Source organism: Camellia sinensis, chromosome 7 (assembly GCF_055761805.1).
Source record: "Camellia sinensis isolate YWXY chromosome 7, ASM5576180v1, whole genome shotgun sequence".
Taxonomy (NCBI): Eukaryota; Viridiplantae; Streptophyta; class Magnoliopsida; order Ericales; family Theaceae; genus Camellia; species Camellia sinensis.
This window is the reverse complement of record NC_138967.1, coordinates 168,501,583-168,573,671: the sequence shown is the minus strand read 5'-3', so window position 1 is coordinate 168,573,671 and position 72,089 is coordinate 168,501,583. Positions and strand designations below refer to the sequence as shown.

Below are 72,089 nucleotides of genomic sequence, written 5' to 3'. Positions count from 1 at the left end.
AAAGTGTGATCCAAAAATGTGTGTTAAGAGTTTATTAATTTTAAAGAGTGAGTGGTGGTACAATAGATATGTTAAGGTATGTGTTAAGATGTGTGTTAAGAATATATATATATATATATATATATAAACAATAAATAAATAAATTTAAAGTGCAGTCTGCAGTGTCAGCTTCCCTCTCTTTCTCTCTCTCTCTCTCGACTGGCCAAAAGAGTTGTTAACTGTGGCTAGGCTATTAGCATCTGACACTAATTTTTTGCACTAGCCAGCCTATTAACACTTTTATTGCAGCACAATTTCAACTCACAATTAGCCAAAAAATTGACATCTGACACTAACACACCATTTAATGTGTTCATTGCTGATACTCTAAGAGCTTCTACAGTGGATAGATTAGTGGGAAAGTTAGTGTCAGATGTTAATTTATTAACCAGCCATTTTCACTTTTGTCTTCACAATGGAACTGCTAAGAGGGATGTAAGTGGTCAAATTTAGCGTCAGATGCTAAGTTATGTGTTAATGCATTCGGATTCTCTGTCGTGTTCTCCTGTGGTTGTTCCTGCAGTGCCCTAAAACGATGTCGTTTTGGGGCAAAAATTCAGAAATTCAAAAAAAAAAAAAAAAAAAAAAAAAAAAAAACTCACAAAACCAAAGAAGAGAAAGAAGCACAGAGGAAGATAAAGAGGAGAAGAAGAAGGCATTCCACAAGCGACAACCTCTGGCCTCCCTTCACTCACGACGCCACCATCTCCCCACTATTGTCGCCGCAACCCACCTTTCTTTCCCCTTCTTCTTCCTCCTCCTTTCTCTCATTAAAACTACCAACCCACCATCGCTACCCCCATAGCCGCGAGCCATCTTCTCTCTCTCTCTCTCTCTCTCTCTCTCTCTCGATGGCCAACAACCTAGATTTTTTTTCTCAATTCCTCCTATTTTCATTTCTTTCTCATTTACTGAACCTAACCCGTCAAAAGAAAGAGAGGCTAATAGAGAGAGGCGAGGGCAAAATGCCAGAGGTTAAGGGTGACGGCAGTGAGTCGGCAAGGTGACTGTCACGCCCCAACTTTTTAATTATTCGGAAACATTACCAAAAGCCTGTAATTTAGGTCCATTATATATATATATATGTGTGTGTGTGTGTGTGTGTGTGTGTCTATTACCCTTGAGTAATAGAAACAAAATAATACATGTTCTCTTCCTCAATGAATTTTATAATGACAACAATACATGTCAATCTCCTACTGTGAAGCTACAAATAAATAAATACAAATACAAGATCCATTTCCTTTACATCTACTATGAAGTTATACAAAAAGACTCAAGGACTCCATAACTCCTCAATCAAAGAATTCAAACTTTCTTCCTGTAAAAGATAAAACAACAAGGGGTGAGCACTAAGACCCAGTAGGAATCTCATAGTTTTGAATCAATAACTAACACACAGATAGAAATGATCATGTATGTAGGGTGATACCATATAGTAGGGTGACATTTTATAATTTCAAAATATCATAAGTAATGTACCTTTTTTCTCGAAAAACAATTATTTAAACGCTTTTAAGAAAAACCTTCAGTCATTAAAAATTATCCCTTAACCTTAGATAACCATAGATCCTTGTGAAACAACATCATTTAAAAATTATTAACCAATTCCCAAAATATTTCTAATTGAATTTCTATTTTTTATATTCCTCTTTTTCTTTCATTCTTCCTTTCTACTCATTATATTTATTTAGTACTCCATAACTTCAAGTTCAAGTTCCCTTTTTGACTCACTAACAATTCTCCTATACTCAATTTACACTGTTAATTTCACTCTCAAATTTCATTTCAAGATAACACAAAATCAATAAACCCCTTTCAATTCAATTTCTCATTTATTTACAGAACAACACTTATAATTTACCTTTATTGTCACAACTAATTCATTATGTTTACCATCACCAATCCATAATCCCCTTACCCATTTTTGGGTTCCATTCTTTACAAATAATGTCTATGTACATTTCCTCTTTATACCAAATTACACATCAATTTGCAATTTCACAGATTCATCACAAGTCACAAATAACATAATCAACTCAACACACTTCTCAACACCATCTACCTTTTGCCAACTTACTACAACGGGATAGCAGGCACCCAATCCATAACACTTTCTACCTTTTGCCGGCTATTATACGGCGGGAAATGAACTCCCAAAAACCATTTTTCAACTTTTTAAAAACATCCTCCACATTTGCCGGCTACTATACGGCGGGGCGTGGGCACCCAAAACATTTTCGAAAACCATCTAGTTTTCCACTTTTGTCGGCTATTATACGGCATGACAATGTGGACACCCAAAAATCATTTTTTCCACTCTTGTCCAGTGATAAGCCTAGATAGGGCAATTGAGCACCTTTAATTCAAAACCTGTCACGACCCAAACCCGCCCCTATGGGTTTAGTGTCGTAACCGGCCAGCAATCCGTGATTACCAAAGGCCTGCTTAACAGTAATGACCATAATACAGAGTAAGGGGCTGGCAGAAGCCAAAATAGTAAATAAAAGATGGCCACTTTGATTGTTTTGTTTGATGACTCTACTTGCTCATTTTCTTAGGCATAAATATAGAGATGAGTTTAACATTTGAATGGAATACTCTTTGGCAAACTCCATCACTTCATCACCATTAAACACTGTCCTTTGATCGACAGTAATTGTTTATGGCAAGCCAAACCTATGCACTAGGTGCTTCTTGATAAAATCAATCACATGAGATTGATTCACCACTTTTAATGGGACTGCTTCTACCCACTTAGTAAAATAATATGTGGTCACTAATATGAATGCATGTTGTTTTAAAGATGGTGGAAATATCTGGCCACTTAAATCCATTGCCCAACCCCTAAATGGCCAATGTTTGACAATTGAATGCAAATCTCTAGCTGGCACTTTTTGCACATTACCAATGCCTTTGGCACTGCTGGCACCCCTTTGCATAATCAATGCAATCTTTCCTTATATAGGGCCAAAAATACCCATGCCTTTTGATCAGTCATCTCATCTTTTCTCTTGCCTGATGAGCACCACAAATGTCCTCATGGACTTCTGCCATAAGCTGCATCTGTTCTAATCCTCCAATGCATAGCAAAGTCAACCCATCGTGGGTTCTTCTGAACAAGTCATCCCCTATAATTACATAATTTATAGCTTGATACTTTATCCTTCTATCCACTTTTGTTTCTAGGTCACTCAAATACTTGATCAGAAGTGACCTCCAATCATCCTCTAACACCTCCAAAGTCAATACTGATAAGCTTTGCCACAAGCGACACCTAACACAAGGCATTGTCCTCTTCTGAATCCTATCTATCCTTTCTTAGAAACCCTTTGGAATCCTCAAACCAGAGGCCGCCTGGGCTATCTTATTGGCCTCCTTATTCTCAAGTCTAAACATGTGTTCAAACTCTACTATCTCAAAGCCTTTGACCAGCTGCAACAATTGTTCTAAATACTCTCCAAGCACTGCACTATTGCACTTATGTTGACCTATCACCTACCTTATCACCAACTGAGAATCCCCAAACACTTTTAAATGTGGAATTCTTAGGCTCCTTGCCAACTCCAAGCCAATAAACAAGGCTTCATACTCTGCCTAATTATTTGACAGTACCTGAGTTTCATTCAACTGGTGTGAGGATTGAAATACCTGTCCTTAGGGTAAAACTAACATCACCCCAGCACCAACACCCTCTTTAGTCTTTAAACCATCAAACATCAACTTCCATGGCTCTTTTTCAACTAAGAACACCTCATACTCATCTACCTCGACAGGGCTACATAGATGCTCAGCTAAAAAATCTGCTAGTGCCTAGCCTCTCACAGCTTTTTGAGGTACATACCTAAAGCAATATTCAATTAAGACCAATAACCATTTTCCTTGTCTCCCACTCAAAACTGGCCTAGACAACATGTATTTTATCACATCAGTCTGAACAATCACATTAACCTCTATAGGTAGCATGTAATGTCTCAGTTTGATGGTTGCAAAATATAAGGCCAAACACAACTTTTCAATAGAGCTGTACCTAGTCTCTGCCTCATTCAATTTCCTACTTAGGTAATAAACAGCTTGCTCACAACCTTCCTCATTATCCTGAGCCAATAAACACCCAATTGATTGTTCTCTTGCTGAAATATACAGCTTTAAAGGTTTCCCTTTAATGGGTGGCATCAAGACTGGTGGTTTAGATAAGTAACCCTTGAGTACATCAAATGCCCTTTGATGCTCACTTTCTCATCTAAAGTCTTTATCAGACTTTAACTTTAACAAAGGAGAAAAACCAAAGTTATCCCTACTAAATTGGCAATAAATCTCCTTTAAAAAAAAAATTGCCTAAGGAAACTCTGTAACTCCTTCTTAGATGGGGTTTAGGCTACTTTAATAGCTTTAGCCTTATTTGTGTCCACCTCTATCCCCTTTTGGTGGACCAAAAAACCCAAGAAATTACCAGTATACACCCCAAAAGCACACTTCAAGGGATTCATCTTTAACTGGTATTTCCTCATCCTTCGGAACACCTGTCGAAGATGGTCCAAATTCTCATCAAATTCATCTGATTTGATTGCCATATCATCAATATACACCTCCAAAAACTTCCCAATCAAATCATGAAAAATAAAATTCATAGCCTTCTGATAGGTGGCCCCTGTATTTTTAAGCCCAAAAGACATCACTACCCTCTCAAAGGTTCCTAAAGCCCCGGGCACCTAAATGCAGTCTTATGAACATCATTTGGGCTAAGAAAGATCTTATTATACCTAACATGGCTATCCATGAATGACAAGATTTTATGCTTTGCAGCTGAATCTATTAACAAGTCTGCAACTGGCATGGGATACTCATCTTTAGGTGTGGCCATATTCAAGTTCCTAAAATCATACACACTCTAATTGTGCCATTCTTCTTAAGAACTGGAACTATATTTGATAGCCATTCCATATACCTAGTTGTTCTAATGAAACCAGCTTTTAAAAGTCTCTCAATTTCATCTTTCACTATAAGAGTGACTCCATTTGTCATTCTCTTAGGAGGTTGTTTATGTGGCACATAGTTTGACTTTATTGGAAGTTTATGTTCAACCAAAGACCTATCTAGTCCAGGCATCTCATCATAACTCCAAGTAAAACAATCTGAATAATCTGAGATCAAGCTAACTAGCTTGATCTTACATTCATTAGATAATAAAGCATTTACATAAATAGGCCTCTTACAGGCCTCATCTCCTAGATTAAACTCTTCTAAAAGGTCCTGCACATCAACTTTGAGATCATCAAGCTTTGCAGGAACTACCTTCAGATTTTCATACTACACATTTTTATAGTCTATTATCTACCACACATTCTACCCAAAAATAGTGGGGTAACATATCACCTAACCATCAACCTCTTAGAAATAAGTCCCATAGGAATTTGCATTCCTATGTTTTTCCATTTTTTCGACCATTTTTTCGTAACTGACCATTTTTTCCATTTTTTCCTTCAACCTGATCTGCTGGAGTATTCATTAATCGACCATTTTTTCGTAACCGGCCAGTAATCCGTGATTATCAAAGGCCTGCTTAACAGTAATGACCGTAATACAGAGTAAGGGGCTGGCGGAAGCCAAAACAGTAAATAAAAGATGTCCAATGAGCTGCTTAACATAATCACATAAGCACTTACGAATTTCATTTCCGGATAATGATAGTCCTGAGGCGTTACTAGAGTTTCGGTTAGAAACAGCATTGATCAAGTGCTTTTCCAACAAGACTCATAGAAACCCAAGGATTCAATCAACATCCTAGAAACTAAATCTCATACCCATATAGTCCCATACCCATATAGTCACTGACCAAAACTTAAAAATGATGGTTAAAAATCACCTTACTTTTAAGGTATTTTGAGTTATTATTTTTTATATTTTTTTAAAAAAAATTAAAAAATCAACTTTTAGCCATCTTCTCAAAATAACCTAACGTTCATGTAAGTCAAAAAAATAAAACTAAATGAATCCTAAAGTTAAAAAAAGAAAAATAAATAAATAAATAAATAATTCTATCTATGCGATGTGAACAAAATGCATCAACGTTTTGCTAAAAGGAAAAAAATAATAACAATAATACTACAGTTTACTGAAAATTTTGCATGAACACATGACTGATGATATGGCGCCAAGTTAACCTAACTTTTCAACACTAGGAAAATATTATAAGCCCTTGTTTGGCAATCCACACTTGGGCTAATTTAGCCACAGCCGTCCAAAATAGGCTAAATTAGTCACAAGAGACAAAAAAAAGAGTCACGTGGATGGGAAAGGGTTCAGCTTGTGTGTAAATTACCAAACTACCCCCATTGCCAATCCGTTTGTGGCACAACAGCACCAAAACAAACCACACACTTTACCTCACCTAGGGCACGTTTAGATGGGAAAAAGGAGGCAAAAATTGAAGACTACCATCAGCGAAGAAGAACAGCAACTCAAGTTGTCCATAGCCCAAGCCCACCGGAGTGCACATCGACAGCCACACTACAACCATTGCATCCTCGCCACCACCAATCGTGAGATACACAGATTTTTTTTGGTTTTGGGTCAATTTGGTCTCCTTCAACTTGATCTGCTGGAGTATTCATTAATCGACCATTTTTTCGTAACCGGCCAGTAATCCATGATTACCAAAGGCCTGTTTAATAGTAATGACCGTAATACAGAGTAAAGGGCTGGCGGAAGCCAAAACAGTAAATAAAAGATGTCCAATGAGCTGCTTAACATAATCACATAAGCACTTACGAATTTCATTTCCGGATAATGATAGTCCCGAGGCGTTACTAGAGTTCCGGTTAGAAACAGCATTGATCAAGTGCTTTTCCAACAAGACTCACAGAAACCCAAGGATCCAATCAACATCCTAGAAACTAAATCTCATACCCATATAGTCACATAAACATGTTATCACCTAAGCACATAACATTACACATAAGTCTCTAACAAGCGAGACAAACCCATTGTGATACTAATCACTTCCCACGTACCCAAAGTATTCAAACCCGATACACTCTGATACCAAGTTGTAACGCCCTCAAAATAAACCCATTTATCATACGTTCTTGACATAGTTAAACATAAGAGAATGAAGCATAATTACATTTCATTAGAGTATTTATTACAAAACGTATTACATGTTGACAACAAAAGTAAATGCCCTATAGGCTTACAACTTTCCAAGTCAACACTTGGTTACAAAAAGGAGAGTACTAACTCTACACAAATAAGCCCTCGGCTTGATATACATGTAATACAACAAAAGAACGACAAAAATAAGGTCAAACAGCCTCAAGCCTCCCAAGCTACGTCCTTGGAGGTGGCATGCTACCTGTACCTGAAAATGATGTCCCATATAGGGTGAGCCAACGCCCAGCAGAGATATGCTAAACATAATATGAGCAATAACTAAAACACAAGCATTTGATAAATGTTTAACTCACATAAATCAATTCATAAACCATTTCAATTACATGACAAATGTGTCCATGTTTCATTTCATTTTCCATTTCTTAACCAATTTCCCAATTCATAACCCTGGCTCAGAACTTGGCCATATACTTTAAATGAGATTATATCTCATATCAATAATATTTACATTCTAACAAGTGAGATAACCACTCAAATTAAACACTTCATACTTTACATTAGATACACATAATTGCTGTATCAATCTCAAATGAAACACTTCTGTACTTCATATATGATACACAAATTTGTTGTATCAGTACTTCAATAGATACACATAATTGTTGTATCAACACTTCAATGGATACACATAATTGCTGTATCAATGGAGTACATCCCCTATCTCCTCCCAAACAATATCTGGTTTAGGAGTCCATCCCCCATCTTTCCCTAAACCTTAGAGTACATCCCCTATCTCCTCCCACTCAATACAAGGTACATAAACACGTATCATATACATAAGCAATCAATACATAAGTTTGATGTATTATTCCAACCGTCATATTCGATGACATTATTCAATTGATTAGTTTTAATTTACCTAATCATCATGCATTGTCTACAGCAATCAAGACTATCCTCCACCGATAGCCCAAAGCAATTATTTCTAAACAGATAATAAATGCATCAACAGATAATTTATCAACATTTTCAAAAGTGAGCGATTAATAAATCCAACTTCACTATTCCATCTTATATTGAATCAATTTCATTATTTTCAACTCAATTTCATGATTCCATGATAAATGTCATTAATTACACTAATGACCCAAATATGCCCAAACATGGCATTTTTCTCCCTTTTTCTCAATATTGACTCCAATGGTCCAAATATTATCAACAACCTCAATATACTTATTTTAAAACCCAAATACACATTTATGGTTCAAAAGAAACAAAACCCCTTTTTCTAAAAATTACACATTTAAAACCCTAACTTCCAAAATCCAAAACCATTTATACAAAAGCTCAATATTCATGTCAAAGTTCATAAAGATGAGTAGGAATCCCTACCTCAAGAGATGAAACCAATGGGGATGATGGAGAAATCTCAAAATGCTCCAAACCAAGAAATTTTCGGATAGATAGATGGCTCTCAACAAACTCTACACTTTTTGTAAAGGCTCAAGGGTAGGAAATCACTCTAACTAGATCGAACCCTAGAGAGAAGGTAGATTCTAGAGAGAGGAGCTCTCAAAAGAGGTTTTTAGAAAGTAAGAGAGAGAGTGTGAAAGTGAAAAAGTGATCTAAAAAGACCCAGCTGATATCTGATATACGTATGACCCACTCGAGCGGAGAATAGGACGCTCGAGCGTCAAGTACAAAAACTGGACCCGCTCGAGCGTGAAGGATACCCACTTGAGCGCCAAGACACAACTGCAAAACACACCCGCTCGAGCACAAAAGGAAAGCCGCTCGAGCGGAGATTTCCCCCTTCCAGTACTTTTACAGACAATGAACTACCCGCTCGAGCGCCAAGATACCCGTTCGAGCACGACCCGCTCGAGCGTAAGAAAATCCGCTTAAGCGTGAAAAACACACCTGCAGAAGTTTGCAAAGGCACGAAATGCTGAGTGTGTGTAAACCCCGCTCGAGCGCAAGAAGACCCGCTCGAGCGGACAACCAAAAATCAAACTCCGCTCGAGCGCAAAGGGACCCGCTCGAGCGTATCACCAAAATTTTGGGCAACAAAGAATGGGACTAAAGCTCAACCAACCTATTTGAAACACGCCCAATACATCCTAAAACTCAAATACACGGAATTAAAGGATAACAAGATATACAACCACCAACTCCACGGAACCTAAGTCCGGAATACAACAATCAAAGGAAGGGAAACCGGGATCGCTATATCTGTGATAGAGAGAGTAAAGCAAAGAAAATAGGGGAGACTGCTTTCACTTATCACCGTGGCAACCGCCTTCACTCATCACAATGCCATCGCTCATTGCCACCAACACCATTGTTAACTGATCTCATCTGTCCTTGCCACTGCCCATCACCATCGAAATAGAAATGGAAAGAAAAATAAAAAGAAACAGAAATGAGGGAGAGGGTGAGAGATGATGAGTTTGTCTATCAAAGAGAGAGAGAGAGAGAGAGAGAGGGTGAAGGAAAGAGTCAAAAGGATATATATATATATATAGAGAGAGAGAGAGAGAAGGGAAGAGAGAGATATGGAGATGAAAGGTTTGAGAAGTCGAAAGGATTGACGAAAGAGAGAGTCACAAGAGTAATAAATGAAGTTGTCAAATCTCTGTGAGAGAGAACAAAAAAAGGAATATATTTTTTTGGGGAAAATAGATATGGCCTTGGAAAATATATATGGAATATTATATATCTCTCAGATTTATTTGAGCGGTGGTGTTACATGCATCAATTAGTATACTAACTAGTGTACTAGCACTAGTTATAACATTATTATTGACCACATTCATTAATCACATTACAAATTCAAAAAACTTCTTAAATTATGTTATATCATCAATTGATACATTAGTTAGTATATCAATTAGTACATATATCATTATTCTTATTTGAAATGATATATATCTCATCTCAGACTTGAAAAATGTGAAGAATTTATTGATAAGGGGATTAGGTGAGTTATCATATAACTCTGACTTGGAAATGACAAATTATCTTGGATCTTTAACTCATTTAGCTTATCAAGGTAACTTAAAAAAGCTTAACAACTAAAATAATATTTATTTATTATATATAATGAACGGATCGGGTTTGATTGATATTTTTTAATTAAATCCAACATCCGATCGTAAATTAACATTTTTTCATGAAATCTATCGACCGAATGGTTCTGCGAAATCATCCGTGACATGCACGGGTCATGCAGGTCCACGGGTGGTTTGGTTTTTTGCAGACTCAAACTGGGTCGATTTGGATTGAAATTATAAATTTCAAGCCCAGCTCATTAATATATCGAACTAAGAATGCTGACGCAACCCAATTTTATGGACTAAAATAACCTTCTAAAATCCTAAAAAAATATATAGATGGGTCGGCCGGATTGGGCAAACCGATGCCCACCCCTAATTGAGAGTAAACAAATCATTTTATCACGTTTTTTTCCTATCTTAAGGGTCGTTTGGCAATTTCTAAAAAAAAATCAATTTTAACTCAAAAAGTTATTAGGTTGATTCACTATTATCTTAAAAAATTAAATATCACATTAATTTTTTGGGTGAAATACTAATAAATCTCAAAATGTGATTTTCTGAACTGTTTAATCCTTCTTTCTTTCCTTCTTTTTTTTTTTTTTGAATCCAACGGTCCCATTAAAGTAAAAATTGCACAAAAAGGTAGTTACTTACATGTTTGGGTTTAATTTTTTAAGGATAAAAATGGGTTTCTCTAAATGTAAAATTGCACATTTAGGCAATTTTTCCTCCTAGAACAAATCCCACATTACGAAAAAAAAAAAATATAACACTCTAATAATGTGACAGCTAATGTAAAACACTAAAAAAACTCTTTGGTGTATTTTTTCCAAACGTAACAACATAATACTCCGAAAAAACTCATTAGTATACTTTTTCCAAACTTAACACTCCAATGTAACACACAAAAAAAATTTCTTAGTGTATTTTTTTCCAAACGTAACAACATAATACTCCGAAAAAACTCATTAGTATACTTTTTCCAAACTTAACACTCCAATGTAACACACAAAAAAAATTTCTTAGTGTATTTTTTTCCAAACGTAACACTCCAATCAATGTAACACAAAAAAAAAACTCCTTAGTGTACTTTTTCCAAACGTAACACTTTAATCATTGTAATCCCAAACGTAACACTCCAATATAACACACAAAAATACTAAAAAATTTGTTAATGTAATTTTTCTAAACGTAACACTTACAATTTAAAATTATACATTTGCTCAGAACTTATTAAGGAATTTTTGTACTCCTTTTGGAATGGTTTGAAGAATCTCATATTCTTTTAAAATGGTTTGAAGAATCTCATATCCTTTTTTTAGAGTGTTACGTTTGAAAAAAGTACACCAAAAAATTTTTTTGTGTTACATTGAAATGTTATACTAAGAAATTTTTTTTGGAATGTACATTTAAAAAAAGTACATTAAGAATTTTATTTTTTTTTAGTGTTACGTTGGAGTGTTATGTTTGAGTGTTATATGGGAGTATTATAGTTTGAAATTATATATTTGCCCAAAGTTTACTGGGAGATTTTTATACTCCTTTTGAAATATTTAAAAAATCTCACATCCTTTTAAAATGTTTGAAGAATCCCATATTTCAAGTCATTTTTGTACTCCTTTTGAAATATTTTTCAAATAAAAAAGATTTTCATATAAAAATTTATCCCAAATTTGATTCTCATAGATTGTGTACATTACCTTTCTATCACACCAAAAAAAAAAAAAAAAAGTAATAAGGGTATAACTATAAATTTAATTTCTAAATAATATATTAAATCTGTCTTTCCAAAATCAATGGAAGTAATGGGTCTATAAGAAAATCATTGGAATTAAATGGATTATCATTTCTCGAAATGAGATTTATAGGTAAATTTTTCAAAAATTAATAAAATCATTAATTTCTCAGAATGTCAATTTATAAAATTAAATAGAATTTCAATTTTTTTATGGACAACATTTTCACATCCATGTCAATTCTCATTAAATAACGAAATTACACATGTCCTCTCTTTTATGTAAAATTACTAGTCTTACGTAACTTATGCAGTAATTTCTAATTCGGTCTAAAAGTGGCTCAATCATTAATTTATTTAGTTTGTTGCTTAAAACCCCTATTGTCAAAACCCTAAATTTTCAAACCTTTACTTAGACAAAGTCTCATTTTAATATTTAGTTTAAAACTCCTACAAAATCTTATATCGCTACTGCTTTAGTATAAGGTGTTTCAAGCAAATTTGAATAACAAAGGTCATTTAAACTAAGGCCTAGTTTGGGAAGACTAAATAAGTGCACTTTTTGACTTTTTTTGTATTATGTGTAGAAAAAGTAGAGAGGAGATGTTGATTGATGTGACCCAAAAAAGATAAAAAGATGAAATAAGTGCACTTTTTTGACAGTAGCCAAACTTGGCCTAAGAGTCGAGACAAAGAGGTAATCGAGGCGGAACCAGAGGCGAGGTATAGGTTTTGAGTCTCATCTCGCCCTCTTAGATTATATTATTTACTTGTATTGTAATAACATTCTCAAAAAAGAAATCTGGATTGTCTCCGATCCTTACAAGATTGGACTTGTCTACTCCAATCTTGTGGACTCATTATAGAGGTCGATCCAGTTTTTGTTTACGACTTCAAAGATCTAAAACAAATGCAAGAAAATAGTTGACAACAGGGGAAACATACTTGGGAACAAAATTCCATAGTTCTACTCAGAATGTTGCTTATCAAAGTTAATTAAGTACAGAAATACAATCCTATGAATCTTGAAAACATTTTTACACCTTACCATGCCATTCAAAGAGAAGCAGGAATTTAACATCTCATATTACCCTTCCAACCAATCAAAAAACAACTTGACTCGACTCAAACAAAGCCTCAAGCCAAACTGATTGGGTGTCAACTGGTCAGAAAATTCATTACCAGGACTTGCAGCTTCAATCCCAAATTGGATATAAGAGACTTCACCCTGATTTTTCTTTTTTGCTGATGAAAATGGCTTGGAAAGAGCATGTTCGATATTCATTTGAGAGTCAAGTCATTCTTTGAATCAGTCATTTAAAAAGCTTCTTCAACCCGTCAAAGAGTCTAAGAGCTCTCAGTTCGCCACTCCTTATATCCCTTAACCTCCTCCTCAAAATCTGTTTCCATCCACAAAAGCACAGCAGAGCAGATTAACCAGTTTAAAAAGTGAGAGGGAAAAGTTATATTCAAGTGCTTCAAAATCATAGTGTTCCAATGGGCAAGCATTTGCAATCAAGCATATGATTACATTGCAGAGAGGTACAACTGTTTTGCAGTGCGTCACTGGAGCTAGCTATGTCATGCAGTGCAAATGTTCATCAATCACAATGAATCTATTGATGAGACTTATCAAATTGACAATGAGGCTGTGTTTGAATTTTGAATTTGTAGAGGGATTTCTAGAAAGAAACAAAAAGGGAAGGCAAGCTAAATTTTTTCACTTTTCCCTTCACATTTCTTTTACAACCACAAATCTATGATTCAAACATACCATGAGTGTCCTAGATCCATGACTTGAGCTCATCTAGATTGCCTGATTACCAGCACAGCATGTTAAACTACAGTGTGGACAAGTTCAGCAGAGTACTACCGGAAAATTACTGATGAATGCCATTTCTTGAACGAAATTCAGAGAGTGATCTCCGTATCATGAAGCATGATAACCAGACAAAATTAGAGAAGCATTAACAACAACAACAATGCCTAACTTGATTTATATCCATAGATTGTGAGGTGTACTTCTAGAATCCACAAGCGGGGAATGAAATGAAGGGTCTTGAGTTAGTGGGATCATGATACATTAGATTAAACGAGCTCAAGAAACCAAGGAAGAATTATTAATACGCAAAATCCAAATAGATGGATCCTTACATATTGGGAGCGAAATAATATCCTCCTTTCACTTGTACACAAGTCTACTGCTAACTGTTTCAGAAACAACTTCCGGTTCAGCTGCTTGGGAGATGTCATATCCAAATCCATTGATCCACTTTCCTGGTGAACATAAAGAAAAATTAAAAACTCAAATATTCATCTCATTAAGCACACATATTTAGAAAGTACCGTATCATAGTTTGTTGACAACAACGTTTTCATTGTAATTGGTTTACAGAAGAGACAGAGTTGAACAAACACCTAATTGAAAAACTTCCATTACCTGAAGAAATCTGGTGTACTTCGATAAGCTTGATTCACAAGTATCTAAAATAAATTGTAGTGCTTCTTCCTCTATTTCATGATATTTGATATCTTTCTTGGATGTTGTCTTGTTTGATGCCGCAGCAGCCATCTGGAATAAAGTTAAGTGAGACTCCTGATGAGAAAATAAATAGCCTATTTATAATTTAAAAACTAACTGTCAAACCTCGTCAAACTGTCTGCTCATACTTGGAGGGCTGACTGCTAAGTAAGCATATGCCATCAGCTCCAATGGCCAACCAGTGATTTGTAGAGGAAAACACTGTGACCTGTCAATATTAGCTAATAAAATCGCAATCCAGATTTAGGGGAGAGAGAAAGAAGAGTTTAATGTATCCATGTCTAGTTTTGGTGATATTGGAAGACTGGATGACAAGATTAATTAAATGAAATTAAAACAAAATTGGACAACTGCAATAATTTCTCGAGTCCTTGACCAGTGATTCAGATGGCTCTATGTGTATAACAGTTACTCACGCTGACAATCCGTGCTTCCTCAGTGCTTCCATTTTCTCTTTATAACATTTGTCAGATTTATTTAGAGACAACAACAACTCCACTGAATCTCTAGGGTTGGTGCCCTCCCTGGGAACAAATCCGTATGATAGCAATAGCTCCCCATTAGATTTTTTGCCATATGATATGAAAACCTGCATAACATCATGCAACAAATAAAAGAGTTACAAATTCACACAAGAGCTTCTGCCATGCTTTCACTAAAATGTGACTGATCTTTCTGCTGCAAAATAGTCACAATTAAAACTTATAACTTTATTCCCTTTTTATTGTCCTCTTTCTGGCCTGTTTATAAACGCTATACAATGAAAGGACAAAGAACATAAATTCAGCCTGATTGAGTTCCAGTTGACAGACTTCAATAGAGAATTTGAACTTTATCAGAGAAGTTTCCAGAAGGTTTTAGAAAGTCTAAAAAGCTAGCATTTCATATTTTTCGAAAAAATTACAAATACTGTGGACCAAACATTTTTAAGAAAAGAAAAAGGGAAAAGTGAGAATTCCAATTTGAGAAGAAACTATTAACACAATCATACTAGTGTCCATTGTTCCACTCTTGTAAAATATAAGCAATCACTTTGTCAGTGGTAAAGTGCTCAAGTTTTGTTTACCTGCTCACCTGGCTGATATGGCCGATCAGTTGTAAAGACAACTCCCTGTGACGATTTATCATAATCCAAAAAAGTTTCCACCTTGACCAATCAAATATAACTGTCCCTCATTAGAGTTTAAACAACATAACTTTATCTAAATGATAATCATTTTAATCGCTATCGCCTTATACATACCTCACAACTATGATTTAGCATATCTGCCCAGGGAACCAAGGCCACCCTTCCTTCCATCGAGGGCAATCGAACCTGCAGCAAATGGATGAAGAAAGCCTATTTTATACACTAATGAATCAAGATTTAATTCTAAGGCACACATTAATGTGTACTAATTGGGCATCGTTTTTATTCAAGAAACCAATAGATGGCCCTTTAAATAATATTAGTTTAGCAACAACTTCCTTTTCGGAGACAAATTTGTTTATTCCGATCTTAGTATGTTACAGGTCTACGCATTATTTCAGTCATATTCCTATCACATTCAAAACCTCATAATAGTCTAACTTTAGTTCAAAGACAATGAGACAACAAATTTATCAAGCACATTGCTAAAAAAACTCACCAAGCGTGAGAAAAGAATGCCAAATGACCATTTAAATGTCTCCATATTGAATACCTGTAATAATATATCACCCAGGTTAAAGAAATGCAAAGCCAATAATCTAGCAGCAAACATAGATTCAGCAATGATGTAAACCCAACTATAGCTTGCAGAATAGAATACTCATATCATCCATGTCAAGTACTCAGTGAAGACGAAAATTTTCCAATCCTAACTATTCAAATTAACAGGAATAGGTGTAGAAACATGAGCAAAATCAATGAATCCAGATTAAATACAAGAACATGTATCTGCATAATTACCATTTTGCAGGTCAACATGAGAACAGCCATTGATTTTTATTGACAGTCAGCAAGATACACTGAAATTATCAAGGAAAGAAATCCATTGAACCAACAGCTACCATTAGTTGAATTTTTCAGTGTTACACTCATACTGTGAACCTACTACGTGACTGACTTTTCTTTCATACCAGTGCTACATAGTAGCCAATGAACTGTTAGATGAGTGCTACTCTTCCTCCGATAGCATATTTAATTCATGGCACGTAAATATTAGGAAAGATTCCCTGTCTATCATGTTCTGATATATAGTATTTCCTATCATTGACCACAATGTAGAACCCTGGGGACACAACCATATTAGTCCACCCTATTTTCACTTCAAGAGTGGGTGGAAGAACTGCATGTTGTATCTTTGTCACAGATTCACCTACCTTAAGTGTTTGATGTAATTAAGGAGCATGAGGCCTTGCCCTGGAACAACAGCTCCATATATGGTTGGAAAGATTTAAAGCACATGCAGAGGAATGATGACAGACCAGAATATCATCAATGTCATTCTTGTTACATGATTCAGATTACATTGTCCTATATTCCTTTAACAATAGAACAATTGCACAGCATGAAATAGGTACCTCTTCAGGAAATAAATCAGGATACTTGGTAAATATCCTAAGTCTTAAATCATTGTATCTGCACAAGAGATTGAAAGGATAGTTCAACAATCAGAACATACATGATCATATACCCACTAAAATTAAGCTTTCCACTGAGCATCTAAACAAGTACAGAAATAGAAACAAAATCCTAGCTTTTAAATGAATTGAACAAACAGTAGACCATCAACAACAACAACAACAACAAAAAGAGAGACAATATGAGGCCATACGTTCCAGTGACATTATTGACCCTCTCAACAGCCCGCTCTCTTATTTGTGATGCTTCCAGATATCTATCTAGTTCTGCGCGTGTCCTGAAATGACATAGAGAGGCTGTAGGGGAAAAAACTGAGAGTAGATGTTTTACTTTGTTGGAGAAGAAAACTCTTTTGGAATACCGGCATGTCAATTATAACATGCGACGAAAGCTCACCAATACAATAGTGAATAGGGCTGTTGAGGCAAGGCTGAGATATAATTGCTCCATCTTGAAGATTTCATGAGACTTGCTTCACTAATAAGATAGGTCGCAAGCAATGGCCAATCTGGTACACTACTCTGTTTTAGCACATCACCAGCCTCCGGGCAGCTCCACTCCTGACATTCAAAGAGTCCAACACATGACAGGATGAGTACCCCACATTGTCAGTTAAAAATTATGATAGTTAATTCAAGCAACATTGCTCACAGGACAGAACATAGGACAGAAAAATGGCAATTAATTTCAGATTTCAGAAATGCATTCTTCGTTTATTTTTTTTATTTTAATTTTTTGGTTAAAATTTTCAATTCAAACGTACCCTATAATTTAAGAAGGTGCCCTTCATCTATATTTTTGGAAACTATGCCTTGACGGATGAATGGAGTCTGCAAAAGTTCTCTTTTACGCCTCAACCTAATAAAAACGGACTCTGTGTGGGTAACTTGCAATTGCATTTATTCAAGAATTGAAAAATCACATTGGTTGGACTACATCATAATAATACCCACCTGCATTGCAAGCATTATAGGAAACTTGGAAAATGAATAACAAAAAATAAAGGAAAACACTATACAAACTTTTTTTTTTACTAACACGTGACACGCAGGGATGAAACTTTAGAATTTGAAGCAAGACCCACTTGACTAAAAACGGTTTGTAAAATTTGTTAGTTTGTAGAGTATTACTCAAAAATAAATTACAACACAATTCAAGACACGTCCCAAGTTGGAAGCCCTAAAATCTAGGTTCAAAATCTATTCTATTATACAAAGCACACAACTCGCAACATGTTTTGAAGCTATGTCATGCAGTTTCTCATACCCAAACCCAAATTATCCCTATTGAAAACTCCATGATTTTTAGAGGTAAATTACACTTTCCACCCTTACAGTTTGACCTAAATTTCACTTTAGTCCTTATTATTGTTTCAATTTGAACAATTTGGTCCCTACAGTTTAATCTAGTTCCAATTAAGTCTTTGCATCCAAATTTTTGTTAATCTTCTGCATGAAGTGTTCCAAAATTGTTAATTTTAAACTCCAACTTGAATATAATTGTTAATTTTTGAAACTAGACTTTACAAATACAAAGCAATTCACTGTTCTCCATTTCAAATCAACTCAATAGCATGACAATTAACACTCCATGTAATACAAACACAAACAAAAATGGAGAGTAAAAATCCGAATCATACCGAATCGGCGGTGATGAATAGCGAGGGAGGTACGAAGAGCAACTTCTCTCCCTTCCTAATATTCTTCAAGGCAACAAGCCCTCTCTCTCCTACTTCTACTCTCTCTATCGCCATTTTCTGCGGCGGAAGACCCGACTCCGACAGCCATTTCTGCAACGCCGCCGCGTTCTCCAGAGAATCCACGTCGCATCCCCACGAAATCGCGATTCTTGTGGCGTCGCCGGTGGTGGAGATTGAGCAGTGAATTGTGCTCCGCCGTGGCTGAAATTGAGAGCGAGGAGAGTTGAGGGTTAAGTGAGGTAGGGTTGAGAAAGTGGGGATGAGTGTGGAGTGGAAGATTCTGGAAACTTCGGCCATGGATGGGAGTGAGAGAGAGAGAGAGAGAGAGCACTCGAGAATCGAACCTTATCTGCTGAAGCTGAAGAGCGAGATGAGAGGTTTACAAAGTCGTTTTAACGGTTGTTAAAAGAGAGCTTTTTCATTTTCATTTTTATTTTATTTTATTTTATTTTTTAATTTTTTGGTAAAATATAGTATAAATTATTCATAGTATGAGTTAAATAAATATAGAGTTCTAAAAATAAGAAAAAAGCGTACAAATCATAAAGGGTGAGTTATAAAAAAATCATGTTTCACTTTGTAGCAAAATAAATTTTGAATTTTATAAATTTAAATTTTATTTTTTTCATTTAAATTATCATTTTTATTTTTATTGAATAAAATTAACAAAAAAAATTATATTTTAACTATTAAATTTAATATAAGTATATATAAAATATTGAATATATTATTTTTTTATTAAATTTAATGACTGAAATATATTTTCTATTTTTATTATAAAAAGTGAATAATATAAAGCACAAACAGTAATAACTACTATAAAATAGTCCCAAAAACAGCCCACAACAAATAAACCGAAATTGATTTTCATCCATCCGTAAATGTACGTTCAATCTGTATCTATATCTATACTTCTATCCATACTATATACTATATATACAAGCAAATGTAATAGAGTATGAGAATTTTTCAAACTCTTAATGCTAAACTCTTACGGATTCTTTCTCCTATGTGTCACCTCTCAAGTCTCCCTTCCCACTTTTCTTAATTTTTAATCATTTATCAGTTATCTAAATCTCAAAAGCCAAAAGAATTATATATATTTAAATAAAATGATTACCTATTTAGATTTGAACAACAAATATTTAGATATGAACAACAAAGAGGTAGAGATAAAAATATAAAAAAATAAATAAAAAGATAACTATTCAAATTTCAACCACAAAAATAATATAAAGAGTCAAATAAAAGATTAAAAAATAACTAAATAAAAAATATTACAAGTAATTTAATTTTTAAAATATTATGAGTCATTTAATTTTAAAAATGAAAAGTTAACTATTTATATATGAACAATTAAAAAATATTTAAATAAAAAATATTACGAATCAAATAATTTTTAAAATAAAAAGATAATTATTTATATATGAACAACAAAAAAATATAGATAAAGCAAATGTAGTGGAGTATGAGAATTTTTCAAACTCTTAATACTAAACTCTTATGGATTATCTGTTCTACGTGTCACCTCTCAAGTCTCCCCTCCCACTTTTCTTAATTTTTAATCATTTGTCAATTATCTAAATCTTAAAAGCCAAAAGGATTATATATATTTAAATAAAATGATAACTATTTAGATCATGAATAACAAGGAGGTAGAGATAAAAATATAAAAAAATAAATAAAAAGATAACTATTTAAATTTCAACTACAAAATAATATAGAGAGTCCAATAAAAGATTAAAAATAACTAAATAAAAAATATTACAAGTCATTTAATTTTAAAAATAAAAAGTTAACTAAATATTACGAGTCATTTAATTTTAAGAATAAAAAGTTAACTATTTATATATGAACAATTAAAAATATTTAAATAAAAAATATTACGAGTCAAATAATTTTTAAAATAAAAAGATAATTATTTATATATGAACAACAAAAAAATAGAGATAAAAATATATACAAAAAGAATATATAACTATTTAGATTTGAATTGAAAAAAAATATTCAAATAAAAGATTAAAAAAAACATTTAGATTGAGATATAAATCCTAGAAAAATAAAAATTCAAATAAAACATAAATAAAAATTTAAATAAAAAATATTTAGATTGAGATATAAATACCAGAAAGATGATAAATTTTTTAACCATCTATATTTACCTTCTATGAGATTGTTTTAAAACTCTCATATATTTTAGCTTAATCTTTTTTTAAATTTTATTTTCAAGTTGAACTTATTATTTTGACTTTTAAAATCATCAATTAATTATCCATTTAAAGTTTAAATTTAATACAATTCCATATTTTGAATTGATAAAAATTCAAATAAAAGATTAATATTCAAAAAAAAAAAAAGAGATTACGAGTCAGATAATTTTAAAAATAAAAAGATAACTATTTAGTGCAGACGTGAGATTGAAAATGAAGAACACATTAAAATTTATTGGATATGGGTTTATATTTTAAATGTATTTAATAGTTGATTTTTTATTGTTGATTATCCTGTTAAAATAACTCATGATTAAATTTATTTTCAGAAATTCATTTCCTTTGGGAACTAAACCAAAAATTTCTTCTTTTTTAAGTTTTTATTATTATTCAGATTGAGAGTTTGAATAAATGGAAGAGATCTCATATTACAAATGGTAATTTTTTTTCAATAATTTAAATATTTATATTCTTTATGTTTGTCAATTCAACTTTAATACATTTCCAAATCTTTTTTTTTTTAATTTTTTTATAATCATTCCAAAACCTATTTATGTTTAATGAATCAATATAACTAAAAAAACAAATAACATGGGAAAAAAAAATTTAACCACTAATTGAATATAATGGGAATTAAAATTAATTTTATTTTAATTCATTATACTATGAAGGATGATTAATGTAATATCTACTACTGATTAAAAAAGATTAGTGTTACTTTTATTTAATATTAGTCATTTTGTTTAATTATAATATGCCTTTGTTACTCTACTTTTAGTTGTCTGAAATAATTCTTAGAGAAATTAGCTATTATTTATGTATGATAGTTTTTTAAAAAATTTCAATAATGTGAAATATTAAATATTTTTAATGATGTGAAGTAAGGTTTATGTACACAAACTAAATAAAAATGTTAAAAAACACAAACTAAATAAAAAATATTTAATGAAAAAAATATTACGAGTCAAACAATTTTTAAAATAAAAAGATAATTATTTATATATGAACAAAAAAAAATAGAGAAAAAAAATATATACAAAAAAAAATATAACTATTTAGATTTGAGCTGAAAAATAAAAATTCAAATAAAAGATAAAAAAAAATTTAGATTGAGATATAGATCCTAGAAAAATAAAAATTCAAATAAAAAATAAAAAACATTTAAATAAAAATATTTAAATTGAGATATAAATCCCAAAAAGATGATAAATTTTTTAACGATTTATATTTACCTTCTATGAGTTTGTTGTAAAATTTGCATATATTTCAGGTTAATCTTTTTTAAATTTTATCTTCAAGTTGAACTTATTATTTTACCTTTTAAAATAATCAATTAATTATCCATTTAAAGTTTAAATTTAATACAATTCCATATTTTTAATTGATAAAAATTCAAATAAAAGATTAATATTCAAATAAAAAAGATTATGAGTTAGATAATTTTTTAAATAAAAAGATAGCTATTTATATAAGAATAACAAAAAAATAGAGATGAAAAATATGCAAAAATAAAAATATAACTATTTAGATTTGAACTACAAAATGAAAATTTAAATAAAAGATAACAAAATGTTTAAAATAAAAAGATTAAGATTGGGAGATAAATATGTTAGTTTGTTATAGAATTCTCATATATTTCAGTTTAATTTTTTTAAAGTTTATCTTCAAGGTGAACTTAATATTTTATCTTTTAAAATCTTCAACTAATTATTCATATAAATTTTAAATATGATAGCATTCTATAAATATCTTTTGTCTAAGCATAATCTTTTCAATATAAAAACAAGTTCCTGCAAAAGTAACCATGAACAGAAGATTGGGGAAGGAAAAAAATCAACATTGAGTCATTTCTGATCTCTTTTCATTGCCAAAAAGTCTTAAATATTTGATTGACATTTGAAATATGTACTTGCATGAGTCTTTACATTTGTGAGAAAGTGAGTTTATGTAAATGGATATTATTATTTTATTTTTAATTTTTTTTTGTTACAATCTTTTTTTTTTTCTTTATTTCTTTCTTTTTTGCTAATAATGTGTCATTTAATTGAGATTTTATTCTTTTTTTTTTAAAGCACTACTATTATCAATTTTTAAATCTCTTATTTATTTAGTGTGTTTAATTTTTTTTTTAGTGTAGATGTTAGATTGAAAATGAACACATCAAAATTTATTGGATATGAATTTATATTTTAAATGTATTCATCAGTTGATTTTTTATTGTTGATTATCCTGTTAAAATAACTCATGATTAAATTTATTTTCAGAAATTCATTTCCTTTGAGAACTAAACCAAAAATTTCTTCTTTTTTTAATTTTTTTTTTTATTATTCAGATTTAGAGTTTGAATAAATGGAAAAGATCTCATATTAAAAATGGTAATTTTTTTTGAATAATTTAAATATTTATATTCTTTATGTTTGTCAATTCAACTTTAATGCATTTCCAAATCTTATTTTATTTTATTTATTTATTTTTATAATCATTTCAAACCTATTCATGTTTAATGAATCAATATAACCAAAAAAAACAAATAACATGTGAAAAAAATTTAACCACTAACTGAATATAATGGGAATTAAAATTAATTTTATTTTAATTCATTATACTATGTGGGATGATTAATGTAATATCTACTATTGATTAAACAAAATTAGCGTTACCTTTATTTAATATTAATCATTTTGTTAAATTATATTATGCCTTTGTTATTCTACTTTTGGTTGTCTGAAGTAATTCTTAGATAAATTAGCTATTATTTATGTGATAATTTACTTAATGTATGATAGTTTTTTAAAAAAAATTCAATAATGTGAAATATTAAATATTTTTAATGATTTGAAGTAAGATTTATAGACACACACTAAATAAAAATATTAAAAAATATAGTCACATAGTAAATTTTATATGATAATTATTGATTTTATAAAATTCCGTGCATAGCACAGGTGATCACTAGTTTTCTAAATAAGCAAATGGATGGAAATTATTATTTTTTTAATCCACCTAAACTCAAATGAATAGCAAATGAAAGACTATCTAATCTAATTCGGTGGTGCTATTTGATATTGATTTGATGTTATGATTAGAGCACCAAAGTTGGACTTTTTTTTATCAAATTTAAATTTGATAAAAGAAAAGAGTAAAGGTTAGAATTTTCATTATATATCTAATGATTATAAAATAAGAATATAAATTTATAATTAATTTAAATCAAAAAAATTAGTACACTCTCGTTGAATAATAAAATGAAACCTATTCATTATAAATATGGAAGGAAGAGATTAACAATTTGAAAATATTTCAGTTGGTTTTGCAGCATTAAGTGGAGTTTTTGCAGATTGGATGCATTAGATAGGATACTCTCCGATCAGATTAGATTAAATAAAGTTATATGTATTAATTAGTACATTAATTGATAATGTGATATAATTTAATTTTTTTTTGATATTTATAATTTATATAATGATTAAGATTAATAATAATGTCATAATTAGTATTAGGACATTAGTTAATACCATGTCTAAAACTTTTCATCAAATTAAATATGCTTGAAGTGTTTCATCAAATTTGTAGGTAACCTTTGACAGGGATGGAACTAGAAGAAAATTATGGGGGTCATGACCTCCTATTTCTGTGAAAAATTTTGTTTGTCATTGCATTTTTAAAAATATATATCTTATTTCATAAATAAAATGGTCTCTAGTATAAAACACATATATCACATTATTCTCCAATCTCACATTCTCTTTTTATTTTCAATTAAAAAAATTTCTTTATCCTATTAAAAATTATTTCTATGATATTTGAATTTTTTTATGTGTATATATATAATTTACATATTGTATTGTACATACATGTGTTTGTATATATAGTGAAAAAAATATTATTCATTTTTTGACCCTTCCGGTAATGAATTTCTAATTCCGTCCTTGACCGTTGGCCTTTCAGACAATCTCCTTGCAAAATTGTCTTGTAGGTTATGGCCAATTTACACTAAATCAGTTGACTGGCCAGACATTCACATGGTCATCCTCCTAGTTGACCGATATTTTGATAAAAATTCAAAATTTTGTATTAAAATACACAATATAAAATGAAATTTTTACTCAAATTTCAAAAAATAAATAAAAATAAAAAACATTAGAAATGCTCTAAGTTGCATAGTAAAAGGGAGAGGATCAAAGTCTACACAAAACACTACCCATTTGGAATCAAAAGGTCCCACAATCCGACGTCGTACCGCTCATTAGAACAGAACCCCTACAAATACTGAACAACAGGAGATGAAGATATACATTTTGCTCCATAGAAGAACATGACAACCACAGCAAGCCTCATCTCCTGCAACTTCTCTTTCTTCCCACTCAAAAACACCCCCAAATTCAGAATCTCACCTCAAAACCCTAATTCCAAAACCCCATTTCTCAGAACATCAAGTTCATTTCACGGACCCACAATCTCTCACTCCCACAGAAAAAAGGGTCTGCTGCAAATATGCCTGAGTTCAATGAACACTCAGAATTCACAAAACCCACAAAACCCCGATTTGGAGAGAGAAGATTCTTTGGCAAGTGAGCTCGGTGGCCATGGAGGAAGAACAAGTAGTAGTCCTGGTGGGGATGGTGGGGACTGGACGACGTCGTTTCTGCTCTTCTTGCTGTGGGGTGGACTCATGTACTATATCTTCAACCTCACACCTAATCAGACTCCGGTACTGTTATGTTACAATGCAATTCAGTCATTTAATTGCTATTGCTGTATGTTTGTTTATTCGGTTGTAGATTACACTCTCCTCCAACCCTCCAGTTTTTTTTCATCAAATTTGAGTTAAAAAAAAGTAAATTTAATTTGAAGCACTCCAATCCTTTTATCAAATTTTCATCAAAATCTTTTGGTAAATTATGTAAATGGTCCTGTAATTTACCTGTTTTATCATTTTGGTCCTGTTGGTTCAATTTGATCAATTTTGTCCCGAATTTTACGGATTGTGTCAATTTGGTCCCTGTAGTTTATAGACACATCATTTGATTTTCCGTCCATCAGACTTAATCGCTGTTATTTATTGGACTAACATGACACAATCATAAAATTCAGAGACAAAATTGATCAAATTGAAACAACAGGGACCAAAATGATAAAACAGGTAAACTACAGGACTACTGCTGTAATTTGCCCAAATATTTTAAAAATTCTCCTCTTATTCCAAATTTCCCTTTTCATCAAATTTGATGGGAAAAAAATATATCAGTTTTTAGAGCATCTCCATTGCTTTATCAAATTTGAGTAAAAATTTAATATAATATGATGCATTTCAATAGTTTCATCAAATCTGGCTGGTCGTCCACCAATAGTCATCTGCAAAATTTGATTAAAGGTTAAACACTCCTGATTTGATGAAATTTTTGGTTTTCCTCTCATTTGATATGAGTTTGATGCCACAGTTGGAGTCCAAAAAGTAGCGGGTGTGTTTGGTTTGTATTTGTACAGTAGTTTTTGAGATAAAAAGTACGAAAGTTTGTTTAGTTTGCCGTTTTTCAGAAATGGTTTTGGAAAATTATTTTGAGAAGAGAGTTTTAAAAAAAGTGATTGATTTGATGTGTATGAGAGAGAGAGTAATTTTGAAAAGTAGGTAACCAAACAAAATTTTGAGATTTTTTTTGAAAAAATTTGTTTGATTTGATTACTCTTGAAAATTTGTTTGTAGAGAATTTTTTCCAAAATTTTTTCTGAAAAACAAACCAAACAAGGCCAGCGTGTTTCATCAAATTTAAATTTGATGACAAATCTGATACCAGGGTTGGAGATGGTCCTACAATGCTTCATCTTTTAAAATTTTCATCAAATTCAAATTTGACCAAGGATTTGATGATGAGTCTCAATTTTCAAGAAAAAAAATGATTGTCCCTTAATTTTATGAACATTTGATGAAAGAATTGGAGATGATTTGATGAGAGAAAAGGTGAAGGATTGAAGAAGCTCTAAAATATATCATTTGGTCCTTAATCTTTAATTGGATGGGATAATTTGGTGAGAAATGATAAGAATATGATGAGAACCCAAACTTGAACTCTTTTTTCATGTTTTGTTTGTAAGTTGAGTGAGAAATTGTGACAAAAGATGAAAAATGGTGAGAAAAAAGAACTCTCGTACCTATTTTATTTCTCACCAAAAGTGGTGAGATTTGGTGAAAAACAAGTTGATTGATTATAAAATTTTTATAATATCAACATTGTCCCTTAAAACACAAAGAAAGAAAAAGAAATCTCACTCATATCCATCTCTCACATGCTTTGCTTTCTTACTCATCCAAACATGATGGTGAGAAAACACAATCATTAATTTTCTTCTCTCACCCTATGATTCAAACTGAGTGTAAAGTTCACACATTAATTTAATATAATCCCTTCTCCTAATTGTTGTCAAAGAACATAGGAAAAATGCTTATATCACCCATTAAAAGGCATTAAAGACATTTTAATGCATTTATTTATGTCAAACACATTATGTATTTAGCTCTCATAATTAAGTGAAAGACTTGAATGTGCTTTTTTTTTTTTATAAATTATGCGCCTGATGTGAAGACGTGTGCGTTTTTTGCATGTTTTTTAGCCGGCAATTAGGATAGAGAGGACTATACTGAATTAATGTTTGAAGTTCAGGTTCCAATCGATACAAACATTAATGACCAAATGAATAAGTCGTATACATGAGGGACTATTTTTGTAAGTTACCATTGTTTCTTTGTTTGCTTTGGAATGGGTTTGGTTCGTTTTCATTGTTTCGCGAATTGTCAGTTCTGTTCTGATTCTCATTGCTGTTTGTCATTCCACAAATTATCAGTTCTGTTCTGGTTGCTTTTTTTTTTATTTATCAAAAAGTGATTTTGGTGATGTATTATCAAGTATTTTCTTTTGACAGTGAATTTCATTTCCATTTGTTCCCACCAGATGAGTCCTAACAAAGTTCCAGTCCACCGGCTATGTAGTTAACTTTCTGTTTTAAAATTGTGTGGTCACTTGGTCTATGTGATCATCACATATGAACATTAATGGGTTGATTGGTGGTGTTTATTTCTCACATGAGAGAGACAGGTTGAGTCCTGATCAAACTCAACAGGTATGAAACGAAGAGACGCAACTCTTCAGTTGGAGGGTTGTATCCTTTTTGAATGATTGTGTTTTGCAGCCATTTGTGCAATATAAATAGGCATGCTTATACAAGTTCTGGGTATCAATCATTGCCTCATCCACCAAGGCTATCCAGTATCTCTAGGACCATCAAATTGCTCTTTGCGCACGCTTTAATGTGTTCCCCTACATTTTTTTAAGTTAATAATGAGCTAAAATCCCTTATATGAAAAAAGAGAATAAACCAAGAAACACTTTCAGTGAGCCACTTGAAAATTATAGTCCTATGCATTTTGTTACTACCACCTTTTAGTACCATCCATTGCCACATTCGTGGTTTAATTTGTGACGCCTTGTTTAGAATCTGATGAGTTAGTTTTATTAAGTCATTTCTAAGTTAATTCCACTTTGGCTTTTGAACATTTTCAGTCAAGGGACATGTATTTCTTAGAAAAACTTCTGAATTTGAAGGGTGATGATGGCTTCCAGATGAATGAAGTACTTGTTTCTCTGTGGTACATCATGGGTTTGTGGCCTTTAGCATATAGTATGCTGCTGCTTCCAACTGGTAGAAGGTACATACCATCACTTTTTAGACCCATTTTATAGACCCATTTTATAGACCCAATGATAATGATATACAAGCTCACTTTTTAGACCCATTTTATAGACCCAATGATATGTAAGTGATATGATTGATTGATAATTAGAGAAAATATGAGAGAGAGTGTTACCTTTAATATCTGATTGGCACATCACTGGGCTTGAAAATTGGATCTAATTGTTGGTCTTGAATAGCAATGCTCATATGTATATACATATATATATATATATATATTCTTAAAATCATGCACCCATATTTTACTGCTTGAAGTTAGTTTATTCTGTTTGAGGATATAATTACATTGGATTTCTTTTGGTAAGTCTATATTTATTAATCACACTAGACTTCAGCAATCAATTTGGAATCATTTTGAGATAGCATGTAAGGATGCTTTCCACCGCTAATTGGATTGCATTACTTTCTATGCGTGTCTAACACCCTCAAGAGTAAAGATCTTAGGGTTGTAGGACTACAATTAGGCCTTTATTTTAATTTTTTTTTAAATATTTTGTTCTAGGGAGGATGGCAACTTATCATACTGACATTTCAAGTTTCCTTGTATATTAATGCCAAGGAGTTTAATTAATGTAATTTAACAAATCTTTAATTCTGCAGCTCAAAAAGCAAAATTCTTGTCTGGCCATTCCTCATACTTTCATGCTTTGGTGGTGCATATGCTCTTCTTCCCTATTTTGTTCTTTGGAGACCGCCACCTCCTCCTATTGAAGAAACTGAGTTTGGAAAATGGCCTCTTAATTTTCTGGAGTCAAAGTTAACTGCTGGGGTAAGATGGCCCTCTCTCTCTCTCTCTCTCTTTGTACTTGGATGGTGTTCCCTTGGCACTTTTTATTTCATATCTTGATTACTTGTAAAAAAAAGTAGTAGTTTTACTCTATGAATCATTCTTACACTAATAAACATTCAACAGGTAAGTTTGTTCGGTCTATGAATTAAAAATTTTATGGCCTTTGATTGGGTTGAATTGCCAAAAAATGATCAATGTACTTAAAAGCCTATTAATTCTCGGGGTACATCAACTATGAAATTCATGACTGCATTCAAGTTTCTTTCACATTACAGAGTTGGCAGAAAGAAAAAAAAAAAAAAATCTATGAAACACACATAGAAAAAGTTTATGCTAAACCTTTACTCCAAATTTGTAATATGAAATCACGTTCCATTTTTATTTCTTTAGCGATTGCACCCTCAAACCTCTTCCAAAACAAGCAGATCGCAATTTTAGTTTGTTACCTACCTTTCCCACAAGATCAGGGCCATTAGCTGACGATCACAAGAGAAGCTTTTAGTTGAAATTACATTCCCTCTCACATATTTTCACTTGCACTTCTTTTTTTCTTTATGAAGAACATTAAGAAACAAATCATAAGACGTTGTCTCCAAAAAATGGGGATCATTCTTGAAGTTGCTTAAGGACAATCCAATATGATGTTGTGTGTTTTCATGGTCATCTTGCTTTATGAAGAGTTGTCCTGATTTTGTCTAAGCTATAGGTATGTAGTTTTTTATCTGATCGGTAACATAATTTGCTTAGAAAAACAAAGTTTGCTAACTACACATCAGATATCACTTGCTGCAGGACTAGGTATTATCATTTATGCTGGTTTAGCTAATGGAGATGTCTGGAAGGAATTTTACCAGTACTTCCGGGAGAGCAAATTTGTAAGTGTTTCTATCATCTTTGGTCAGATACTTTCCATAACGCCTATTAATTATTATTTGAAACAACTTCATTCAAGTACACACCATATGGCCATGTCAATAGATAATGAGTGTGACATCTAATCAGGTTGTTCAGTGGTTGCATTGTGTGACCCCACCTTAATGAAGATTCTAGGTTTTGATGGCAACTTTTAGATCTTTGTTATCTTTTTCTGATATACGGTACAAGCAGAATCTTAATATTTGAAGGATCACTGCCAATGAAGTTCATGGCCGGCCAATCAAGGAAATGACAGCAAGCTTAGTTAGTCATGATGTCTGTTGGTATCATAAGATTGTGTGAACATGTTCCCTTTGATAGTTAGGCGATCTCACATTTTGCCAAACATGTAACACACTTACCCTGGGTACTAAGCCATTTTCCATGCTGCAGATCCATGTCACCTGCATCGATTTTACTCTGCTGTCGGCATTTGCTCCTTTCTGGATTTATAATGACATGACTACTCGGAAATGGTAAGAGTTTTATTGACCAGCACATCCAAATACCTCTTAACAAAATTCAATCTTAAAATTTTCATGTAGAATTAGTGAAAATCACTATTTTAGTACTTTTGCTTTTTTCCAGGTATGACAAAGGCTCATGGCTTCTTGCCTTGTCGGTAATTCCATTCTTGGGTCCTTCTCTGTATCTTCTCCTGAGGCCGTCATTAGCATCAGTACCTGTTACATTGAGCCCAACCTCTTCAGAAGAGAACTAGAACATACATTCCATAATTTGGTCTTCCTTCCCGGATTTGGAAGCCACTGCATCCAAACAGGCAGGACGAAAGTTGAACTGGGAAATTTCAAATGCCATCCAAACACATGTATATTCACATGAATATTAAATTCTACATGTTTAGAACCTCATTTCTTCTTCTTTTGGTGGATCTGTTTGGACAGAAGGATAGGCAACGGACCTAAATTCCATCTATTGGTTTAAACCTTTTTGTTGAGATAAATGAAGCCTGCTGTGAGAACTGTGAAAATTTAGGTGTCGTGTTTGTTAACGTTTTTGTTTTGTGTTTTCTATTTTTGTTTTGTTTTTTGTTTTTTTGTTTTTTTTTTTAAGGGTAAATTACACTGACACCCCCTGAGGTTTATGTTTATTACAGTTCTTTTCTCATTTTTTGGAAATTACATCTCCCTCCTAAGGTTTAAAGTTTTATTACAGATTCTCTACTTAGCAATTTAATTTTTTTAAATACCAATTTTGCCTTCACTGGGTAAATTACATTGACACCTCTCACATTTTGAAAATTACAATCCCCTCCCTAAAGTTTAAAGTAGCATTACCAATTGCTCTCTCGGTTAGTATATGTTGAAAAAAAATTTCATTGAAAAAAAAATTAATTGGGAAAAAAATTATTTGAAAAAAAAATAAATTGAAAAAAAATTTGTTAGTAAAATTTTTAAATTTTTGTTTAAAAATCAATATAAACTCATTTTTTGAATTTACATTTTTTCCTTAAATTTACAAATTGAGACAATTATTTATAAATCAAAAAAATTATCAAACAAGTTTTTATGACAGTTTTTTAAATTTTTGTAAATATAAATTGTAAACTGAAAACGAAATGGTTACCAAATAGATTTTAGATGGTAAAAATGTCGTAAAATTAACAAATAATTAAATAAGTTACCAACGTAAGAAATGACTTATCAAAAGATTCTTAGGCTATGTATGGTTTGATTTTTAGAAATTTTTTTAAAAAATTAAAAATTAATCTGGTGAAGAAATAAAAAATAAAAAAAAAAATTATCATTTTTATATAATTTTTATCTTTCGAGTGGTTAGAAATAATTTTTTACAAATTAAATTGAAACAGCCATACGTATGTATATAACCTGTTCAAAAGTTAAAATGAATATTATTTTTTACCCTTAAATGATAATTACCTTTTTTTTTAATTTCTTAAACAAATTAATTTTTAATTTTAAAAAAAAAATCTAAAAATCAAACCATACATAGTCTAAGAATCTTTTAATAGATCATTTCTTACGTTGGTAACTTATTTAATTATTTGTTAATTTTACAACATTTTTACCATCTGAGGCCTATTTAGTAACCATTTCGTTTTCAATTTTCAATTTATATTTACAAAAATTTAAAAAACTATTATAAAAACTTATTGATAATTTTTTTAGTTTATAAATGGTTGTCTTAGTTTGTAAATTTGAAAAAAAAAACGTAAATTCAAAAAATAAGTTTACATTGGTTTTTAAACAAAAATTTAAAAGTTTTACTAACAAAAAAAATTTTCAATTAATTTTTTTTTTCAAATAATTTTTTTCCAATTAATTTTTTTTTCAATGAATTTTTTTTCCAACTAATACTTACCGAAGGAGCAATTGGTAATGCTATTTTAAACCTTGGGGAGGGGATTGTAATTTCTAAAATGTAAGGTGTGTCAGTGTAATTTACCCAATGAGAGCAAAATTGGCATTTAAAAAAATTAAATTGCTGAGAGGGGAATCTGTAATGAAACTTTAAATCTCAGGGGAGATGTAGTTTCCAAAAAGTGAGGGAAGAATTGTAATAAATATAAATTTCAGGAGGTGTCAGTGTAATTTACCCTTTTTTTAAACTAAAAACGAAAACTTGTTTGTATATTTTTTTCATTTTAAAAAAAAAATGAAATTTATTTCAAAATTTAAATACAAAAAAATGTGTTTTTACTTGTTTTTAAAACAAGTTTTTACTTTCTCCTCTTGCTCACCACCTTTGGCCACCATGGGTGGCCACCGACCAAGACCAACCTCCTCTTGGGGTTGGAGAGCTCTGGCCAACTTTGGCATCCTTCCGGCCACCTTGTAACCTTCGGCAACATCCAAACACTCACTCTGGTGGACACCTCAAGCCACCCACCACTACCAATCACCACATCCATCTATCATCCATCATCGGCCACCAACTCCAATAACTCGTCAAATATATATTTTTATTTTTTTTCACAATATTTTTATACACCAAGCAAGTTTTTTATTTTATTTTTTATTTTTTTTTACAAAAAACTAAAAACGTTCAAGAACAAGGTTTTACAGCATATTCAATGGTTTGCTATTGGAGCTACCAAAACTAAAATATAGCAGCAGTGTGCAAAAATTGGTGCTTCAATGGTTGAAAATGACAGCTGCCAAATTTGACAAATGCAAAATGTGCCAACTCAATTAAAAGCCAACTGTTTCCTTCATTTCCTCCCTCCCTCATCCTTCCAAGCAAAACAAGGCCAAATTAATTTTTTGGTCCAAATTCACTATAAAACAAAAAACAAAAAAAAATTAAAACAAAAATTTGTTTAAAACATAAATTGTTTAATTTTTTTTAAACAACAATTGTTTCACCATTCTGAATAGAAATTTCAACATAAATTAACAAATCAGTTAACAATCTGGCCAAATTAACAGAAGCAATCAACAAATTAAAAAACAAAACAGGCAATTTTAACAAATCTCAACCAATCATAGTATACATCTCACACAATACGAACAAAATTGAAGGAAATAAATACCTAGATTTCAAGTTGTTCATATTTCAAACAAAATCAACAATCATCTTCTTTGTTCTTGATCTCCATCTTCTCCATCAAAAAGTCGATTTGAAACAATGATTTTAAGGGTTTGGGGTTAGGGTTTCAAAATCGAAAAGAGAACCATAGTCGACTGGTAGTTAGGATTTTGAGGGTTGGAGAAGGGGGTTAGGGCTTTAAGAGTTGGAGATCGGCGAACTGGTGGTGGCTGCGATGGTGGTTCTGGTAATTCTAATGAAGAGAGAAAGAGAGAGAGAGAGAGAGAGAGAGAGAGTCAACTAATTTTGGAAAGAGAGGGCTCGGTGAGTGTGAGTGAGAGATAATGGGTCGGTGATGAGGAATGAAGAGAGGGAGACGACTGGTTTGGAGAAGAGAGGGATGAAAATTGGTGTGTATGAAAGAGAGAAAGAGGATTGGTCTTGGGGAAGTGTGTTGAATTTTATCACTTGTTATTTGCACGATCTTAGGACCTAACAGTTTATTGTCTCTGACTTCCGTCCAACATAGAGGTGATCGACATCTCCTTCCATACAGTGCTTCATACGGTGCCATTCTAATGCTTGCTTGGTAGCTGTTGTTATAGGCGAATTCCACCAAAGGTAGGTGCTCATCCCAGTTACCTTTAAGGTCTAATACGCATACACGTAACATGTCTTCCAAAGTCTGGATTGTTATTTCAAATTGCCCATCAATTTGTGGGTGACAAGCAGTGCTAAACTCCAATGTGGTTCCTAGGGCCTCTTGCAATTTGTTCCAAAAGTGAGACACGAAGCAGAGGTCTCGGTTAGACACCATTGAAACTGGAGTGCGATGCAAACAAATAATTTCTTTGATGTATAAAGTGGCAAACTTGTTAAGGGAGTACATGATTTTGATTGGCAGAAAATGCGCCAACTTTGTCAATCAGTCTACTATAACCCATATTGCATCATTCTTCGAAACTATCTGTGGCAGGCCGACCACGAAGTCCATAGTAATATGCTTCCATTCCATTCAAGAATAGGGAGTGGTTGTAGCATTCCTGCATGTCTCTGATGTTCTGCTTTAACACACTGACAATGTTGGAGACGTGGCTTGCTATGTCTCGTTTCATTCATATCCACCAGTAGTGTTCCTTTAGATCGGGATGCATCTTCGTATTGCTAGGGTGGACTGCAAACCTCTAGATATGAGCTTCTACCAATATCTTCTTTTTAAGTTCCGGAATGTCGGGTATGCAAATTCAATTCTAAAATTTTAGCATCCTATTGCTTACGGTGAAGTCAGGATCAGGCGTACTCCTTTGCTACTCGTACTTTTTCTTTAAAAAATTATCTTCATATTGGCGTGCTTTAATTTCCTTAATCAAAGTGGGTTCCACGGTTATATTCTTTAAAAATTTATCGTCATATTGGTGTGCTTTATTTCCTCAATCAAAGTGGGTTCCACGGTTATATTGGCTAGCAGTCCATTGATCTGGCAGAAAACGAGAGTGCACACCAAATTTCTGGTCGTTTTTCAGCTCAGTGCGTTTGTCACCACGTTAGCTTTGCTTTGATGGTGATAGATCTCTACATCGTAGTCTTTCATAAATTCTAACCACCGCCATTGCCTCATATCCAGTTCCTTTTGTGTAAACAGATATTTAAGACTTTTGTGATCAGTGTAAATCTCATAAGTTGCACCGTAGAGATAATGGCGCCAAATCTTGAGGGTGAAAATCATCGCAGTTAACTCTAGATCAGGGGTTGGGTAGTTCTTCTCGTGAGTCTTTAGTTGTCGCAAGGCATAAGCAATGACTTTTTCATTTTGCATAAAAACGTAACCCAAACCATTATATGAGGTATCACTATAAATGACGAACCCATCTGTTCCCACGAGGAGTGCTAGTATAGGAGTTGACACAAGTCTGCTTCCTAACTCCTGGAAGCAACGCTCCTGTTTGTTAGTCCATTCAAATGGTGTGTTTTTCTGAGTTAGTTGGGTCAAGGGTGATGCTATCTTTGAGAAATCTTGCACGAAGCATCGATAATAGCCAATTAGATCTAAGAAACTTCAAATTTCAGGCACCTTACACTACTAGAAAATTGGTTTTTTGCGTCTTTTTTTTTTTTTTTTTTTTGCGACTGTCTATTTAATCATAGCAAAAAATATACTATTTTCCAAGTCTAGTTTATGTATGTGCTTTATTCCTCTTATTTTCTTTTATTTATATTTGCCCTAGTCAGCCTTGCTCAAACTCTCAACATTGTTTTCTTTCTCTCGCTCGCCCAAACACAGGTATGAATCATTCTTCCTCTCTTGATCTCTCAATATCTCTCGATCTCTCAATTCCTCTCTCTCTCTCTCTCTCTCTCTCTCTCTCTCTCTCTCTCTCTCTATGTATGTATGTATATATTTGCTAGAGTTTAGATCGATACATTCATCTACCCTTCACGATTTCTATTCTTCAATTTATGTTCTTTGCGATTTCTTCTTATGATCGATGCCTTCAATATCATTTGGAATTATGTTCTTCACAATTTCTTCAAAGGTACGTGATTTTTGTTTTTCACTATTTCATTTCATGTAGTTTCAATTTCCAACAGATAATCACTCTGTTCGTACTCTCTTCTTCTCTTCAATCATTGTGTTTCCTCTTTCTATCTACTTCTTATATTTCAATTGTTGTTCACTGAGGCCATATTTATATTTCAATTCTTGATCATTTTTATTGTGATTTTTGAGCATCAATACTTTTTTCAACATATGCAAAAATTACTACATATATAGGTCAATGGTGATATATATAGAATTGTGGACCTTTGATTAATTTCATTGATATACCTATAGTTGTTGCTGTGGATTGCAATTGAATTCCTTTAGATTGTGTTTTATTGAGAGATTCTCTGAGAGCAATGGATTTCGGCCAAGGTTTTCTCATTCTCTCTTTCATTCTTCTTCTGATTCAGGTATAGTTTGCAAAGAATCAATTATAATTTTCGTTCTACTAAGCTTTCTGATTTCAATACAGTATACAACATAAATGCATGTTTTGATTTCATTATAATTTGTATATGTTGATTACAATTTCAATCTGTGTACTGCTTTTCATTACAAGTTAGATTTGAATTTGATTTTCTCTGTGATTAAACATTTTCAAAGTTCCTTGTGTGTTTCATAATCTTTGTGATGTTAATTGATTGTGATTTGAATTGTAAGGTTAGCCTTTGGAGAAGCAACAAGAGCAGATCCAGAATATTTATGAATTTGATATTGACAACTCTAATGGTTGTGCTATGCTTTAGGTTATTCAAAGTTTTTCTCTAAAGCACTTTAAACTACTACTATTAACAATCTAGTCCCCAAAAGTTATTAATAAATCTGATATAGATAAGCTTGGATATGGTCAAACTACCTATGTATCATTATATCCTCCTTTTCTCATCTCATCATTCTTATTCATGTAATTGCGCTTGATGATCGGATGTGTAGCTAAAGAAGGAAATATAGAAAGTATGCTTTTAGTTAAAATGGGCTTGAAGGAGCTTGTTTCATGTGGATTTTCATTTCATGTTTTTAGGTTATTCATTTCATGTGGATTTTCATTTCATGCTTTTAGGTTATTCATTTCATGTTTTTAGGTTACTCTTTAAATTTAGATTTATTCTTTTGGAGAACTCAGTAGTGAGAAAACATGTTGTCACTATAGTGAGTGGATGAAATTTCCATTTTGAGCTTAATGTATTGAGGCCTATGATTGCAAATGCTCTTCTACATGTAAGTCAAGCTAGCATTTTATAGATATAAATTGGGAAAGGCATATGATATATTAGACATGTAATTTAAGAGCCTAGGTTCCTTTTAGGAGGTACAAAGGATGTTAGTGCATATGATCATTAGCCACAACTACCATGTGCAAAAATATGTATGTCCTTGTTGAAGTTTGATATTCTCTTGTGTGCTTTAATTAGTGCTATGTTCATCAATACAGTTGAGTACATTGTGCACTATCGTAAATTAATGGCATAATGTACTATGGTAATTGATCTAACACTTCTGAATTGAAAGTGGTGCTTAAGAGCCCATGTTCTAGGTTTGAAACCTAGATGGAAGGCTGGCCTAATTTTAGGGATGGAGGGTTGAGTTTGTGTGAGTAAAAAGTTAAGGCTATGTGTGAGTGTTGTGAGATGAGGGTTGAGTGGCTTCAGGCCCCAAATTGCTTATCTTTATATTTCCTTGCAGGTAACATAGCTGGTACGAAATGTAAGGAAATTTTTTGTTGTGGGATGAGTGATGTGAGCTCTAAATTTTCTGAGATTGATATTTTCTATTTAATGTTTTAGCCTACTGTATCTCATTCACCAGTCATTCAATTATGAGTGAGATGTGTTGGTCACCATTATAGTCATCACTATAATCTGTTGTTTTCTAATTAACCTCATATGCTCTACTCATGGAGGTAGGTGACTTTTGTGTTATACTTGAAAACGAATTGAAAATCATTAAATTCTTTGTACCCTTTTCTTGACGTCAAATGTAATTGGAATGCTTGTGTATGTTACGAAATGATATCCTAGTTAATGGACCTAGTTTGGCTGTGGCAACCCCCAGAACTGTAATAATCAGTGATAATATGAATTAACTGAGAAAATAATGTTATATTCTTCCTAGATTTCAAGAATCCCATGCATTAAAAAAATAACTAAAAAAGAGGATAATAGATGAGCAGAATTGTTTAATGTGAACTCATAAAATGTTAAATTACTGGTGCATACAAATGAGATCAAGTGATAAATAGATACAAAATAGGTCAAGACTTTTGAGGGAAATTAGTGAAATTACTGATAAGATTACAGATGATATTGTTGACTATGGAGACCCTCAAACGCCAATGATTGCCCATCTAGAACTTGTTTTTGCTTCTCCAACGAAATCCCAGCCATATTACCAATATCATCGGCTCTTTGTTGGAGAGTGTTCATTTTTGAAGACATTGCATTTCCAACTTTATTGATCTCCTCCTCAATTTCAATAGCTTGATTCTTCAAGTTACTTATTTCTTCGCCAACTTTATTGGAAGATTCATGCAGCTTTGCCATCGATTCTTCTAACTTGTCCTTCATCGTTGCTTGTTTTTCTTGTAGTTCTGACTGAGAAGCTGCAATTTCCTTGGATTGCTCATAAACTGCTTCTGTATCCCTTAACACGAGGTTAACTTGATCTTCAACATTCTGTGTCAATTTCGCCACTTGTTGGGTTTGAACGTCAATCGACGCCAAAGAATCATGTATAAGGTGCGAATTCTGCAACAAACCCTCTACTTTCTCTTCTATGGTCTCTAATTTGTCTTCTGCAAATTGGGCAGAATTTTTGAACTCATTCACCAATCTCTCTGTTTGATGCTTGAATGCATCAATCCTTCAATACCATGAAATCAAAATTCTAGTCAGTGACTGTACTAAAACCAATGAACTTGGATATACATAAGTTATACGTATATGCTTTACTGTGATTGATGGCAGATGGAGTTGGTTTCAAGATAAAACTTCATATAGATCTTCCACGCATTCTTGTGCAATTTTGTGAGGCATTTCAGCATGCTAGATTTTGCATTGCAATGAGGAAAAGGAGGCCTGCCAGAGTCTTTCTAGAAGCAATCGCTGAGATGCCAAGCAAGTCTAGACCGCTTCTCTTCACCAGCTAGGATCTCCGAACATCCAGCAAAAAGATTCTGGTAAGCATTTTACCAACACGAATTTGATGTAACCATCTTTTTTCTAGCATTCTCAACTAGTTGGATTCCCTTTCGGTTGTTTAGACTTTCTATAGAGAATTCTCCCACTACGTCATTGAAAATTACTCCATTCTCTAAAGGGTTCTCAGTAAGAGTCTTTTTAGAGGAAGAGAACCAACTCCATGAATGAGAATGAGAGTCCTGTGAAAAAGAAAAAAAAAAAAAAAAAAAGAGAGAAGCAGGAATAGAGGATAATGGTGATTTTGATGACCCATCTATGTTTCTTTATTGATTGATTATCTGTTATCTGAATCTATCATCAATATGATATCAAACCTGCTTTAAAGGCCAAAATCAACCAATATTAGTAAGCTTCTTATAGATATGTAAGTGTATTCACACTAGTATTAAGTTTTCCTTCAATGTGCAGTATTAGGTTAGATGTTTTCCCACATATATAAAATATTAAAAGAATTCATAGGTTTGTTTGAATTTGACAATTACAGTTATAGAAGGACAATTTAGAAATGAGAAAAATTGTGACAAAAATGTTCATACCATAGATAGGATAGAAATATAGATATAATAGTATAGTATAGTATATATATACAGGAAGAGAAATAGGGGAGAGGTAAAGAGTATTAAGACTTGGAGAGCAATGAATAAAGTGAAAAGGTCACAAACTGAAAAGGACAGATTTGGAAAGAGACAATTATAAAATAATGGGTAGAAAAGGGAAAGAAGTTTCGGATTCCCCTGTTTTCATTACCTATCCCAATCCTCTGTTTCCATGTTGCCACAATGTCAGTGTAAGTGGTTCCTATTCAGCAATAATCAAGATGACTAAGTCTGTTGTAAATGTGTCACAGCCTACTTACTAAAGCAAAGAAGTTTCTAGGAAGTTAAATAACCCCAGCCATGTTAAAGGTGATAATCTTAGTGTGTTTCGTTATTCTTATCCTTTTTGTTTTGTTTTTCTTTTTGTCCTTATTGTCCGAATTCCTGTGAACAAGAAGAACAAGAAAAAAGGCTACAAAGAGGAGTTAGAAGTGCGCCTTGTATCGCTAATTGCATCATTATTTGGCAATGACAATTGGTTATTGACACTTTCTGTAGCTAGCTTCTTGGATTATGTATTTTTACAAGGAATTGCAGCTTGAATAGCATTTTTTAAAGCCCAAAATTAAAGATGGTTTGGCCAAATTTGTCTCAAATAAATGGTTTGGTGCTATTATTTTCAGATCTTATTTGGTAGATTTGTTTCAAAATATTCGTTGCTAGAAGCTATTATTGTACTATTTATAAAATATTATTGAAATTTATTTGCGACAATAACAAGATGGTTGTTAATATATTATAGGCATTTTTTTTTCTTTTTTGCGACGGCAAAACATCAGTCGCCATAAGTAAGTTAGGCGGTTGCAAATAGTTTGCGACTGCTATTTTGTGGTCGCAAAACGTATTTGCCACTCCCACATTCTCGACCTCCATTTGCCGTCGCATGGGCCGTTGCAAAAAGTCTTTTGCAATTGTATTTCTATTATTTGCGACGACTTGTAACAGTCGCAAAAAATACTTCTTTTAGTAGTGTTAGTAGGTCATGGCCAATCCACGATTGCTGCAACCTTTTGAAGGTCAACTGAGATGCCATCCTTGTTACTGACGTGACCGAGGAAGTATACACTAGTGATCCAGAATTCGCATTTCTTCAACTTGACATAAAGTTTGTGATCATGTAGTGTTTGTAAAACTGTTCGCAAGTGCTGCTCATGGTCTTTAAATGACTTGGAGTAAATAAGAATGTCATCAATAAAGACAATGACGAACTCATCAAGGTAGGGTTTGAATACTTAGTTCATGAGGTCCATGAAAGCTGCTGGAGCATTTGTGACACCAAAAGGCATGACAAGAAACTCGTAATGCCCATAACGTGTTCAGGAGGCAGTCTTTTCGATACTTTCCATTTGGACTTTTAGTTGATGGTAGCTAGAACGCAAGTCAATTTTCAAGAATACTTGGGCGCCTTGAAGTTGATCAAACAAGTCATCGATTCGTGGCAGAGAGTATCGATTCTTGATGGTGACCTTGTTCAGCTCCTAGTAATCGATGCATAACCTCATCGTGCCATCCTTTTTCTTCACAAAAAATACCGGAGCTCTCCAGGGTGAGGTACTAGGTCGAATGAAGCCTTTGTCCAGTAGTTCCTAGAGTTAAGTCTTCAGTTCTTTCAATTCCGTCATTGACATGTGGTAAGGGACTTTTGATATTGGTTAGGTACCAGGTTGAGTTTCAATGGTGAATTCAATATTCAAGTCAACCGGGGTACCAGGTGGCTCTTAGGAAAGAAATCCGGGAATTCTCAAATCATGGGGATTGCATCAATGGTGGGGACTACTTTTTGTGTATCGATCACATAACAAATATAACTACAACAACTTTTTCTTAGAAGTCGTTGGGCTGTCATAGAGAATATAAGACAAGTAGGGGTGGAAACTCCAATCCCATCAAATACAAGCTCAAGTTGGTTTGGAAATCGGAGGGGGACTTTTTTGGCTTTACGATCGATAGAGGCGTGGTTAGCAGCCAACCAATCCATCCCTAAGATCACATCAAAGTTCCTAATGCGAAGGGGAATCAAGTCTACGTATAAGGTTTTTCCTTTTAAGGATATAGTACATGATCTGTATACATCAATACTACAGGCAGAATTACCAGAAGAAAAAGACAAACAATATATATCCTAAGGGTTCGGGTGTTGATGCCAACTTGGCAGCAAAGTGTGGTGCAACAAAAGAATGAGTTGAACCAGAGTCAATAAGAACATGAGCTAAATGACCACAGATAGAAAGTGTACCTGACACAACGTTTTCGGTAACTTCTGGTTTTCCAAGTACCAAAGCAAAAGCCCTTCCTTGGCATCTTGGGTCCTTCCTCCCTTCTCCAGGTCCTGTGGGTTTTCTAACTAGGCCAGAGGGGCTGGCTGTAGAATTGATAAGCTTTGGACAATGCCTCAGCAAGTGGCCCACTTGACCGCACTTAAAGCATGCTCCCGTATCTCGATGGCATTGTCCCCAGTAAGCCTTTCTACACGTAGGGCAAGTTAGAATGGTGCTACCTCTGGGGTTAGTAAAACCTAGATTTCCTGGGCTGGTTGTACCCCTATTCACCCTCTTGGAAGGCGCAACACCGGATCTTCTGTTGTCTTTTTTCCAAAATCGCTTTTTTTGGCTTGGTTCCCTAGAGCGTGCGGCTTTAATTCCTTTTTCGGCAATGTATGTTCAGTCTACCACTTCCACATAGGTTGGTGGTTTCAAAACCTCAAGCCTATCTTTGATTTCAGCATCCAATCCTGCTTCGAATTTTCTTGTTTTTCAAGCTTTGGTAGGGATGACATATGTCGCAAATTGAGCAAGTTGTGTAAACTTGCTCTCATATTCAACCACCATCATGGTTCCTTTCTTTAGATGTATGAATTCCGATGCCTTTTATTCCCGCAACGAATTTGGGAAGTATTTTGCATAAACACTTCCAAGAATCTTGCCCAAGTCACGATTCTTCTTTCTCCAAGGTGAGAAACCACCATTCCTGGGCATGATCTTTGAAAGTGAAAGCGGCAAAGTTACCTTCTGTCTTTCGGTGCAGGGTAAGGTGCAAAAAATCTTTTCTATGTCTTTAACCCAAACGTCTGCTACCATTGGGTCTGGATCACCGGTAAATATGATGGGTTTCAAATCTTGGAATTGTTTTATGGTAACCGGCTCTTCTCGCCGTTCTGGCATCCCATTGTTGATGTTGGTCTGCAAGGCTTGCAAAAAGCTAGTAACCGCTCTTTCCATGATTCTTTCCATCGATTCAGTGCCACTAACTGATGATTCACTTCCGTTACCATTACTGGTCATTCTACAAAGTAATAAACGAGGCATTATATTCATAACGCAACATATAAATAAGCATATATAGCGTAATATATATAAAATACCAACTTTACTATTTTTATAAATAAGATTACATCCTTGTCCAAAAGTCAAAATATGTTAGTGTCTCATCCCTATGGTACAAAAACAAAATATGGATCAGAACCCATCATGGTTAGCTTACAAAAGAATTTTCTTCTCCAAAATCTAAAGTGGTGGGTCAAACAACCATGTAAAGCAGTATTGCATAAAAAGCTCAAATTCACATCCTAACTGGACCACACCAAAACAAACCCATGCGGCCTGGACGGTGTAAATGAGGATGGACTGCATGTAGCCCCAAAACGCTCGATCGACGATCCATCCAAGTTGCTTAATGTATGATAGGCCATTACTAAAATCAATATTTTGAATATTAATAATTTCTAACGGGTTAAGGACATTGGTGAAGATGTAGTCCTCGGAGTACACATTTCCCCTTCTTGCAACAAAATCTAGGGGAAAAAGGCCAATGATGTAGTGCGGGTGGTCATATCCTAGGGCAAGGCCGAGCACACGGGTGGGTCCGAGAAATCATCCGCGCATGTAGGCATGACTTTACCTCCATAATAAGTATGGTGCATCAGTAGGATCAGTTTGTATATAGATTGGCCGACCCATCAATTGGGCATGGCCTGGATGTAGATGTAGTATCCTAATTATATTCTCCGAGTCCCCTCATCCTTCGGGTGAGGCGGAGGCAGGGTGCTCTGCTAAAATATCCTCCAAATTGATAGCCCTAAGCTCCTTCCAAAATGCCTCATCAAGGTTAAACTCGGACATTCCTACATTACCAGAATAAATGTGAGATTTTACATAAAAGAACTTAAATGAACCATTGCTCTGATACCACATTTCTCACGACCTAACCCCAGAGGCTTAGAGTTGGAATCACAACTTACTAAATAATTGTTAATTGTAACAAATTAAGTGGCGCAAGCGGAAGCAAAATGGAAGTAAGAAAATAATTAAACAGAAAATTAACCTCATTCGACTATTTTGATAAAAGAAAGTACATCTATAGGGCTTTTATTTATTTTTTATTTAGTGACCAGCCCTCAGTAAAAAAAAACAAAACAAAACAAAACAAAAAACAAAAGGAAGAAAAGGAAAGAAAAACAAAATAACGGATCAGCATCAAATTCTTATACGAGTTCCACTACATCAGGTTACGAGTCTTCCTTACATCTCGTCACCTGAAAGGATAACAGCTATAAGCACACAACAGAGTGAGAAATATTATGCCAAGAGTATAGGGAACACAAAATAACCATGGATAGTTAGTTAGAATAACTTAATTTGAATAAACAAATTATTTAAAGTGGCAAAAACTAAAATACAGAAATTATGTAAATAAATAACCATAACCATGGTACAGAACAGAATAAAAAAAGAGGTCATTAGAGTGACAGTCAGAACAGACATCAATAGATTTATAACAAACAGAGGACCACAAAGTGGCCAAACAGAGGCAATGGTTATTTAAATCCCCCAAGGCATGGGACTCCCGTGGTGGTACTTATAGAAAATAATTGTTCACAAAGCCATTGTCAAATAATTTCTAAAATTTAAACAAACATATCCATGGATTTCAATATAAGCAAATGGAGTTCAGAAAATAGTTAACGTAATTGAAATATAAATCACTGCATTTGGTTGTGGTTTTTTGAATATAGTTTTTTGAAAATTTTATACAACTTGTTTGGTTATTCTGAAAAATGAGTTATGTTTTCAAAAAAATAAATGAGATAGGTTGGCTTTAGTAGAATAGGTACATATAGGTAGGCTTTGAAAATCTAGGTACATTTTTCTGATGGGTACGTTTTTCTAAAAATCTAGGTACACATAGGTAGGCTTTGAATAGGTACATTTTTCTGAAAATATAGATACATATAGGTACATTTAGGTATATATATATATCTGTATGTATATATATATATTTAAAAAAATGAGAGAATGTTTTGATGTGATTTTTTATGTTTTTTTAATTGTTTCAATCATTAATTTAGAGGGAAATTTGAAATTGTAATGATGTATTTTTTTGGAAACCAAACAAGCTTTTTTTTTTCAAAAAACAGTTTTCAAATCACTTTTTCAAAAAAAATTTCAAAAAAACCTAACCAAGCATGGTGAATATAAGTTATAAAACATAACTTGTATAAAATAAATTATGGTCATTCAAAACATACGTAAAATATATCATGGTGACTCAAGGTATAATATAAGTCACCTTAATACTGACTCTTAGGCTTTACCTTCTTTAACATTGATTCCTCTCTTAGCTGTATGTGGCACCATCATTCTATATTGTTTTTTTTTTTTTTTTTATGGCTTCACAGTATACCACTTATATAGCCAAAGTTCATGATGATTCACCCCTTTATCATTATTACCCTCTTGGTGACTCACTCCTCTTTGTTCACTAGGTGTGACAGGTCTTTTAATTGCCCTATTAAGACACGTAGTTCTGTACCCATGATCCCAAATCTTTAACTATTATGATCAATATTTATCCCAAAGTATTCTTTTGTTACTTAACTTTATATCACTTGATTTTGATAATATGAAATTCCTAATTAAATTACACCTTATCGCATACTATCATAAAATTAATTATTTTATTTTACTATCACTACCACTATTATTGTCGTGATTAGTTGTGGTATTAATTAAATATTTAGGGTGTCATAGGCAGCCTGATTAGGCCCAGGCCTGGGCCATCATTTTGAAGCCCGACCCATTGGCTCGTTCAAGGCCCACTCAAAGCCCGGCCCGCCCAAGGTCCAGTGTCATTTTTTGTGGAAAAAAATAAAATTTTTGTGAAAAAAATATAAAAAAAATGTTCAAGCCTGAGCCCAGGCCCACCAGTCCACTCAAGCCCCGAATACCCCCTAGTCTTGGGCCTAATTTTCTAACCCGTGGGTCGGGCTGGGCTGGCCTGAATTTTGGTGGGAGCCCACGAGGCCCAACATGGGCTGGCCTGAGCCCGGGCCCAGGTGGACCGGACCGAACCAAATTTATACCCCTAATTCTGGGTTCACATATGATCAAAATAAAGATAGAGAGAAAGAGAGTAAAGCATGATAAAAAGGAAGATTGCAAATGGGGAATCTTAGCTATTGGATTAGATTACCTAACGGTGGAAAAAGTTTTGGAAAAAAGGTATTCTCACAACCGCTCTTTTTTCTAATCATTAAATTTAAAAAAAAAATAGAACACATATTTGTCTCGACGGCTATAAATAAAATGGCTACAAAAAAAAGTCATATTGTGTCCTATAAATACAAATACTCAATCTCAATTTGAGTTCACAGCTTTCCACTATCTCTATATTTTTCTTGTTTGTTGTTTTACCCAATCACTATGGAAGGTTCATCAAAAATAAAGAGAGGGAAATCATTCAGCATTGATGAAGATGTGGCAATTTGTAAAGTTTGGGGTCACATTACTCAAGACCCAATTGTTAGCCATTCGCAATGGCATGTTCAATTTTGGAGGAAACTATTTGAAAATTATTATTCGCTTTTAAATGATCAGTCAAGAACACAAATGTCTATCCAATTTCAATGAGATATAATCATGAAATGTTGCAACAAATTTTGTGGGTGTTTAACGCAAGTCGAAAATCTACACTCAAGTGGAATGTCTCCAGTTGATATAGTCAGATTTCATCTTCATTTATTATATTAGTTTTTTTATTTTGACATCCTTCTGACATTTATTATATTTATTATATTAGTTTTTTTTCATTTTAGTTTTTTTATTTTGACATCCTTCTTACAGATGCTTCAAGCAAAACTTTTATACAATCAAGATTAAAATGATTCATTGTAATAGTTCAAAGAAAGAGAAAGTTTAGAAGATATGAAAATTGTGTGCGTGAATATGAAAATTCCAGACAAAATTGCATTGTAATTTAAAGAGAAAATTGTGGGTGGGTGAATAATGAGTGGTTGTTGAAAATTGTGGGTGGGCTAATCACACATTAACCAATCAATTAACCTCCACTAGCCACCAACCATCAGACCCCCAGTTATTCATCACCACTAACCAAACTCCATCAAACCAACCTAAATCTAGAACAACCAGGACCAAACACAGAGACCCACCAGACAAAAATGGAGGAGGTAGAGGAGAACTTCCCAACGATGCAGCACAGGCTGAGTCAGAACAGAGTTTTGGTGTGTCTAACACCAAGGAAAGAAGTATATCACCTCATCGCTTCAGAATGGTGAAACGAGCAAGTAAAGGTGAGCATACAACTGTGGAAGCAAGTAAAAGTGAATCAGGATCAACACTACATCTCGATATCTCCTCTGAAATCGATGGAAGATAACTTCGAAACAGTAAGGGGCTATCTGGCTCTTGAGGACCAGAACCCACTACGCAACCAAGATATACCTTCCATGGATTTTCTGATTTGGAATTGTAGAAGTGCAAGTAACAGGAGGTTCAAAAGAAATATGAGGGAATTAGTTCAAATCCATAAACAAGAACTGCTTATCCTTATGGAGACTAAGGTGAATTTTAATTCTATGGGAATGCTTTTTAACTGCATGGGATTTTAATTCTATAGGAATGTTTTTCAACTGCATGGGATTTACTGCCTCTGCACATGTGGATCCAACTGGGGTGCAGTGGAGGTATATAGATGACATGGAATCCTAATGTTGTTAATGTACACGTAATAGAGGCCAATTCCTAACTAATCACAGCAACAATATCAAGGCAAGATCTCCCAGATTGGCTACTTTTAGCAGTCTATGCAAGCCCAAATAGCAATAAACGGGATGATTTATGGGAGCACCTGGAAGCTATTTTACAAAACATGACCCAACGTTGGTTAGTGGCTGAGGATTTCAATGGCTTTTCTAACCCTAATGAGAAACGAAGTCTATCTGGTAATCCAAACCTTAATCAAAGCCAAGATCAAAGGAGGAGTAAGAAATTCATGAAAAGATGAACACTTGCAACCTAATTGGCCTAAGATGCTCAGAACCTAGACTGACTTGGTCTAACAACAGAAAGGGATACGCTAACACTATGGTCTGATTAGACAGAGCTATGTGCAACAATGAGTGGAGAACCAGCTTTCCAGAAAGATCTGTTCTCAACCTGCCTCATACACATTCAAATCATTCTCCTATGATGGTGTTCACTCAAGTTATGTCTCTCTTTAAGCCTACTTGCAAGCCTTTTAAGTTTCTTGCTGCTTGGATTTCTTATGCAGGCTTTAAATCAATGGTGGATAATAGTTGGTCCAAGACCAACCTATCATTGAGTAGTAAGCTGGAAACCTTAGCCCATGATGTTAGTACTTGGAACAAAGATGTTTTTAGTAACATATTTTGCAAGAAGAGATGGTTACTTGGGAGGATTGAAGGCATACAAAAATCACGAGCAACACTCTATTCTCATAATCTCCATAATCTTGAATTGGATATTGTTGATCAATACAACAAAGTTTTATACCAAGAAGAACTTTTGTGGTTCCAAAAAACTCGATCCAACTGGATCACTCAGGGTGAGAGAAATACTAAGTTTTTTCACCTCACAACCCCGGCCAAATGAAAGAAGAGGAGGATCGAGATCCTTAAGAATGAAGATAGGGTTTGGGTTGAGCAATCCAATATGCTTAAATCTATGATTACCAGTTTCTTTGTAAACTTGTTCAGCTATGCCCCTCCTATCTTCCTTGAGCATTGGAACAATCTGGTGAGATGCAAAATTAATGGGGATGATAATGCCCAACTTACTAGCATTGTCGCTGATAAGGAAATCTAGGGGGTTATCAATGCCTTTAAAGCCCCTGGTAGAGATGGGTTTCAAGCTCTCTTCTACCATACCTCCTGGTCAATCATTGGACCTTCTATGTATGGCTTTGTGAAAAACTGTTTTCTTACTAGGCATATTCCTCTTGAAGTTAATAGAACACTTGTTTCCTTAATTCCTAAGATTGAGAATCCTAAGAATCTTAAACTTTTTAGGCACATTAGTCTTTGCAATGTGACTTATAAAATCATTTCCAAAATGATTGTGAGTAAAATTAGACTTTTATTGAGGAAAAATGTTAGACCCAACTAATGTAGTTTTATTCCTGCTAGGAATACTAGTGATAATATCATTATTTCCTAAGAAATCATTCACTCCTTGAACATCAAAAAAGGGGAAAAAAAGAGGGCATGATTTTGAAAATTGATTTGGAAAAGGCTTATGATAAAATCTCTTGGGATTTTTTAAAACAAACTCTTGAGGAGTTCAACTTTAACAACAATTTGATTGATCTTATTATGTGTTGTGTTACTAATGTAACAATTGCTATTATTTGGAATGGTGAACCTCTTGAGGAATTTCAATCCAAGAGAAGTTTGAGACAGGGTGACCCCCTATCCCCTTACCTTTTCATTTTATGTATGGACAGACTTTCTAATATGATAAGTCTTAAAGCTGATAGTAAGTATTGGAAAGGGATACAGATTACTAGAGGTGGGCCTAGCATCACTCATTTGTTTTTTGTTGATGATCTCATGCTCTTTGGCGAAGCTTCTATGAATACTTGCAATGTCATCATGGAAGTCATGGAGGAGTTTTGTGACATCTCTGCTTTGAGACCCAATCCCCACAAATCAAAACTGTATATTTCACCCAATATTGAGAAAAGGCAGGCAAAAGAGTTAAGTACCAAATGTGGTACTCCCTTAACCTCTAACCTAGGGAAATACCTGAGGGTTCCACTCATCCATGGCAGAATGAGTAGAAGACATTTCAATGAGACTTTGGAGAAAATGCAAAAAAGATTGGCTGGGTGGAAAGCCAATAACTTCTCTATGTCAGCCAGAGCCACTCTCATTAAATCAGTTAGTTCTGTCATCCCTTCTTATATTATGCAAACCATGCTACTTCCTAAATAGGTGAGTAATGACATTGATAGGCTGAATAGAAACTTCCTATGGGGTGATACTCAAGAAAGGAAGAAAACTCATCTGGTTAATTGGGATGTTGCAAAATGAAAAAGCATGGTGGCTTAGGCATTAAAAAGGCCAAGGTTCAAAATTTGGCTTTGTTGACTAAGCTGGGTTGGCACCTACTTAGCAATAAAGAAAACATGTGGTGTGATGTTTTGAAAGATAAATACTTAAAAAAACACCTCCCTCCATGCTTGGCAGAAAGGAAGGAAAACCTCTCATTTTTTTAGAAGTATCATGTCTACCAGGAATATCTTGAGGAAAGGTGTGAAATAGAAGGTTAGGAATGGTTTAACTGTGGATGTGTAGAAAGATTGGTGGTGTGGAGATAAGTCCTTTGAGGATTTTGTAGCTACTACTAACCAATCTACTTCTCCTAATCTTACCAACCTTAGCAGGGTGGGTGACCTGTTAGCAGTTGATAGTAACTGGAATGAAGATATTATCCACAGACATCTCCCAACCTGTATTGCTCCTATGATTCTGGGACAACCTTCCCTCTCCTGTTTGGAGAGGGAGAGGGATAGTCCTGAGTGGAAAGGCTCACCTGATAGGGCCTTCACTGCATCCTCTGTTTACAATCTCCTTAATGGGAATCATGATCAAGAGGAGGATTGGGACTGGATCTGGAAGCTCAGATTGCCTCAAAAGCTTAAAGGTTTTTTATGGACAGTCTTCCATGGGAAACTTCTCACAAATCAAATGAGACTCAAGAGAGGTTTGACTGAAGATCCTAAATGCCCTAACTGCTGTGGGATTGAGGATATGTCTCATCTCTTTAGGGGTTGCTATAAGGCTAAGGAAGTGTGGTTAGCCATTTTTAATAAGCATTGGTACCTAGATATGAAGCGGAAATCTTGGTTAGAATGGCTCAAGAGTAATTCTCTAAACAAAAAACATTTTAATGAAAACGCCTCTTGTCAAATTGGGTTTGTTATTACTTTATGGAAAATCTGGAAAAACAGAAACTCTAAGATTTTCAAGGATACATCTTTTTCCATCCAAGAGAGTGTTAAATTTATCTTGGATTACTCTAGAGAGATTAACCAGGAATTTCTTTATTCAATATCTAACCCCAAACCTTCTTATAAACTAATCAATTGGTGTTTACCATCTGCAGGTAGACTAAAACTAAATATCGATGGTAGCAGGAGAATTGGAGGAGCTGGAGGATTTGGAGGACTAATTAGAGATGAAAGAGGTGCATGGATGTGTGGCTACTACGGCAAATTGCAAAGTGAAACAAGCTTCAAAGCTGAACTATAGGTTGTTTACAAGGGACTTACTGTCATCTTGCAGAAAGGATTGAACAATGTGATCATTGAATCCAACGCAACACAAGTGATGCAATTGGTGCAAGAGGAACCTAGTGATAAATGCCCCTTTAAAAGTCTTGTGGAAGATATTCAAATCCTTTTTAAAGGTTGTGAATGCACTATGCAACATGTTTGGAAGGAAGGGAATTTATGTGCTGATACCTTGGCTAAAATGGGAGCTGACCAACCAGAAGAAATGTTGGTGATGAATGATCTGCCGGCTGAGATTCAAAGTCTCTTAGTGTCAGACATGATAGGGATGTCAAGAGAGAGGGCATAGCCTCTTGTAGACTGCCCAGAACTCGCTCCGCGCACCCCCCTTTTCGGAGAGGGCGCGAATTGGGTTCTAGTTACCACAGTTCGGACTCCTGTCACGGTTCTGAATCTAATCTCACAAAGTGCAATGTAAGACTGATAAATCACCAAAGAGTCCAAATCCAGTAAATTGTTTTGGAAAATCGATTTTAATCAAAAAGTGCCAAACATTGACTGCTTTGCCAGATTTCAGAGTCGCCACCTAAATATTTTGTTTTAGAAAAATTTAGGAAACCCTGACTCGTGCCTAAGGCCACGTGTCCATCATCACCAAAGTTGTCTCGGCTTGGGAACTTGGGTACGAGAGGGAAAGGTCCTGAAATGAACACCCCTGCTCGCCCGATCAAAGATCGGCCTCTACTAACATGATATGTTGTTTTTGAAAACATATGTGTTCTTATTCTAATTATTAGTTAACTTACTACGTGATGCGCACATCATACAAGTATAAACTAAATCACTCAATTTGGAACAAAACATCTCATGTTTGTTTTTGAAAAATGGTTTGAAAGTGCTACTTGCAAGTAAGCTAAAGCGCGGATTTGCCACCCTCAAGGTGGGCTTAAAATAAGATGATTTGCTACTTCAAGTGAGCTTAAAACTCACATTTTAATGAATTGTTCCAATTAAAGTAATGAAGCCTTCATCCACATGCATTCATGCAGTTAATCACTTAAGCAAATAGCCTCATGGAAAGCATGCTAAACATGGCAACACTCACAACCATGCAAGTATGCTAAAGCGTAAACACTTACAGTGTATTCCGAGCCAAAACAGAAAGCCAGTTAGTAATCATGCATGATCCTAGTTATGTTAAGATGCCTAATGCAAAACATGTAAAAATGCAACTAAAATAGGCTCGGCTATCTAGAATGGCATATGAATGCAACACTTGATAACATGCTTTGAAGCACGTATTCAGGAAAGTGTATTGAAATACAATGTAGTTTGAATGATGCGCCGAGCCTGGTGCATGTAAGACAAATGAATGATGCACGCATGCAAACATGAGGTATGCTAATCGAAACATGCCCTAAAACTAACCATCGAAAGTTGGTAAATAAAAGGGAGAAAGACGTGGGGTTGGAAGACATTCACACACACACACACACACTTATTACAACTTTTGCCCTCTCGACGGAGGGTCCGAATGAAATGAAAGCTAACTAGCTACGCTAATTAAGCCAACTATTACAAACCAATTAATTAACTAACTCTAGCTAACTAATTATTACAAACCAAATTGAAAATAACCGTTCTAAGCTAATTAGAATATTACAAAGATGAATTAAAATTAGCTAAGCACATTAACCAATTAATTACAGAAACTGACAAATTAACTAACTAAACAAAGCAGTTAAAATGGCCTCGAGGGGAAAGAGATATGCATGCTCGGTTTGCTTCGCCCAGAAATGCATTGCCATGCCATAAGTTGTCTCTGTTTGCACTCACTGTGACCTCAGAACATCGAACGCACTTTCAGGTTGCATCTGCCCCAAAACAAGAGCATTCTGGACAAATTTGCTGCAAGTGGCCGACCGGCCACTTTAACTGGCCGGCAGGCTACCTCAATTGGCCGGCCAGCCACTTCAAGTGGTCGGCAGGCTAGTGCAAGTGGCTGGCCGGCCACTTTCCTTTCCAGAACCTCAACTTTGCTATAACAGAGATCAACAAAGGCATAACAATGCATTTACAAGGAAATGTGTGTGCAACTACTCTCCTTATCATTTCTCAAGCTCAAAGGAGCGTAGTACTCGACTCTCAAGCCACCAATCACGCATCTCAATGCATGATGGCCAAAGAGCCAAGCTCGCACAATATGAGTGAATGCACAAACAACACATAAGAGCCTCCGCCTCTATCATGCATGATCAAGAGGGTTGGCGACCAAGAAACGCAACACGTTTCATCACTTTGAGTATGAAATGTGCCACATTCCTTGTGTTTGGATTAACATCCGATCCAAACACAATGCAATGCAAACAAGATGCTTATCTTTCAATGCTAAAGTGGCATGCACAAGACTCTATCAGTTAAGCAATGCATGCATGGCATGTTTAGAAGCTAAGGCATTAAAGCTAGTGAAGTGTATTACATATGAGACATGCCATATCAATTTCAAATGGTCAAACCACATATGGACAGACCTAAGATGCTCCAAAACAGTGGCCAATACACACCAAAACTTAGGCACAAAAGACAAGAAACGCATGCTCACTCATTTGCTTACAAGCAAGACATAAAGCTTAACTTTCAAACACATTGAAAGAGTGACATATATGAGAGCATGACAGAGATACAAGCACTGAAATCATATGCCAAACGATGACATATCATGCAAACAACACAAGTATGGCATGCTAGAGTCCTTAAGCATTAAAGTTAGCAAAGTACACAACACTAGGACTATGCAATACAATGCTCAATGGACTAAACCAACCCTAAACAGATCTCATGCATGCCAAGACAGTGGCCAAAATGATCTGAAATGATGGCATGAAAGGCAAGATAATGATGCTCACGCATTGGCTCATCAACAAGGCATAAGGGCACAACTCTTAAACATAATTAAATAGTGATAAATATGAGAGTATGACAAGGCTATATGCTCTGAAATACCATGCCAAATGATACCATATCATGCAAATAGCTCAAATAAAGCATGCCAAGGTGTTCAAAACTCAAGACTAGCTAAGGCACTTGTACCATAGTCATACTAAACAATGCTCAAAGGACCAAGATCACTCAAAACAATCCTAAAGCATGTCAAAACAATGCTAGAAACATGATAGTGTAGCCAAAACAAGCTAGAATGGTAAGCCAAAACACAAAGCATGCAAGGCTAATGAGCGGGATTACACTACAAGTACCAAAACCAAGCAAGATGTGACCCCATCAACCAAAATCAGAGTTGTAACATGGCAAAGTAAGACCAAAAACATGCTGGAATGGTAGCCCAAAAGCTTAGAGAAGCATGCATACAAACTAGCTCATGATCAAGGCATAAGGCACAACTCTCCAAAAGCATTGAAAGAGTGACACATGTGAGAGTATGACTATACTATACACACTGAAATCATGTGAGAAGTGAGGCCAAAGCATGAAAATAACTCAAGTGAAGCATGCTAGAGACTTTGAAACTCAAAGCTAGTCAAGGACTTTTACACTACAACTACACAAAGCAAGCCTCACATGGCCAAGACCACTTGAAACAGAGCTTAAGCATGTTAAAACAATGGCAAAAACACACTGAGATGGAGCCAACACAAGCTAGGATGAGAGGCATAAAGCATGAAGCATGTTAGGCCAACAAGCATGATTGCACTACAAGTACCAAAAGCATGCAAAAGGTGACCAAACCAGGCCAAAACAGAGTTATGCCATACTAAAATAAGACAAAAAATGAGCTAAGAACAAGCCAACACATGCTAGAAAAACATGCTCACTAATTAGGCCAACAAGGCATGGAACCAAGAAGCAAGGAAGGGAGGCCACCCCCTCCTATTTTGGACTTCAAAACATGGTTTCTACCACTGAAATTCCTCTGAGTTTCAATGGTAGAAAGGCCAAACAAAGAGTGCCTCCAAGGCTTTAAAAGAAGGCACCAACCTCAAGCAAATAAGGCACACAAGAGGGTGAAACACCCCCAACACCAAAGAGGCCTTAAACAACCTTTCTTAACACTTAAAATCAGAGCTTTTTGTAGTTAACAACCAGGCCTAAATCAGCATGCAAAGGGGGCCAAATACTTATTCAAAACAAAGCTTTAAAAGGAGTATATGCTTACCCTTGAAGAACAATGGCAAGGCAGCAACTTCAACAACAATTTTTGGACCAAAACCAATGCTAGGACCTCAAAACAAGCTCCAATGGACTTCAGCTCCAAAATGAAGGTTTTTGAGTAGGTGCTTGTGTGCAAAAATGTGAAGAAACAACACTTTAAGGCTCAATATAGCACAAATATAGAGAGAGAGTGAGAATTCTAAAGAGAGAGGGATATATTTTGCTCTGAAATCTCAACCCTTGGAGGATGAGTTCAGTGAGCCACAGCTGGCTCAAAATATCTACAAATATCTAAAAAGGAGAAAAAGTGGCTGCCGGCCAGTTAATTGGTCGGTCGGCCACTTCCCCTAGCCGGCCGGCCACTTAAAGTGGCCTACAAGAGGGAAAAGTGGCCGGCAGCTGCCAAAAGTGGCCGGCAAGGCCCTCTCCTCCCCCTAGGCAAGAGGCAACAAGGTTGGGCCCAAAAACCAAGGCCAAAACACAAAGGGTTAAGAGGCTCAAAGATAAGGCACCCAGCCGAGACTTTCGGGCGCTCAAAACAAGTACAAATATGGGCAATCATCGCGTGCACAAATGATGACGTCTGAGTCTTAAGGTTGGTCAAAAATGGGATGTCTACACATCTGTTTGTAGTTCTTTCCGATGTACAAGAAAAAAAAAATGTGAGTGGGTGAATAATGAGTGGTTGTTGGTGAGTAAATGATGGATGAATAATGGATGATCATTGGTGGGTGATTGCTGGTGAGTGAATAATGGTGGTTTAGATTGGTGTGTATTAAATAATGGTGAATAGGTGGATAATGGGTCAGAATTATAGATATCTCTTTAGAACTAGTGGGTAGGTGGTTCGTAAGTTTTATTTTTGAATTTTTAATGCAATTAATATTTTTTTTATTTTTATTTTGAATTGGTGTGTGAGTGGCGGGGTGAATTATATTTATATATTTTCTTTCAATTTTTTGATTTTGTTTAATTTTTTATATTTTTCTAGTCGGATAGAATGTAAATAAATAATTTTTAAATTTTTTTTTAAAAGGTCATAAAAGATTAAAAATAAATAAATAATAAAAAAAACCACTTAAAAACCTATATCCAAACATCACCTACAAAATTGAGGAAAAAATTAATTAAAATTTGCCAAAATAACTTTGCACTATTGAAGCACCAAAGCTGCAATTTAGCAATTTGCTATCATAGTATATCAAATTATAACTTTGGCAATACTATAATAGCATAAACCAAAGGAGATGCTCTTTGCTACTGGTTTTGCCTCTTTGCGTTGTTACTGATTTACTGACAGATTTCAATTCAGTTACCAGGTATACTGGATATGGAGAATTCTTTTGAAGTTAATTGTATAATAATAAAAAACAGTTCACTAGAATATGCATAGGTTGCAAATAATTGTGGTATTCGGTCAGATGTTCTTAATAAAGAAATTTTAAGTTGAAATCATAATAGAAGCTTGTCCGAGGCAATGTTTTGAAACGTTGGCCAAACTAGAAAAGGGACCGGATTAAAAAATGTTTGATTTTAATTTTTTAAAAATTAAATTTTTTATTTTTAGTGAATATTTTTTAAATTTTAAATTTTTTTTTTTTACTTTTTTTAAATATACTTTACTTAAATTTATTTAAAAAGTAAAATGTGTAAAAAAATAATAAATATACAAGAATATAAAAAATATACTAAATTTTTATATTTTTGATATTTAGTGAATTTTTTAAAAAAAAATTCACAAATATTATCCTTTTAAAGTATATTTATATTAGGTGTATCTAAAAAATTTAAAAAATTGCTTATAATATTAAAAAAAATTAATAAAAACAAAAAAATACAAAAAATAAAAAGTTCCGATTTTCTAAAAAATAAATTTAAAAAATTCAAACCGAATAAGCTGATTATTATCCCCAATTGGAGAGGCTAGAAAGGCAAAATCTGCTTATATTTTACCTACCAGAAGAGTGAAGAAGGTGACCCAGTACAAATTACCAGTATTAGTGGCTTTTAGTAAAAAGGCCATAGCAGTTCATTTGCAGACTACTTTTTTTTCTTTTTCTTTTTTCCATGCCAGAATTACATGAAGCATTAAAATCTGTTAAGGTTTTCAATGCCAAGCAAGAAATCATAATCAATAACAACTTATCAAAAAATCTAGGGTAAATTACACCCCTCTTTGAGATTTGAAAAAAAATACAATTAGTCCGATATTTTGACATAATTACACCGACCTCTGCAATTAAAAATGCAATCTTATAATCAGCTATAGCACAAAATTTAGTCCCAGGTCTTGAGTTTGACTCCCCTCAAGGCCAACCATCACAAGATAATACACAAAGTTGCACAAGCCATACTGGATAACCCAGTGTCAAGAGTGAGTTCAATCTCCGCCACCGCTACTTGGTTGGGCTTTTACAAGAAACAATTTGTTTGGCACTGTAGTTGATAGTACACTCTCCAACAGGATTCAATAATTTCCATCACAAGTTGAGCATCTCCCAAAAATCAGAAGTCCACAAGCACTAAAATTTGACCTTGATTGTTCTACCAAGGCTCCAACTGGAGCTTGCAAATAGTATGTGAAAAAGAGACATGCATAACAAAGATGTAAATTGTTTTCCTTCGTGCTTCATGCTTAAAAAACTTGTAAAATTAAAATTTCTATTAAAAAAAAATCAGATATCAAGAATAAAGATAAAATCACCATGGCAACAAAACCAAGGAAACAAAAATATTTCCTTTTCCTAACCAATCCATGAACCAGTTTAAGCCTAAAACAAACCAAAAAAGAAAGCAGCACCCTGGAAAACTTCAATACTTTGCATCCAATAATCTTCAAGCTTGAATCAAAACAATTTTCAAGATTAACGATGTTTACACGATTTCTCAAACAAGTTGACTGATGTTAAAACAAATCAATTATAGAAAACATTGTCCGAACACACCACCAGAATTACTGATAGCATTGTCTATAAACCTAGACGGGGGAATCTCACAGTGAAGCGCGCTCACGCGCAAAAAAAAAAAAAAAAACATTAAGAGACATCACAACCAAAAACACAAAAGGCATCAGCCCAAGACTCTGTTCTGATCTTCAATTTGTGGAGAGATTTATGAAGGGAAAAGAAGGAAAAAAAAGGCTTCTAAACTATTTCTCTTTCCCCATTCATTTTCTTTTCTCTACAAATCCAAGATCCAAACAGACCTAACATAACTGATAATCTAAACCAAAAACAGATTAAAGCTTTATAATTATCTAAAACAGGTAGCTACAAATCTATTGGCCTTCAGCTTTCTTGGAATTCCATACTCCACCTATGCAAGGAAAAATTCCAATGCAGCTTTATCTGCTTTTCAACCAATTGTGGTTCTCAGAAAAATTCTAGTTTGCCCTTCAGTACTGTTTAAATTATTGAGCCTACCCTTCCTGTTTAGAGGCTAATCCAATTGAAATATGATTATACTAATCTTAGAATTAGACCAAGCAGAGGACTTTGCAAGTTCAGCATTACAAAAAATCTCTGTAGCCTACAAACCCTAGCTTGCACTGCATGCCAGAAAAATAAATGATTCATAAACTGGCTAGTAATATAAACACACATGCAGTCCAATTGCACTGAAGTTCTTAGAATATATAAGTGATTTTGGGTGCTAACTGCTAAGCCGTAGTTCCTGCCACACAAAAAGTAATACTGCAGAAAACATGCAACCAAATGTTGTAACTAGAACCCATAAACATATAGCAGTCTAGCCAATGGGAAAGTAACCGGGCAATCTAGATATAGAAGAAAAACCCGAGTCAACAAGCATCTACAATAAATGCCCTCAAAAAGTAATTAAAATTCCAGGACAAAATATATGTCTAACTAGTACAGACAATCATAGGCATATATAACTAGATTGATGATCTAGATCCAGCTGTCTAATTCATACAGCAACAGAAACAAACTAAAGGCTCTTCTGATCTTCTAGACAGTGGTGCCGACTTGTAGTAAGCGCTTTAAGTGTCTACTGAACTCCAAACCAGAAGTTGCAATACACCGAGAAAATCAAGACACCTGTGTGCACTCCCTACAGGAAAAGCTTAGCAATGTCTACCTCGCGTAAGGATGGAATCGACTACCGCCACTATAGCCTGCCCTACTTCCATACAGCCCCCCTGCTCCACCATAGCCAGCACCAGGTGCAGAATCATAACCAGAACTAGATCCTGATCCACCATAACTGCCATAGCCTCCTGCACCTCCACGGCCATATCCACCTAATCCACTCCCACCATATCCCCCACCAAACCCTCCCGCGTAGGAACCAAAGCGACTAGAATGGCCAAGCGAAGGCTCTCCCCGATAACCCATGTAATCACTACCACCAAAGTCACCATAACGCCCACCAAATTCACTACCTCCACCATAACCACCATAATCACCAAGCCTACCACCAAGCCCTCCAAGTGTCCTATAAGAAGCAGGGCCAAAACTGCCACTGCCGAAACCACTATAAGAGTTGCCAAATCCACCAAAACCATCAGGTACATCACCATATCCGCGGCCCCTATAATCACTACCATATGCAGGAGCAGGTGCTGGGTTTGAGGATTTCTTTGGTTCTGCCTTCTTGATCTCAACCTACAACAAAGAAGTAAGTTAACCTAGGATTTCCACCTGCAAATTATTTTGACAGCTAGGAACAACTACTAAATTAAACCTATAAGCTGCTAATTAATGAAAGTTCAAATTCTACAAGTTGACCTTCAGATAAGACAGGCTAACCAGGTGAGATTGAACCAATAGCTCTCATGCTACGAATATGAAAAGAAACTAAAGTGTAATGCTGTATTGCTGGTTTGAACACATCAAACCTATGTCCATGAACATATGATATCTTGGTGATCAGCTGGACTGAACTCACCTGTGAGCCTGACATATCAATCATATTTCCATTGCTTAAGACATTATCAACAACTTGTTCATTGTCAAATACAACAAATCCAAAGCCCCGGGAGCGTTTAGTCACGTGATCTCGTATGATCTCATGTTCCACTACCTTCCCATAATTTGAGAAGAAATTCTTGAACTCCTCTGCAAAACAATTGCCCCAAATTCGAAGTGTAGGGAAAGGAGAACAAATTTAACAACTACAATAAGAGCAATGGTAGATGGAGAACATGCAAAATTAAAGTTTCAAATCCCAAACGACTTATTAGATTTAAAAAAGAGTAAACTGCCGTACCTTCTGTAACAGCGGTTGGTATCCCACCAACAAAAATCTTCTTCGTTTTGAAATCCTTGGAATCGGAAGAACCTTTTGGAATTGTTCTTTTGATCTCAACCTGCTCACAAATATTATCGCGTAAGTTGCAATATCTAAACCTTCCTTTTTCACAGACATGCTGAGTATGCTTTTCCTTTCTTGTAACATTTACAGAAATCAAGCAGAAAATGTTTCCCCATTGGTCAGTGAGATGTCATGAGAAAGGAAAACAAGCCGGATTACCCATTTCACACAATTTTTTGGCCTTCCTATACATAGATGCGTGTGTGCTGGACGGACATTTTAGGCAATGCTCTGCCAACTTGACTCAATTTCATAATTTATTAACATACTATCCTGTTATGTAATTTCCAATGAACTTGGACTGTGACGCATGAGGTAGTGCAAGTTACTGACCGGTCGCACTCTATCCTGCCAGTGCGAGGATTGGGACTTCACAATTGAAGGTAGTTAAAATATAGAATTTGAGAGAAAAACTTTTTTCAATTGTTTTTTACCCTCAATAGTAAAATGTGGAATTATATAATGTAAACTAGCAACCATCCAAAAGGCTTTCAATTATTTGTTGCTTACTAGGCATTACCAAATTTGATTTTTCACATGGACATAATGTTTATTTACTTCAAACCCACTTAGACCATCTCCAATCCTTCACCAATTTTTTCATCTAATTTAATTCCAAATTTGAGTAAAAAATTTGATTTGATATAAACTACTCCAATCGTTTCATCATTTTTTTTTAAAATTCCCCTCTTTTACCAAATTTCCCATTCGTCAAATTTGATAGGGGAAAAAAAAATAATCATCTCCAATGCTTCATCTTTTTAGATTTTCATCAAATTCAAATTTGATAAGTTCTCAATTTGATGAAATAAATACTCTCCCCTGATTAGATGAACATTGGATGAAAGAATTGGTGATGATTTTTGAATACTTTATCAAATTTGATGAAAAAAAAAGATCAAGGATTGGAGATTCTCTTAGAATATCAAGGAAACGTCCCAAATTCAAATTCCATGTTTTCCATTTCTATTTTCCTGAGTTTTCTAGGCAGTCAAAACAGCATAACGGGACAAATTACACAAAGAATCTCTTCCAAATTACATAAACCTATACCTAAAAGCTCATCACCCACCTGCTTGTCATTGATGATATGGGTTTCAGCAATGACAGTGTCGACAACAGACGGATCAGCATAGGTGATAAACCCAAATCCCCTGGGTCGACCCGTGTGCCGATCTTTCATTATAACCGAATCAGTTATCTCTCCATACTTCCCAAAGTATTTCGTAAATTGATCTGTAATCAAAACCACCACAAATCAATCAAAGTTCGAAGATTTTTGGGGAAAACAAAACAACCCAAATCGAAACAAGAATAAGCTAACCTAAAGTAGCATCTTTGGCTAATCCTCCGATGAATATTTTCCTGTAACATATATAAAATATATAACCAAAACCCCTAATCAGCTACAAAAACAACAAATTCATATGTATATATATATATATAGAGAGAGAGAGAGAGAGAGAGAGAGAGGGGACGAACCCTGGACTGGCACCATCGCCGAAATGTGGATTGTCGGACTTTCTGGAACCCATGGAGTTCAAGCTCTTTGAGATCAGAGCGAGTGTGAGATTGCGAAAGCTTGAGGCAAATCGGATATGGAGGTTTTAAACCAGTGGGTCGGAACAGAACGGGTGACTTCGTAGAGAGCAAGCTAGGGTTAGGGCATGTTGTTCTTGAGGCCTACTAATATAGTGGTTGTATGTGCAGAGCGATTTGGTACCGTTTAAAAATAAAATTGTAAGGCCTCGTTTGGGGTGCATTAAAAAAAGGTTAAAAAAATCAAAAAATTATTAAAAAATAAATAAATAAGTTATTATTATTTATAAATTAAAATATATAATATTTTAATTAAACAAAATTTACACAATTTACACAGTTGAAATGACCCTGTACTACCGTGAGAGGGGAAAAAAAGAATTACATATATAAAAGTACTAAGTTTGATGGAAATGTTTGGCCCGTAGGGGCCCACCACGAGTCCTGTTTTGATAATTCGAACCGTCAATATGTAGAACTCGTCGAGTACTATATGCTTATAAAAAATCACGTTGATTAGATATCAATAGCTATCTAATTGTGTTAGTTTTTCTTGTCAACTGTTAACTATAACACCATCTATTTTTTATACAAAACTATTTGATCATGTAGTAATCGATTTCCGATCAGCGTGATTTTTTATATGCACATAGTACTCGACGAGTTCTACACATTCAACGGTTCTGATTAGTAAAACGAGACCTGTGGTGGGCCTCCATGGACTGAACAGCACCGTCTAATTTATGCCCAATAAAGAGAGAATCAATCTCCTACACTACCCTCTCCCGCGCTACCCCTCATGCTTCCGACCGTACGGGCTATTCCATCTATAACTTCCCCTATACACTTATTTACATAATTTTTTAATAGACATTTTTTTCATAAAAAATCAAAAAGTTAAATCAAACATCCATATTTTTTCTCTCAACTTTTTAGTCCAAAAAGACAAAAAATACATTTATTTATGACACACCAAACAATCCCAAATTTGTAACTGTCGGATTGATAAATAATCAAAGGTAAATTTGATCATGAATTTCTCCTAATTTTTTTCTTTTGTTAAAAAAGTGAAAAAAAAATTAGTATTTTTAAAATTTCTTATAATTATAAAGTCTTGTATAAAAGATAAAATTTAGAGTGCTACTATTAGCACCTCATAAATTATTTTGGACTCCTAATTTTTAGCTTTTTTTAATTACAATAATAATCTCAAATAAAATTACTACAAAGGACATCATTAATATTAAGACACCCCATCTCACAATATTCCAGCGGTAACGGTGGCAACCATTTAATTACCTGCACTTCTCCAGCAATGAAAATGAGTGGAAGTTTGTCTAGCAACCACAACTCCATAAGACAAGAAGAGTACAACAATAAAAGCTTAGAGAATGTTCATATCTTTAATGTTGTTCTTAACTCAGAGGAGATATTAGCTTTGTAAGGGTAAGTTTCTTGAAAAAAATGACAAAAATAATAAAATTTATTCGTCATTTTTTCAGGACTGAACTCCCGAACATATGACCGAAATTCAGAAACACAAGCCCGAACATTGTTTATTTGTTCGAGAAGCAGTAACCGAACATTTATTATTTGTTCAGAAATAGATAACCGAACATTATTTATAGGTTTGGACCTGTTTTACTGAGAAAACTAAACCAATTATTATAATTTTTTTCTGCAAGAGAAGAAATTATTTTGAGAAAACTAAGAAATTATGTATATATATATATATATAGAGAGAGAGAGAGAGGGAAAGAGAGAGCATACCAATTGTGACAATGGTGGATGAGGCAACAAAGACAGTAATTACATGGCCTTTTTTTTTTCTTCTTCTTCTTCTTCTTCTTCGTCTTCGTGAGCTTTGTTAGGGTTTTTTTGGAAGTGGGGTTTTTTTTTTGGTGTAGAGGTGTAGGAGGTGTGCATTTAATGGATGAAATGTTTTCACAAAAATATTTTTGGTATTATTTGGAAAGGAAAATAAATTTTAATGGTTTCAAAATTTATAAGTCGGGGGGTCCAAAATAATTCATAGGATGCTAAAAGGACTACTCAAAATTTATTATTTTAATATTTTATTTGACTATTATATCCTATTTTTCTTCTTTTTCTTTTATAGCACTCTCTGTCTTCATTACCTCGATAGTTGCTCATCACTTCCACCATCTTCATCGTCTACCAACGTCGCTCATTCTCACTGTCGGTCGGCGACCACCATTTTTACCATCAAACAACCACCATATCAAATTTGATACATACGAACTCATATTTGAGGTTAATAACTTTAGATTTGGGATAAATGAACTTAGATTTGACAAAAAATTAAGAAATTGAGATATTGCAATGAAAAATCAAGAGTTTTTTATTTGTTTGTTCATATATCTAAAAGTAAAATTTAATTTTGGTTCGTTCATTTAGTATATACTTTATTTTTTATAACAGTAAAATTTTACTCTAATTAACAACATGCTGATTTGCTTAACAATAATAAAATTTACTCTAAAACACGTTGCGATGATGCTTTTACAGAAGAGGGCTACGCCATGAACCAGAGTAAAATTTTGCTGTTTGAGAAACAGAGCATGATGAAAAGAAGAGAGAAAAATAAGGAGACATAGTTCGAAAAGAGAGCATCATGAGAAGAACAAGAACAAGAACAAGAGAGAGAAAGAGTAAACATGGTGAGTGACATATACACACATATGAAGTATAATAATCCCGACCTGTGATTAACTGTTAAACCATGATTAAGAATGCCTAATAAGTAATTAAGAGGAAATTTTGAGTTAATTGCATGTGTTATATGTTATTTGTATTTATATATGTCTGTCATAGAAATATCTGTTTGCGTTTCTGTTTTGTTCTACGCATTGAAGGCCTTATCAGCATCTGATCATGAAATTGACTTGGGTTAGGTGTTATTGCGAATTTTTGGAAAATTATGCTAGGTTTAATTAAAATTCAATTCGGAACCAAATAATTAGAATTAAATAAGGCAAATTGGTTACCTTAAAGCCTAGCTTAATTAAATCCTTTAATCAAGCCTATATAAGGCTAATCTAATTGCTAAACTTTTCCATTACACTCTCATTTCCTCATCTTTGAGCCTAAAACGTGAGAGAGGGGGAGAAACCTAAAAAGATAGTGAATTCAAGCTCAAGGAAGGGAGTTATAGAGAACTGAGAGAACTTTTGGAAGAATTGGCTTGGAAACTCTAAGAATTAGTCAACTAGGGCCCAATTGAGCACCTAAGGTAAGAAATCAAGCTTTTAGTTTTGTAATTGAGTCGGTCCATGCATGAATTCAAGAGGTTAAAGTGGTTAAATAAGAGAATTCAGCTTAAAGAGTAGAGTTTGAACTAACTATAGATACCCCATTTTTGACCGACCTTAAGACTCAGACATCATCGATTGAGCGCTCGGTAATAGTGCATGTTGTGCTCGTTTCGAGTTTTCGAAGTTTTCGGCAGAGTGTCTTGCCTCCGGGCCTCTAAACTCTTTGTGTTTTGGCTCGGTTTGTGCACCAAGCCTTGTTTTCCTTTCCCTGGAGGGAAAGAGAGGTCTATAGACCACCCTTTTGTGGTCGTAGACCACTTTTCTCGCTTGAAGACTAGTTTCCAATTTTCAGAGCCTTCGGCCCCGCGCCTTGTCTCGGGACCGCTTAACGTTCTCCGTTTGGCGTGATTTTTAAACCACACCTTGTTGCCTCTGCCTAGAGGGACACTGTGGTCTTGGAGACCACTTTTTGTGGTCGTAAACCACTTTTGGTGCCCGTAGACTAGTTTTTGAGGCTCCTAGTTGCGCGCCTTGCCTCCCGAACTTTTGTCTTGCATCCTTTTTGGTTTGTTTTTGGCACAAACCTTGTTTTCCTTACTTGGAGGGTGGAATAAGGGTGGGAGACCAGTTCTTTCCCTTGGAGACCACTTTCCTTCCTGCCAGCCAATTTTTTGGCCGGCTAACTGGTTTTCTTTGTCTTTGGATCACCAATAGTGGTCGGCCACCACACCACTACCTTGATTTCAGTGTGCAGACCACCTTTCTACCATGGCCGACCACTTTCTTCCCTGGTCGACCACTTCCACTGGTCGGCCGACCAGTGTAAGTAGTTGGTGGTCGGCAACTTTCCAACACCTTTTGGAGATATTTTCTAGCTAGCTGTAACAGCTGGAGGGCACAGAAACCATCCTCTATACACTTGTATGGAGGGATGGCTTTAGGCCTTAAGCTTGTTCAACAAGCTTAACCTTTGGTCCTCTATAAAAGAGAACCTCCCCCCTTTTGCCTTAGGTTCAGATTTTGGTGCTTGAGCTATACATATCACTCTATCTCTATAATTCTCCATCTCTTTCATTTTTATGCCTCAAAGTGTAGTTTCTTTACAATTTTTCACACAAACACATAGTGAAACACCATCCTATTGTTGCTGAGGCACTTTGAGGTTGATTTTGGAGTTTTTGGACTAGTTTGAGCTCAAAGAGGTTGCTGGAGTTGCAACCTTGAAGTGGTTCTACAAGGGTGCGTTACTAACCCTTAAAACCCTTGTTCTTGTTTAAGATTTTGGACCTATTTGCATGCTTATTTTGGCTTGACTTTCTACTGCAAAATGTTCTGATTTTTAGTCCTTAGCATGTTTGTTTAAGGTCTTTTTGGTGTTGGGGGTGATCTACCCCCTCTTGTGCCTTGTTTGGCTTTGTTTTACACCATCACTTTAGGTCCTTGAGATCACTTTCTCTTGGCCTTTTAACCACTGAAATCCAGTGGATTTTTAGTGGTAAAACTTGTGTTTTGAGGTCTTAAATAGGAGATGGTCATCCCCTCTCCTTGTGTTTTGTATGCTTGCTTTGTATGCCTCATGTTTGAGCATGTTTGTTAAGCTTATGTTGGCTCCATATTAGCATGTATTTGGAGTTATTTTGACATGGCATACCACTACTTTGCTTTGGTTTTGTCAACTCATGCATGCTTTATACACTTGTAGTGTAAATTTTGCAAACTAGCTTTGTATGCTTCATTATTGAGCGTGTCTTTCTAGCATGTTTTGAGTTCATCTCAGTAGGTTTTTGGTGTTGTTTTAACATGCCTTAGATCTGTTTTGGCTTGTTTTGATGGCCCCATGCATGCTCCATGCACTTGTAGTGCATTTCCATTTACTAGCCTAATGTGTATCATGCTTTAGACCATCATTCTAACATGATTTTAGCTTAACTCTAAGAAGCCTTTGTTCATGTTTTAGCATGCTTAAGCTCTGATTTGTGTTGTTTTGGTCATGCATGCTATGCTTTGTATAGCTATAGTGTATTCTAGCTCACTAGCTTTGTGTATTGAGTCCATTAGCATACATTGCTTGGATTAGTTCCATGGTTTGGCATCATTTGAAATGTGATTTTAGTGCATATAGTGTGGTCATACACTCATATTTGTCACTCTTTCAATGCTTTGAAGGGTTGGTTCTTTATGCCTTAAACATGAGTCATTGTGTATGCCTTCATGCGTAAGCTTGCGAGCTATCATTTCAGTGTGTTTTTGGGGTTATTTTGTTATGATATAACTCTGATTTTTGTTGGCGAAGCCATCTCATGCTTGGTCTTACTAGGCGTAGTGTAATTCTCCCTTTTGGCCTTGCATATTTCATGCTTCATGCTCACCATGCTAGCTTATTTTGGCTTCCTTCGATACATGTTTTAGTATCATTTTGACATGCTCTAGGACTGTTTTGGGTTGTATTTTCCATATGCTTCATGAACTTGTCACGACCCAAACCCGGCCCTATGGGTTTAGTATCGTAACCGGCCAGTAATCCGAGATTACCGAAGGCCTGCAGAACAGTAATACAGTAAAACAGAGTACAGGGCCTGGCGGAAGCCAATACAGTAAATAAATAATGTCCATTGAGCTGTGACAGTCTATATGAAAAAGACTTTTCATACGTGTATATATAACCAGTACAGAACAGTATGTACAATATTTACAATCATTCAGACTAGGGACTCAACCCTATATGACAGTACGGTAAACATTCAGTCTATACAAAACAGTGGGACGGTACAGAAGGGGGAATTGTAAAACACCCCTAAGCCTTAACACGATAGGCACGGAACCTCGCAGTGAGGCACAGTAATTGGCTTGACAAAACTGGAGTTACCTTGACGCTCCTAGCCGCGATCTGGTGCCTGTACACCTACATATATATATGAGCAGTGAGCTAAAGCCCAGTGAATAACATAATGCGTAAAGAGGTTAAGAATGAATGTCCTTACAGTATGAAAACAGTTCATTTAAACAGTATTCAGTCATTCAGTCAGTACAGTCATATGTGGTACACCCATTAGCATAACAGTACAGTAAACAGTAGGTCTTAAAAGACCGAACAGTAATGATGGCCATCAGTCAGTAAACAGTAGTGGTTCCAACAAGGGAACCGACAGAGATCTCTGTAACAGTAACAGTAAACAGTAGGTGCTAAGGATGCCACAATACAGTTCAGAATATAGGACATACATTCATTCAGTTAACAGTAATCAGTTCAGAAAACAGTACAGTTCAGTTGTTCAGAAAATAATCATTTGTGAACATATCTTTATACAATTGTTACTCACAAAGTTTGGGTTACAGTATGCTAGAGCGTGTCTCCCCAGTCGCCAACCCTACACAGTTAACAGATTGAACACACTCTAAGTTTCACAGCTGGGAAAGATAATAACTTAATCCCTAATGCCTCGGTGTGTTCTACATCTATCCTCAACAAGATGTCTTAAACTAGGCCTAAGAATGCCTAGAATGGAATAAGGATGCAAAGATGTAATCAGAAGACTGTTTCAGGATTTTCAGAAAAACAGAATCCCGCTCGAGCGCAGGTTTCCCCGCTCGAGCGGTCATGCAACAAAGGCACACGCTCGAGCGTCAACTTTCCCGCTCGAGCGTACTGTAAAAGTACTGGATGAGTGAAATCTCCGCTCGACGCCCGCTCGAGCTTGAGACATGACTCCGCTCGAGCGCCCAATCCTCCACTCGAGCGTACTGTAAAACAGTGCAGAGATACTGGATGCTCGGATTCCACGCTCGAGCGGCACTTCCCCCGCTCGAGCGGAAGTGCAGAATCTGGGAAGTCCAGATTGCACCTCCAAGCTCAAACTCACCTTCAAATGCATCAAAACCAATCCTCTTGGGCCCATTTTATGGAAAACATTTATAAACACATAGAATATCATAGTTCAAAACTCAATTTTGAGAAATCAAAGCCCAAGGGTGTTTAATCGAAACCCAATTTCAAACCATTTTTCAAGAACAATATGAACATGCAAACATGCATGAATTCAAATCACTTTGAAGTTCCAAATTGATGCTCTAAGAAGCCAATTGATCCAAAAACAAGTTGAAAACATGGACCATTACAAAATCATGAACATACATGCACCATTTCACCATGAATTCAACTCAAAAACTCATTAATTCAAACATGCAAGCATGGAATGAGCTCTATATCAACATGTATGAACTAAAACAAAGCTTAGCTCTACAATTTAACATGGACCATGCAAGAATCAACTTAAAGACAAACCAAAAGGATGAAATTCATACCTAGGTTCCTTGAATGCAAGTCTAGAGGTTCAATTAAGCAATCTACTCTTTAATTAGCAAGCAATTCTTCCAAGTTCCAAGCAATTCAAGATGAAAACCAAATTCTCTCACTCCCTCCCTCTCATGGTCGGTTGAACAAGAAGAAGGGGCTAATGAAATGTTGTTCAAGTGTGTACAAGGCTCACATGTGTGTGAGATAGTGGCCACTAAGTGTGGCAAAATGGTAATTACGGCAACTGGTGCAATTTAACTCATTTTAATCTAATTTAATCATACCTAATCAGTTTCAGATAAATATACCATAAAATCACATAAATTATGACGATCATAAAACATCAATCAATTCCCGGTTCGGCCACCGATAAGGCCTTCAATTAGCAGTTTAAACGTAAAACACGAACAGATCAAATAATCTTACCAAACAGATAGATGCACAATTAAACAGATAGACTCAGTCAATTAATTCCAGTCAGTCAGTTCAGTACTTTAATCAGTCCAATTATCAGTCATAATCAATTCAATTTAACGGTAATCGATGGTTATCGGTAATCAATCAGTCATTAATCGGTAAGCAGTATGAGGGTTGTTACAGAACTGTATAGCTGTAGTGCAATTGGTCTTGCTAGCCTTGTGTTTTGATGCCTCATGCATGCTATCTTTGAGCTTTTTGGATGATTTGGCATCATTTCTTACTTAATTTCGGAGCTTATAGTGTTGTTACACTTCTATGTTTTTCACTCCCTGAGCACTCTTGAGAGGTGTGCTCTTATGCCTAGTTGATAGGCTAATGCATGTGCATGCATTGTTTTGCATTTCATGCCATTTTCCGTGGTCCATGTTTTGGAATAACTGTGGTCCATCCATATTCAATTTAAGTCCATTAAGCATGTTTGTTATCATGTTGTTTGCATGCTTATGTTGCCTTGCATTGTGTATACATGTCATTAGCATTGATAGGTCGCTCATGTTGCATTGCATTATGTGTGCATGCCTTATGTTGTATTTAGCATGTTTGAGTTACATTACATGTTTGCATGTTTGAGTTGCATTATATGTTTGCATGCTTGAGTTGCATTGCATGTTTGCATACTTGAGTTGCATTGCATTTGTTTGGATTAGGAGTTAGTCCAAACACGGGAAACGAGGGACGTTTCATACTTGAAGTGATGAAACGCGCCTCATTTCTCGGTCACCAACCCTCTTGATCAAGCATGATAGAGGTTAAGGCTTTATGTGTTTATTTGTGCATTCATTTACATTGATTCGTGCAATCTTAGCTTCTCGGCCATCATGCATGCGAGATACGTGATTGGTGCCCTGAGGGTCGAAAACCGCACTTCCTTGAGCTCATGAAATGATAGGGAGGGTGGTTATGCACACATATGTTGCAAATACATTGCCATGCCCCTTCTTGTCCTCTGTTGCAGCAAACTGGAGAAGTGCAGCAAAAACTGGTCGGCCGACCAGTAAAAGTGGCTGGCCGACCACTTTTTCTGGTCTGCAGCAAACATAAGTGGTCGGCAGGTGGTCTACAACACCAATAACTGGTCGGCAGCCCTCCTGAGGGTCCGTAAGGTGAGTTAGAAGCTTTTTGGAGCTTGGTACAAAGTTCTGAGAACAATTGCAAACA

The 72,089-nt window shown here is 34.7% G+C and overlaps 5 protein-coding genes across 6 annotated transcripts; 2 read left to right on the top strand and 3 right to left on the bottom strand.

Moving 5' to 3' along the window:
• Positions 1-12,885: 12,885 nt before the first annotated feature.
• On the bottom strand, positions 12,886-19,178 carry LOC114318940 (Rubisco methyltransferase family protein). Its single transcript, XM_028265916.2, has 12 exons — positions 18,730-19,178; positions 17,487-17,650; positions 17,284-17,367; positions 17,030-17,087; positions 16,114-16,167; positions 15,729-15,800; positions 15,552-15,632; positions 14,902-15,074; positions 14,591-14,693; positions 14,384-14,515; positions 14,098-14,220; positions 12,886-13,343 (listed from the first exon to the last, which is right to left on the bottom strand). Exons 1-12 carry the CDS (start codon positions 19,084-19,086, stop codon positions 13,257-13,259), a joined length of 1,488 nt encoding a protein of 495 aa, XP_028121717.1. The 5' UTR covers positions 19,087-19,178; the 3' UTR covers positions 12,886-13,256.
• A 6,083-nt stretch (positions 19,179-25,261) lies between these two features.
• Positions 25,262-31,441, top strand: LOC114318941 (uncharacterized). 2 transcript variants are annotated; one of them, XM_028265918.2, is made up of 6 exons: positions 25,262-25,710; positions 28,556-28,701; positions 29,346-29,514; positions 30,312-30,410; positions 30,844-30,926; positions 31,039-31,441. In XM_028265918.2, the coding sequence occupies exons 1-6, from the start codon at positions 25,315-25,317 to the stop codon at positions 31,169-31,171; spliced, it is 1,026 nt and encodes a 341-aa protein (XP_028121719.2). In that variant the 5' UTR covers positions 25,262-25,314; the 3' UTR covers positions 31,172-31,441. The 2 variants fall into 2 exon arrangements, with proteins under 2 accessions (XP_028121719.2, XP_028121720.2); XM_028265919.2 differs by having other exon boundaries at positions 25,284-25,710; positions 28,598-28,701.
• Positions 31,442-38,668: 7,227 nt separating this feature from the next.
• LOC145796274 (protein GAMETE EXPRESSED 1-like) lies at positions 38,669-43,576 on the bottom strand. The gene is made up of 3 exons (XM_082881345.1): positions 43,301-43,576; positions 39,691-39,878; positions 38,669-39,361 (listed from the first exon to the last, which is right to left on the bottom strand). Exons 1-3 carry the CDS (start codon positions 43,574-43,576, stop codon positions 38,794-38,796), a joined length of 1,032 nt encoding a protein of 343 aa, XP_082737471.1. The 3' UTR covers positions 38,669-38,793.
• A 6,485-nt stretch (positions 43,577-50,061) lies between these two features.
• Positions 50,062-51,861, top strand: LOC145796273 (uncharacterized). The gene is made up of 3 exons (XM_082881344.1): positions 50,062-50,487; positions 50,905-51,472; positions 51,716-51,861. The coding sequence occupies exons 1-3, from the start codon at positions 50,062-50,064 to the stop codon at positions 51,859-51,861; spliced, it is 1,140 nt and encodes a 379-aa protein (XP_082737470.1).
• A 7,903-nt stretch (positions 51,862-59,764) lies between these two features.
• LOC114318942 (heterogeneous nuclear ribonucleoprotein 1) lies at positions 59,765-63,081 on the bottom strand. The gene is made up of 6 exons (XM_028265921.2): positions 62,826-63,081; positions 62,668-62,708; positions 62,416-62,579; positions 61,239-61,338; positions 60,918-61,087; positions 59,765-60,634 (listed from the first exon to the last, which is right to left on the bottom strand). Exons 1-6 carry the CDS (start codon positions 62,876-62,878, stop codon positions 60,104-60,106), a joined length of 1,059 nt encoding a protein of 352 aa, XP_028121722.2. The 5' UTR covers positions 62,879-63,081; the 3' UTR covers positions 59,765-60,103.
• Positions 63,082-72,089: the final 9,008 nt, after the last annotated feature.

Bases quoted from the DNA above. Each gene is read 5' to 3' on its own strand.
- LOC114318940 (XM_028265916.2), bottom strand. From the start codon at position 19,086: ATGGCCGAAGTTTCCAGAATCTTCCACTCCACACTCATCCCCACTTTC. The intron at 15,075-15,551 runs GTAAACAAAACT...GATGTTATGCAG, and splicing joins CATATCAGCCAGGTGAGCAG to GTTTTCATATCATATGGCAA. The intron at 14,221-14,383 runs GTAATGGAAGTT...TATGTTCACCAG, and splicing joins AGTACACCAGATTTCTTCAG to GAAAGTGGATCAATGGATTT.
- LOC114318941 (XM_028265918.2), top strand. From the start codon at position 25,315: ATGACAACCACAGCAAGCCTCATCTCCTGCAACTTCTCTTTCTTCCCA. The intron at 28,702-29,345 runs GTACATACCATC...TTAATTCTGCAG, and splicing joins CTGCTTCCAACTGGTAGAAG to CTCAAAAAGCAAAATTCTTG. The intron at 30,411-30,843 runs GTAAGTGTTTCT...TCCATGCTGCAG, and splicing joins ACTTCCGGGAGAGCAAATTT to ATCCATGTCACCTGCATCGA.
- LOC145796274 (XM_082881345.1), bottom strand. From the start codon at position 43,576: ATGACCAGTAATGGTAACGGAAGTGAATCATCAGTTAGTGGCACTGAA. The intron at 39,879-43,300 runs GTAACTTTGCCG...TCTTTTTCACAG, and splicing joins CCTGCACCGAAAGACAGAAG to GACTCTCATTCTCATTCATG. The intron at 39,362-39,690 runs GTAAAATGCTTA...ATGGTATTGAAG, and splicing joins GTTACATCAAATTCGTGTTG to GATTGATGCATTCAAGCATC.
- LOC145796273 (XM_082881344.1), top strand. From the start codon at position 50,062: ATGATAAGTCTTAAAGCTGATAGTAAGTATTGGAAAGGGATACAGATT. The intron at 50,488-50,904 runs GTTAGTTCTGTC...GTGGATGTGTAG, and splicing joins GAGCCACTCTCATTAAATCA to AAAGATTGGTGGTGTGGAGA. The intron at 51,473-51,715 runs GTAATTCTCTAA...TACCATCTGCAG, and splicing joins TTGGTTAGAATGGCTCAAGA to GTAGACTAAAACTAAATATC.
- LOC114318942 (XM_028265921.2), bottom strand. From the start codon at position 62,878: ATGGGTTCCAGAAAGTCCGACAATCCACATTTCGGCGATGGTGCCAGT. The intron at 61,088-61,238 runs GTACGGCAGTTT...ATTGTTTTGCAG, and splicing joins ACCAACCGCTGTTACAGAAG to AGGAGTTCAAGAATTTCTTC. The intron at 60,635-60,917 runs GTGAGTTCAGTC...TCTTTGTTGTAG, and splicing joins TTGATATGTCAGGCTCACAG to GTTGAGATCAAGAAGGCAGA.